At 32.7% G+C, this 57158-nt stretch overlaps 6 protein-coding genes across 11 annotated transcripts; 4 read left to right on the top strand and 2 right to left on the bottom strand.

The window, feature by feature from the left end:
- Window positions 1–3382: 3382 nt before the first annotated feature.
- LOC118050895 (large ribosomal subunit protein uL15x) lies at window positions 3383–4051 on the bottom strand. Its single transcript, XM_035061366.2, has one exon. The coding sequence runs from the start codon at window positions 3969–3971 to the stop codon at window positions 3531–3533; it is 441 nt and encodes a 146-aa protein (XP_034917257.1). The 5' UTR covers window positions 3972–4051; the 3' UTR covers window positions 3383–3530.
- A 2715-nt stretch (window positions 4052–6766) lies between these two features.
- Window positions 6767–14170, bottom strand: LOC118050905 (DExH-box ATP-dependent RNA helicase DExH1). 2 transcript variants are annotated; one of them, XM_073405354.1, is made up of 16 exons: window positions 13807–14170; window positions 13483–13628; window positions 12714–12813; window positions 12424–12639; window positions 12177–12272; window positions 11281–11556; window positions 10966–11169; window positions 10695–10851; window positions 9653–9741; window positions 9161–9375; window positions 8828–8987; window positions 8419–8692; window positions 8140–8332; window positions 7845–8031; window positions 7285–7653; window positions 6767–7194 (listed from the first exon to the last, which is right to left on the bottom strand). In XM_073405354.1, the coding sequence occupies exons 1-16, from the start codon at window positions 14083–14085 to the stop codon at window positions 7063–7065; spliced, it is 3093 nt and encodes a 1030-aa protein (XP_073261455.1). In that variant the 5' UTR covers window positions 14086–14170; the 3' UTR covers window positions 6767–7062. The 2 variants fall into 2 exon arrangements, with proteins under 2 accessions (XP_073261455.1, XP_073261456.1); XM_073405355.1 differs by lacking the exon at window positions 13807–14170 and having other exon boundaries at window positions 12714–12817; window positions 13483–13620.
- Window positions 14171–28520: 14350 nt separating this feature from the next.
- On the top strand, window positions 28521–40250 carry LOC118050917 (uncharacterized). 4 transcript variants are annotated; one of them, XM_073405292.1, is made up of 28 exons: window positions 28522–28817; window positions 28917–29008; window positions 29139–29238; window positions 29511–29615; window positions 29806–29968; window positions 30369–30489; window positions 30630–30692; window positions 30819–30899; window positions 31063–31157; window positions 31257–31407; window positions 31902–31988; window positions 32320–32439; window positions 32515–32643; window positions 32728–32825; window positions 32920–33043; window positions 33154–33261; window positions 33991–34129; window positions 34747–34857; window positions 34951–35032; window positions 35163–35238; window positions 36441–36626; window positions 36725–36835; window positions 37451–37606; window positions 37705–37863; window positions 38203–38436; window positions 38745–38918; window positions 39265–39377; window positions 39477–40250. In XM_073405292.1, the coding sequence occupies exons 1-28, from the start codon at window positions 28658–28660 to the stop codon at window positions 40006–40008; spliced, it is 3870 nt and encodes a 1289-aa protein (XP_073261393.1). In that variant the 5' UTR covers window positions 28522–28657; the 3' UTR covers window positions 40009–40250. The 4 variants fall into 4 exon arrangements, with proteins under 4 accessions (XP_073261394.1, XP_073261393.1, XP_034917277.1 ...); XM_035061386.2 differs by having other exon boundaries at window positions 28917–29011; window positions 34978–35032; XM_073405291.1 differs by having other exon boundaries at window positions 28917–29011.
- A 6383-nt stretch (window positions 40251–46633) lies between these two features.
- On the top strand, window positions 46634–49333 carry LOC118050935 (cell division cycle 20.1, cofactor of APC complex-like). The gene is made up of 5 exons (XM_073405245.1): window positions 46634–46992; window positions 47334–47594; window positions 47779–48048; window positions 48146–48727; window positions 48851–49333. Exons 1-4 carry the CDS (start codon window positions 46900–46902, stop codon window positions 48158–48160), a joined length of 639 nt encoding a protein of 212 aa, XP_073261346.1. The 5' UTR covers window positions 46634–46899; the 3' UTR covers window positions 48161–48727; window positions 48851–49333.
- LOC140954734 (cell division cycle 20.2, cofactor of APC complex-like) lies at window positions 48386–48991 on the top strand. The gene is made up of 2 exons (XM_073405415.1): window positions 48386–48727; window positions 48851–48991. The coding sequence occupies exons 1-2, from the start codon at window positions 48386–48388 to the stop codon at window positions 48989–48991; spliced, it is 483 nt and encodes a 160-aa protein (XP_073261516.1).
- Window positions 49334–53419: 4086 nt separating the features above from the next.
- On the top strand, window positions 53420–55592 carry LOC118050945 (syntaxin-121). 2 transcript variants are annotated; one of them, XM_073405188.1, is made up of 3 exons: window positions 53420–54373; window positions 54878–55235; window positions 55361–55592. In XM_073405188.1, exons 1-2 carry the CDS (start codon window positions 53821–53823, stop codon window positions 55231–55233), a joined length of 909 nt encoding a protein of 302 aa, XP_073261289.1. In that variant the 5' UTR covers window positions 53420–53820; the 3' UTR covers window positions 55234–55235; window positions 55361–55592. The 2 variants fall into 2 exon arrangements, with proteins under 2 accessions (XP_073261289.1, XP_034917311.1); XM_035061420.2 differs by having other exon boundaries at window positions 53422–54373; window positions 54878–55592.
- Window positions 55593–57158: the final 1566 nt, after the last annotated feature.

The raw sequence follows: 57158 nt of genomic DNA, 5'->3' as shown, positions 1-57158 counted from the left end.
ATAGTGCAAATATGAAAGTTTATGATGTAATCATTGATAGTAATACTTGCATCAATATTATATCTACTGATATAGGGAACATATACCACCCCAACTCTAAAAAATATACTATTTAAATCTAATTTGGAATAACATAATGAGACAATAGTCTATACATTCCATAATAAGTTAGGAAGTAGTAAAGTAAGTTCTATAGAAATTTCAGCAAAATTTCCCTTAAAATAGAATGTCCCAAGTTATATACTAAATCTAAATCATAATCACAATCATCAATCATAACCTATATATAACCAGTATATACATCTCTTTGAGTCACTGTCTGAATTCACTACCATATCCAATGCATACTCATCCATACACTTCACCACGATTTAATAAGAATTACATAGATTAAGGAGTTTAAGTTTAATAACTTAATATACCTAAGAAAAGTGATCGAATAAAGTAAAGCATGTAATTTACATTAAACTCCAAAGATCAGTATAGGTCTGGTATAGATTTAGTCTCGTGTATCATTGATTATGCAAAATTCTTGTATAATTACTTTGTCAGTGGCAATTCCTCGGATAACTAGGTAAATCTGATTGATAAAATTGCATTATTGCGAGAGTAAATAGCTTCTTTCAAAGACATATTAGTTATAGGTGATAAAAAAAAACTTATTTTATGGCTTGAAATGCATTACAATTAGATAAACCAAAACAACTAAGAAATGTTCAGACTCAAGTTTTGCTAGGACGTTTCTCTACCATTAAAGCCCTCTAATACACCTTTGACATTGTCCACAAAGACTGAAGACATATTTCATCCTAAATTAACTATCGCAGGCCACTAAGGTATCGCGCCACCAACTGCTCCTCTGTTTCTGCCTAATCATTCCTTGAAACCAATTGGTAAAACTCATCAATGCAGTCATTGACAAATTTACCTCCTTGTTTCAGCATGTGGAACCTTTGATATAAAGTCTATGTGTAGCCAAAAAAAAGAAAGTGTCCTCTCATCTTTTCTTCATCTTGTTTCAATCATTGATTATAGCTTTCCCTTATCTCTCTTTTGTCTTCTTCAACTGCTCTCACCAAGAAGATGTCGTACTCTTTAATCTGATCACAACAAACTTCACTCGTGTATGTTAAGGCATATCTATGTATTCAAAACTCCGTTCAATCTCATTCAACCAATCAATAAATTCTTCTAGTAGAAAAGTCCTTAAAAACTCGGAATTTTGATACGAAATTTGAAATCCCCACTTATGTTCTCTTTTCACTCAAAGGGTGGTCTCCTTTGAATTCGTCTTAGATTTTTAATACCGGCAAAGAACCCATGATCACTATCTCTTGGTCATGGTCATATTGTCCTTGATCTTGCAAATCCCTCTCCTCCAACCTACGGTTTAATTTTGTGATTTGCCTTTGCATGTCTTTAATGACAAGCTCCTAGACATTTGTCTCTTGTAAAGAGGCTTCTCATCTCTTTTTAGGTCACCCCTTGCTCCACGACCTCTTTCCACCATGGTTTGTTAGCGTACATAGTAGCAAACAAATTCTCTTCCACGGGATTAGAGCACACACCTTGCAATAAACCTGGGATGTTGTGCTCTGATACCAACTAATGCAGGCGAAAGCTAAAGATAGCAACAAAGAAAGAAATAACACATAAACTTTAATATGTTAAAGGAGTTACAGATAAGTCATATCTCGTGATCCAAGTTATAGGGTTAACAAGTTAACATGAAGTTGACTTGAGTTATTTTTTTTATTTATTTTTAAATTATTTTTTTATTATCTTTCAACATTATTTGGTTAAAAATTAAATTTTATATTTTTTTTATATGAAGTTTTCCTATCATTTTCAAGCCCTTTTGTTTTCAAGGTTTTAAAAGAGTTTGAAAAAATTTAAGATTTTTTTTTAATTTTTTTAAAATATTTTCAGATTATTTGTTTTGCTGTATCATATAAAAACTAAATTTATAATAATAATAAAAAATATTATTTTGATATATTTATATAAAAAAAATTAAAAATAAACACTAAACCCATTCTTTATTTCTACTTTTTTAAGGCATGTCCGTGCTTTCAACATCCTTTTCTGTTCATTTTTATGGAGTTCTACCATTTAGACGTATTCGAAAGGAAATATCCCTGAATTAGCCTTATCAAAGCTGGTCCTGGATGAGGGTTCTGAACCCTCTAGCCTTGTTATCAGTTTCGTAAACATCAAACTCTCTCAAGAGAAGGAATTAAATCAAGATCGTTGTCATCAACTGGATAGCGGGAGTTACTGATAAGTGAAAGTTACCTTCCCGGGTGGATTCACTGGTAAAAATGGATCACAACAGTGACACAATTCTAAGGGGCGACGTTTAAATCAGTAACGTGGCTGACACCATCTCTGCAGTGGCAACTTGCAACAGATGCTTAACTTGGATGTAACAGGATTAGAAATAAGGTACAAAGATGAAACACACGGCCTGCTAGGTGCAAGTCATGAAACAGCACTTTCAGGCACATGAAATAGACATGCCAAGGGTGGAATATTGATTTGCAAATGAGTTTGTTGAACTCTTTTGCCTAGGGCGGAGGATCGATAAGTGATGTGTAGATTCCTAAGAAAAACATCCACACACACCAAGGAAATGCCTGATCATTGGAGCGCTGCAATTGACCGAGCCAGCATGATAATTTTTCACATTGCCTCAGTCTAGCTCTTCAATATTTTATGTATAATGGCTATAGTAAAATTTTCTACTTCAACCACTCATTCCCACCAGCTATGAGCAAAAACCTTTGATAAACCTAACAAACCCAATACTAAAAGCTTTGCAACTTTTACTCCTCAGACTTGAGATTTCAACTTCAAAAACTCATTCCCACCAAAAATGGACAATTTTTACAGAACAATAAAACTAATGCTATAAAAATTGCAACTTCCACTCGACTTCCACCCCTCAATCTCCATTTATCGAATGCAAAGAGTAAGACACGGGTCCATGAAAAATGCAAAATAAAAATGTAAGAATTAACAACTATTAACATTAAACTTGCAAGATAGCAAGCTATTATGAAACAAATGTTCTAGGTATACTGGTGCAAGGACAAAAAGGCCGAATTACAGAAGTTTGTTTAGCTACATGTAAGCACGGAATAAGGAAATCGATACCACTTGACTGTCCCAGTGATGAAAGCACCATGAGGAATTCAGTGACTAATCAACTCCAGGACTATGATTTGTACACCTAACCTTTGGTCATCAAGTGACCAAAAAGCACCCATAACCATGTTTATTATCTCTAAAACAAGCATCGTCAAGCATTTTCAAGCAGCACAGCATAATAAGCATCATCAAACCATCAACCCAAGCAATTAAACATATGAAAGGATCAAAAAGAGCAAAAGGACAAAGCCATGTGATAAGCAAAATCCCAATTACCAACAGAAAAAACAAAAACAACATAAAAATTATAAAAGGATCCAAAAGTATCACTAAACACGTTTAATTTAAGGAGAAGTCAAAATCTTGGAAAGGAACATAACCTAGGCTGTAAGAACAACAGCTCCACCAGCCTCCTTAATCTTCTTCTCAGCAATCTTTGACACAAGCTTGGCCTTGACAACAATGGGTTGCTTCTCAGGCAAAACCCCCTTACCAAGAACCTTGAAGTAACCAAACTGAGTGACATCAATCATGGGCACAGTATCCTTGGTTGCCTTGTCTTTGACATCTTGTGGGACCATAGACCAGAGCTTGTCGATGTTGACAATGGGACAATGGAACTTGTTGCGGAGCTTGTGGAAGTAGCGCATACCGACCTTACCGAAGTAACCAGGATGGTATTTGTCGAAGAGGATCCTGTGGTGGTGCATGCCTCCTGCATTTCCGCGACCTCCAGGGTGCTTCCTGTGCTTTCCGATACGACCATGACCAGCGCTCACGTGACCTCTCTTCTTCCGGTTCTTCTTGAAGCGGGTTGTCATTTTTGGTTTAGGAAGAGTGGGATCGCTTCCTTAGGGTTATGAACGGCTGCAATGGGTGAGTAACCACAGGGTCATTTAGGGTTTGGGATGGCTCTATATATTGGTGATTGGATTTTGTGGTTGACGGTTTTGTCCTCTAGGTTATCGGGGTAGTTCTTTGTTCAATGGGCTTTGAGATACTGGACCTGATTAAAGAGAAATTATATGCTCAAAAATATTATTGAGAGAAATTGAAGCTGCTTCTTCTTCTTCTTTTTCTTTTTTTTTTTTAGAACTAGATATTTATATTTCTGCCTGAGATTTTTCATGAAATTATTTTGTTATCCAATCTATATATTTTCATTCTCATTATAAAATATTTAAAATAAATAAATAAACATTTACTTAAGAAAAAAAAATACAACAATGTATTTTTTTAATGATTTTTCATGGTGTCAAATCCAAATCAAAATCATTAACAAATAAACTAAGCACTGGATCTGCACTTGATTTTCTTTCTTGGTCCCTTAAGTTTTTTTTATCTTCAAAATGTAGATTCTTTCAATTTAGTCCTTAAAAGTTCTTTTGTTTTGTGTATTAGTTTTTTTTTTTTCCCTCTTTGGCTTTCGTTTTTTAGCATGCTCGGGTGTCAAAAATTGTTTCAAGATTTAATTACATTATTATTTTAAATAATATTTAATTATAATAATTATAATAACATCCCGAGCAACCTCTAGATATTTCTTTAAAAAAAAATGTATAATTATTAAAAAAAAAACTTACGAGAGAGGATATTTTTTTATCTATAAGGTTACCAAAGTAATTGTATTATTTTGAATAAAATAAAAGTATTAAAATACCCATAAGAAAAAAACATGTGTATTTTTTATTCCAAGGTTAGGGTTGTAATTTTATTGTGTCAAAAACATTGACATGATAAATCTAACTCCGCACAATATATTATATTAAAGATAGTATTTTTAATACGAGGTAAAAAAATTTTAAAAAAAAGATTAAATTTGATATTGCCAAGAATTGCTAGCCTTTTTCTCATGTTTATTGTTCAAAAAACCTTTGAAATTTGAATGGTTAGGGGACTCCCACGTACTAACGCATGCAACATGACAGCAAGGTAATTTAAAATAATATTTAATATATGATAATTAGAATAACATTTCTAAGCAACTGCGAAATGTTTTTTTTTTTTTTTAAAAAAAAGCAAAACAAAACAATGTATGATGATAAAAATAAAAATAAAAAAATAAAAAACCTTTCGAGGGAGTAATATTTTTTGTCTACAAGATTACCGAAGTAATTGCATTGTTTCCAATAAAATAAAAGTACTAAGATACCCATAAGAAAAAAGCATATGTATTTTTTATTCCAAGTAATTTTATTGTGTAAAAAACATTGAAATGATAAATCTAATCCCACATACTATAGTATGTTAAAGATGATATTTTTTCAATGTGAAAAAAATAATCTTTTAAAATAAGATTTTAAATTTAATTATTTATATTATATATAGCATATATTTACATGAATTGTTTTTTAATTTTTTTATATAAAATATTAAAACATCAAATATTTTTTAAAAAGTTTTCCGGGTAACCTAAGACCTTGACTGAGCTTGTTTCATTTAAATTATAGCCCTGTAATTGGCCTAGAATAAACCAGTCAGCTTGCTAGGTCAACCCTAAACTCGAGTGACGCAGCAAAAACCCAGTAGAGACCTTTTTTTTTTTCAAATGTATTTTTTCTTCTTCCTAGAGACTTTATATATATATATATATATATATATATATATATATATATATATATATATATATTCCAATTAGTTACAAGAATGTGTTTATTTTTTTAATATAAAATTATAAACCCTTTAATATATCTATTCTATGCTCACAAAAAAAAAAATTATATTTTTTCAATGTAATATAATAAACTTTTTTTATTTAAATACATTAACTTAGAAGAATAAGATAATATCTTTTTAATATATGATAAAAAAACTTTTTTGAAAACATCTTTTAAACTTAATTATTTACAATATATATAGTTATTGAGTCTAGTTCACAGCTAGACCTCAGGTTTTTGGGTCCAATTTTCAGTCACATGAACATGTTTAATTTTATTTTTTTGTCTTAAATTTTTTTTTTCTCATAATATAATTTTTTTATATATAGTACAAGAAAAATAAATTGATGAGCCCTACCTAGCAAGACCCAATAGAGCTGGGTTACCGCCAAACCAGGATAGTTAATATTTTTTCTATACTCTTCGGATATTTTTTAAAACCAATATGCTAGTATGATTTTCAAACTTAGAGAAAATTTGAAAAAATCAAAAACCTTTATGGATCAAGAAATATTACATTTAAACATAGGACTTTAATTTTTTTACTCCAATTTCATATAATATATAAAAAAAAAAGTAATATTCTATTTATGAACGATACCCAAATATTTCATATATCATTATCCTTTTTATCAATGCAACCAAGCCTTGGTCTCCACCAAAGATCTAATGCGATTTATTCCTTAACCAATGAAAAGAAAAAAAAAAAAAAAACTAGTATAAAATGACTATTCACTTCCCTTGGTTTCAAGCTAAACATAAAAATTTGAGAGTTCATAGTAATAGAAAACTAAAATTTTGAATTCTTCCTGAATAAAATGGATTACTTAAGCCGGGGCTTGAATCCATATTATATATGCTGTGACGAGGAAAATTCGAAGCAATAAGCAAATGGGGAGATAAAAGCAGCAGTAGAGGTTGCAAAAGTTTTCCTTTCCTAAAATAAAACAATCTACAAATAGGATTAAAATAAATCAGTTTATTGCGTGGCCATAGTTTTAACAACTGCAAAGCACATCATCAGTTCTACTTCTACCAAGCAAACAAGCAGGATTATCAGTGTCGAGTACGGTTGTGCAATGGTGGTGACCCAAGGTTACATTAAAGCTAAATTGCAAACTGAAACGGGCACTTAAGAAGATCTTGTTTGATTTCGCCAAGAAAAAAATGTATATCAATTATTATCACCAAAAATATTACATGCAAATGGCAGGATCCTATGAAAAAGGTCGAAAGTCCTCAGTTGAAAGGTAATTTAGTACCTTACATTGTAACTGTGCAATAACTCAACCACCGCAGATACAACTCCCTTTCCCTCCACGTTAATGTCCAGGCATGGGTCCTCAATTTTCTTACTCAGAAGCTTGTCAAGTTCTCCCCTCAGTTTCTGCAGACAGACCAAACAATATTGTGTTTACCTAATATAAATTATAAATAGGAAACATAATCTCAAGGGAAACCTATTGCTAAACGCTACCTGTATCAGATCCAATACACTCTTCGATGCAGAGAAATGGAGGTAACCTCTTAGCATCTCAATACCCTCTCCACTTTTGCTGGCAACGAGATTACCACCAAAAAGAAGCAAAGCATAATCTGAAATGTTTGTTGAGTCTCGGACATAAATGCTAGTTGTTTTCACCCTTTCACTATAAACCATGTAAGGCAGAGGGAAGAGATGGATCCCAGCATTTACAGATGCAGGATGGATGTCAACTTTCCCAACTTCCTTGGTGAAGAATGCTGTTCGCTTTCCTCTTCTTTTACATTGCACAACATTTGGGTAAAGACCAGCACAAAGGATTGCTGATACCATCTCCATGTCTTGACTATATTGATTATAAGCCTGCAAAAATCATACACACGCATTTGACTTTACAAACCTGCTGGTCTCTTGACATTGGATTGCGTAGCAAAAGAAAGAAGTGGAAAGTGGGGATTATGCACAAATGACAGAATAAATCAATGGTCACATCATGTGCTCAGAAATGGAAATCTTTGTCTGGAACATGAATAATTGAAAATATAGTAGCTTACAATAGCACCCCTGGATTTGTCTACGAAGCCAATGTCTGATAGCAAGTTCAGAAACTGGTCTCTCATATCCTCCATCATTCGCAAAGTAACAGGGGACAAGAAATACTCCCAACAAAATGCTCTTTCATTTCGGTTGCGTTTTGCTTCCTTGTATCCTTCAAAAGCTTTAACAAGTGCTATGTGGTCGCTGCATTAAAGACATTGTCACTTTCTTTTTAACAGCATAAACATAGCCCATCATATCACAAAACATAAAATGCTATCAGAAAGAAGTATGATGGCTATGTTTAATAACCTGCAAGAGTCACCAGCAAAGGATCTTTTTGCAGCATCAGCTTCCCTTTTCCTGTCTATTGGCAGCACAAATGGGTCACGATGTGCAAGAGCAGCTGCAATTGTTAAAGCAGGGCTGAGGCATTGAAAGACACACCCCATCAAAAGCAACTTCCCAATATTTGGGTCCACAGGGAGAGTACAAAGATGACGACCTGTCAGGCATGATAAATTAGACTTGGCAGATATCCCAAAGGCATGCATATAAGATATCAACACAAAATAGTCAAATTGCACATACCGAGTGGAGTAAGCTCCTCCTTATCATCTAAAGCCCCAATGGTTTTAAGTAGTTCAATTGCATTTTCCACAGCAAGAGGATCAGGTGGCTGTAGAGCCTTTGACAAAAACGATCCAACAGCTCCAAGCTGCAAACTTTTTATATGCAGACACAGTTCTTGCAAAGGTGTTCTCAGTATTTCTGGTAATTGATATTGAAGCATTGAATCATGTATGATTTTTGGATACAGTCTATAACAAACTCCTGGTTGTAATCGGCCAGCACGCCCCCGTCTCTAAAATTGTTTCAGAACACCAAGAAAACAGGAATGATTTTAATTTGTCATGGTGTGACAGAGGAGTTTAGTTTTATGTTTAAAAAGGAGAGAATATGAATCATACACCACTCTTTCAAGATTCCAAGTGAATACCTGGTGTGCTGAAGCCTTTGAAACCCACGATGGTAACAAACAAGCCAGCTTGTTCAGTGCATCATAACTGGTTTCCTTTGCCTTTCCACAGTCTACAACATACACCACATCATCTATGGTAATACTGCTCTCTGCAATATTTGTTGCCAGAACAATTTTTCTGCAAAAGGTAGAAGGGAAGGTTCAGAATTCAGGGGAGGAAAGATCATTTAAAATTAAAAAATGCTTGCAAGTAATTACAAACAGTTCAGCTAATGCTCTCTAATGACATGGACCAGGCAAACAAACAGATATTCTAAAGATTAGTGCAACCATTAACATAAAGATTAGTACCGCTTGTTAGGGGGAGGACGGTCAAAAATTTCACGTTGATTTATGGTTGGCATTGAACCATGTAGGGGAAGGACTAGAAACTTGCTTTGATCTCCTAGAAGTTTGTTTCCTTTAATCTGCTCAAGTAGCTTGGAGATCTCATCCCAGCCCGTGAGAAAAACAAGAACAGCTCCCTCACGTTCATGACGACAAATATATTCAATTGTTGCCTCCACCTAGAATATAAGTTACAAACATGATTATAATGCTATGAAAAACAAATAAAAGTCTATTTACAATTACCCAAGCTATAAATTGATTTATATGACCAGCAAAAAATATATAGCATTAACAAATGATATAGCAAAATAAGAACCAGTTCTGGTGTAAGTACAGCATGTAATATCTTCCGATATTAACAATAACCAAATGTGCACAGATATCCGAGAAAAAAGCTTCCAGTTTGAAATAAATTTTGCATTAATATAGCAGTAAAGTTCTCAAAATACAAACCAGACCCAAGTCAAGCTGTGAACCCGACCAAGCTTCCAGAGAAAGTCTTGTTGATGCACTGTAATTTTTATATTGAGAACCAATATCAACTTCCTACAAAGGCAAAGCAATATCTCAGACGGAAATAACAAAGCCACAGAAAGGAATTCTTAAGCTGAACTAATTCCTCAACTATGAACACTTAAAATAACCAAGATGGTGTAGGAATACCCTCCCTAGCACAAACCAGAAATAATAACAACAATAACTTACAAATGGTCACAAAAGCAATGGCTGCAATTGGAGAATCATATCAAATACAAGTGTTGTAATCATTTCAATGCATGTATACACGGCCACACCTAATACATAGAGAAAATATCAAATATTGACTCTCATTACACCAATCTGCCTTCCACAACAAGCATGCTTAGCAGAAAATTACTTAAAATCAGGATCTCCAGAACACAACCTTTTGTTTTTCGTTGTGTTTTTTTTTTTTTTTTTGCTAAAAATTTTAATTTTTTTTTATGTTTTAGATCGTTTTGAAATGCTAATCTCAAAAATAATTTTTAAAAAATAAAAAAAATTATTTTAATGCATTTCGAAATGAAAAGCAACCGCAACCACACTCCCAAACAGGCCAAGATTTGAAATTGATTCTAGTTGATGCCAATCTATGGGAAAACTATGTAGTTGTTGTCCTAGAAGACCTAATGATCAACTGTCCGCATTTGACAATTTGTTTCCAATTGCAGTTTAAGGGATCCACCAACAAAAAATGAGGATGCATCTAGGATGTGGATAGTAATCAGAATCACCATGAATACAAAGCTAGAAACAGTGATATCACTTAAGCAACCATTTTGGGACAAGATGAACCACATGACTTGAAATCAAACTAATTAAATCCCTCTTTTTTATAAGAATTTTTTTTATAAATAAAAACTGACAAAATGAACCTTCCTTTACAGAACTGCTATACTGACAGTATATTTACCACAGAGAGAGAGAGAGAGCGAGAGGAACAAATAAAAAAATATATAGTTTAGTGATTTTAAACATGCCTCGAATAATTCAGTTATAGGATCTTTCTTTGAATATTGCTCTCTTCTTCTTTGTCTTGAATTCCCCTGAAAGCTGTCCAACTCTTGAATTTCATAGCGAGTTTTCTCCAACACATCTTCTAGATAGAACTCTGATACAGGGAAAGTTAATCCCTGCCAATATATCACGATAACTGAATGAATAATAGGAACATTCAAACATGATTGAACACCCTCAAAGAAAAGTGTTCCACTGCTATAGAGTGAAGATTACAATCAAAAAAATACCGGGATATGAATAGTTGGGGCATTTCTGAAGTATTTAGAGAACAAGTCAGCATTAATGGTAGCACTCATTAGAATAAGACGCATATCTGGACGCCGAGGAAGAAGGTCGTGCAAAATAATCAACAGGAAGTCCTCATTCATTCCTCTTTCATGAATTTCATCCACTAACAAATGGCTCACACCAGTTAAATCCGGATCCTGAACCTGTAGTTAGTGGATAAGTATAGATATGGAAGCTGAAGAATAAAATTCCTATTAACAAGTTTATTCAAGCTTGGCCATAACAAATGGGAAATGCACAGTATCATCAATTACCAGCTGCCGGAGTAACACACCAGTGGTGCAAAAAAGGAGCCGGGTTTGAGCAGACCGTAATGCTTCCAGACGAATTTGATAACCAATAGTTTCACCAAGGTTCTCTCCCCTTTCAGATGCTATTCGTGCAGCAACAGAAATGGCAGATATACGGCGGGGTTGTGTGCATACTATGTTGTAATGAGCACCACGTAGAGATGATATTCCCTCCTCCAATATATACTGAGGAAGCTGTGTTGTTTTACCACAACCTGTTTCCCCTGAAATTACCAATACCTGCCAATGCCAAACATAAACAATGAAAATTAGATAAGAATTTAGCACTAAAAGCAGCAAAGAATTTAGTCAAAAATAAGATATAATGATAATTATTTGACACATTAATCAGGTCAAACTTTTCCTAAAATGGTTCTTCAAAAAGTTGAAAGGAGGGGGCAGAGGAATAAAAACTTGAGAGAGAAAGCAGATGAACCACAAAACACTACACCATTCTGTTAGCTTCCATTAAGAGCAAAGCTTTTTTTAATCATAATTAAATATTATATTAAGCCCACAGGTGTAATAACCATATGCCAAACTTCAGGCACGACCAGCAGGTGTGCGAAAGGCACATCCCTTTGCCACAATCAATTAGGAATATTAACTTTCAACACAACAGCATATCATGCCGAAGCATGGCCCTACATCATCATTGCGTTCTGATATAGGCTGAAGGCTGAACTCAGAGCATATGGTGGCTATAATCAAGTTGCTTTTGATTACTCCACCAGATAATGGCCTTAGTTAAATTGAAAATAAATGAATGTTCTGAGACTCCTGAGGAAAACACATTGTTTTCCACATACATGTGATGCATCAGAGAAAGATTGCCAAAAAGAAGTAAAAAAAAAATGCACCTGATTTTCTGCAACTGTTTTCAGAAATTCAGTTCTCATTTTGAATGCAGGAAGCTTTTCTCTGAAAGACTGCATTTCCTTCACGCTGCTACTAGCCTAAAGGTGTGAAACCAATAACATAAAAAACCTTTACATCTCAACATAGCCACTTGTAAACAACTTTGAATAATCAAGTGCATAATGCCTTTGGTTAGTTAAGTATATGATAAGTTAAAACATCCTCACACAAAAAGCCTAATGCGTTCACCTTTAATTTATCCTGCTTCTGCTTTAGTTCAATACTCTGTTTCTCCTTAGCAGCATCTGTTTCCAACATGGAGGCAGGTTTCACTATTTTACCAACTAGAGATGCATGTTTGCCTCCCTGAGAAGAAGTTGCATTGGACTCATTTCCAGCCGCTGCTTTTTGTGAGCTATTCAAAAGATTTCCAACTCTCCTCTCGATTTCTGTAGGCATTTGGATCTGCAGAAAGATTAAAAAATGAGAACTTATTACCTGAAAAGACATTTGAGTTTTATAAACTTCAATGCTTTTACCTCTTTCTGTGTGGATCCATGTTGCTCATCGAGATCAGCTCGATAATCTGGTAGTGGAACTTTGCTAATGACAAGTGTTTTGCCTTTATTGTATGCATGGCTTCCTTTCCACAAGTACAAAATGAAGATATTGTAAGTTCAGACACATGATAAAAAGCCAAGAATCTTTTTCGTCTGAGAAGATTTTTCAAGAACACAGAAACATGTAGGACATTCAACTATTTTTCCAATTTTCCAGAAAATTAAAAGTATCCTTTTGTAGTCTTACTGATCTCCAAATTTTCTTTTTTGACTTCAGAAAAAGCAGTATCTCATCTTCTCCACTTACCAGCTACCATATTATAATAAAAAATATACTTAGCAAACATGGTCTCCGATATTTTTTTCAAACTCAGAAAAAACTTTTCTAGTTTTAAATACTGACCATGTTTTCATGAAGAAATGAACTACAAAATGGAGATACAAAATGTTGAAAAAAAAAAAAAAAGCTCTTTTCCAGACATAAACACCCATGCACCTACAAACAAAAAGATATTCAACCAACAGTCGAATCCTAATAGTCCTCTAAAACTTCGTGTGAATACAAATAACCAAATTTGAATATCTGACAATATTCCTTACCCAGTGTAATTATCCAACCATTTCTTAAGCATTTCTATATTAAATTCCTAACACATCACTACCAAATCAAGCTATTTACTTTATATAGTTCACTTCTTGTAAATATATATCGATACAGTATAAAAATTAGGAAGTTAAGCATACTTACAAGTGAAGCCCCAATTCGAAAGCCATATCATACAGCTTTTCCTGATCATCGCGGCTGAAACTACGCTTCATTATTATTTCTTGCTCCCCTCTAAGCTTCATTTGCTCCATTTTACTCCACCATTCATCTTCATCAAGAACCTCCATCTTCACCACCACAGTGAAAAAGAATGCATTTAAAAAAATATAAATATAACTAGCAGAAAAAATCTAGTTCGAGAAAATTGAATCTTTAATGAGTCTAGAGCCCAAAAAACCCTAAAACCAACTAGATAGTTATTAACAGTTAATGAATACAAATTGAATTTAATTTAGAAAACAATACCTCACTCTGTTTTTGTCTCAATCGTTCCGCTCTCCAAACAGGATCCCACCACCGCTGCTCACCACGTCCTCCTACACGTCCTCCTCGTCCCCGTCCTCTATCACCACCACGACCGGGAACACCTCCGCCTCCGCGACGGCCGCCTTGGAAATTAGGACGGCGTGACATGGCGTGAGTTGAGATGTCTCGATGAATGTACGAGAGAGTTGTTGAAGAAAACGCAGGCGCGGCTAGTAAGAGATGTTTGGGAGCACCAAGTGAGCGACGAGCTAGAAACATTAATTAAATTATTTATTTATAATGGGAGGAACACATTGGATTATTGGAAAGCTGTTGCTCTGCAACCCACCGGGGAAGTGAAACTGTGGGGCTTTGTTTTGACTTTCGCAGTTAGCGCGTGCGAGAGACATTCTTCTTTTCCTTTCGTTTTTTTTTTTTTTTCCACTTACTACGTTGTTAAATTTTTTAAAATATTTTTATTATATATATCATAACAATATTTTATTATTTTTTAAAAATATATATATTTTTAATATCAATTCATCAAAATAATATATAAATATTAATATCAAAATTAATTTAAAATTAAAAAATAAAATTTTCAAAATATAAATCCAAACAAGCTCTAATAAAGCTTTTAAAATAGTACTATGTTCTATTATAATTTTTATATTTAAAATAAAATATTAAATTATATAATTTAATTTTATAATACTTATAATATTAATTAAAATTATAAATTAGTTTTTTGCAATTAATATTTTTCATTACAAGTTTATATTTCCATTGAGAGGTAGGTCTTTAGTTAGGATTTGCTATCAATTATTGAAATAAATATTCGCTAATAATGGGGGAAGTCTCCACTAAGGAAAATAAAAAGTACTTGAGGTCGTGGTCTAGTAGGGGAAGGGATTTGTTCCCTTCCTTTACATTCGGGTTCAATCCTTTATGTGCATGCATGTCATCTTGTGATGCCTTACTTGTCCACTAAGCTTGTAGGGTGTTTAGTGAACCAAGGATTAGTCGTTGTGAGCGTAAGCTGACTCAAACACCCCCGGTTATATAAAAAAAAAAAAAAAAAGGCAAACAAAGAAAGTTTCATGCACACAATAAATATGAAATTAAAGATTGCATTATAAAAAAGGAGCAATGGTAGATTAATTGTACAGATATTCCTTTAGAAAAGGGCTATACAATAAATACTTGTTATACTAGTATTGGGCATAGTGATTCTGGAATTGATGTTTCAGTAAAATCAGAATTGGAAGGAGGTGCCAAAATGTTGCATCTTTTGCCCCTTCCATGACTAGAACATATCCCTAATAGATTGGACCATGTAGAAACAATAGGGGATATAGCCATTGTTTTCGTGTCCAGAACCTTTTTATTAATGAAGAAGAGACAAAAACATAGTGGGGCAACAAGAAGATGTAAGTTAAGGTTTTTATAATGAAAAAAAGAAGGGTATTTTTGAAAAATAATTTTCAATGTCTATTAAAATCAAATTCCTTGACACAACCAGAAAATTAATTTTCATTTATGAAATATTTCATTGGCAATTAAGTTGTATTCTCATTGATATATAAATTATCAATGAAAATTTGTTGAGGACGAGTTTCTCATCAGGAATTTCAAGTCTATTAATAATTCAATCGATAAAGTTACTTACAAACGGAGTGGTTAACATAATGTTCTCATTACGGATTTCATGATTGGATTGCCGACATAAATTTTATCGGTGAATCTGTTAGCTAATATTAAAATAGTTCACAACTCTTTAAAATTCTCCAAGGAAAATGAGACTATATTACCAGCAAATTTTTTGTGTTCATCAATGATTCCATCAGTATTTTAATAATTTATTTTAAAAAAAAATAAAACATGTTTGTTTGGATAAATATAATTTGACATTAAACAATATTAAACAACTAAATTAAATTAAAGAACATATTTTATATTATTAATTTAACTATAAAATCAATTACATATCTTAATACACTGGAAAGAAGTTAAAGGTGGAGGTATGGGGAGGAGGGGAGGAAAATCTCCTAGAGATCCATGAGTGATAGGATAATAAATTGATGTGTATGTCATTATCTGCTCCTATTGATTCCAACTTCGTTCTTCATTCTCTATCTTCAATTTGACACTCAAATCAACCTTCACAACATCAATTTGTTCTTTAACCAACTCTTGAATGGCTAGTGATGGCTATCCCAGGTTGGATTATAGAGTGCCTATGGTTAAGACACTACAACTTACTATTATATGTTGTGTTGTAGTGATAAAGATATTGCAAACCTCATTTATATCGGATCCACTGGTTGCTCCAACCTCTATCCATAACTTTAAATCATATTTTGAATGAGTTGAAGGTTTCTCTTCATGTTTAAAACTCAATCACAAGTATTATTAATGATGATCTCTAAGCTAACTTCATTGAAACAAAGGCATTTCCATCGACGCTTTAATCATTGATGTTATCATGTGAGCAACTTCTATATTTGTGAACTTGAAAATCAATTAATTAAGAAAAAACTATATAAACAATTAATAAATTAGTTAATGTTATCCTTAAGGAAAAAAAAAACATGTAATTCAGCTTGCATTTTGTATAAGCTTGCTAGAAAAAGATTCCCTGATATATAGGACGCTAGATCCGTGACTCGTATCAAACAAGCCTATATTGGTAACAGGTGCAACAAGTGCCTTTTATGATTGGCACCTAAATAAATTGTAGGCTTAACAACAATACTACTTGCAAAAGCATAAACGATTCTTCTTAGCATTAAACTTTTTTCTTGACAACTAAACAATATAGCTAAAATATAATAATAAAAAAAATAGTGATGCATATTCAATTTAATTCTCAATTTATGATATATGGGTTTTTGTATTAGTGTATCTATCCATTTTTAACAAAATTTCAGCAACACCTCCTTTATATGGGATCAAACCTAAAAAAATTTAGAAATTCTAAAATTGACATTATCAAACCAAACCATCGCCCATAAACTTAAGTTTCACTATTTATATAAAACCAATTTCAAATTTCAAAAATAAAACAATACAAATAAACATAATGACAAAATAATAATTGATCATTCATGATTTAAATCCCATTGTTGGCCTTGAAAAGGCCATTAATCCAATAAAGGAAAAGCAATGTATAACTCATAAATGGAGAAGGATATAACTGTAATATACATATTTAATTGTTTTACACACATATGTAAGTGTATGTCAATAAATTATCAAAATCAACACAATTTAGAATAATAATAAAAAAAAAAATTAGCCTGAAAAAGCCCAAACATCCCATAAATTTCATTTTATTCTAATTTCAAATATTGAACTACAAGGTGTTTTGATTGAGCTTTCATTTGTTTTAGATATTGTATATCTCATCCGAATAAGATTTTCTCATAAAAAAATTATAAAAAGTCATAAATAAAAATTCATGGTGTGATTTCTTAGTAATATTATTGTGAATATTTTTAACTATTATAATCAACTCTTCACAATTTGATTATATGCATACCACATAAGAAAAAAACCGTCAAGATCAAATCTTAAATGGTGGAGAGAGAGAGCATAACCACCAATTCTAGAGAGAACATCGATAGTTGGTACTTATAATATAAAGAGAAAGAGAGAGGAAATGTTGAGATTTATAGGAGAATATGGATAGTTAGGGATTCCCAACACATCAGGTTTTAATTCACCATTTAAATTTTTTGTCAAAAAAATCATTAGTGATTAAACATGTCATCAAATTAATGATGGACTTATCAACATAAATTTTTAAATTCATTGGTGAATTTATCGATAATTTCAAGATTTTTTTTAATACCCACCAAATTCACTAATGATTTTTCATCAATTAGTGATTATATCAGTTAGTCCTATTTTTTTGAATTTCTTCCAAAATTCTTTGTAAATCTTCGACAATTGTAACATCAATCGGTGAGGAAGTAATTCACCAATGAATTTTCATGCACTGGTTATTCCATTTGTCAAATCTAATTTGATGAATTTCTCCCCAACTCTTTGTAGTTCTTTAACTATTTTAATGTTTGTTGGTGAGTTCATCATGATTTACAATTATAGTAATCATCAATAGAATTAATGATAATTATTTTATAATTTTTAATTATTTTAAAATATTGTTAGTGATTCCATAAAAAAAAATTAAAAATATTTATTATAATGCCTTGTCCATCCTAATTATACAACAATAGCAACAACATCAACAATTATATTCAAATCAAAACTCATTAAAACCATAACTACAATAATAAACGCTTGTTGAATGTAAAAAATAGAATGTAATATAAAGCAATAACAAATATTTTAATTACATAATGATGTTTTCCATTAAAAATCAATTCAAATAGTTTTCAATCTAAATTTTCCTCATCTTTATTTTTATCATCTTCATGTCTATCACCATTTTCTTCTTCGTTGAATTAAAGGTTGTTGATCTCTTCGGCTTCATAAACTTTTATATGTCAATTAGTATTTAATATATCATTTAACTTGTCAATATCAACATAAATACAAGCATTCTTAGCAACATAAAAATTTGTATTTTCTTCTAACTCTGTAGATAAAGCAATTCAATATAAATCAATAAACTCATACAATTAAAATATATCTTATCCCTCCATTACTTCATTGTTACCATCTTTAACAACTTGGACACAACTCTTAGATTTGTTTTTCATAACGGATAATCAATCAACTCTATTACAATCTTCTCTAAAAAAAAAGAGTGTATGCGTAATACATTTGCTAGCATTATTTAGCAAATACAAAAAAATCATTGATGTTAACAAGTATACTTATTTTATTCATTTTGATCAAACCATGGTCAAGATCTATTATAATTCCTTTATCGGTATCATGTCAATAGTATTTAAATAAAAAGATTGCATTTTATACTATGTGATACTTCAACTCAATCACCTCTTCTATCTTGTCATAAATAATCAACTTCAAACTCGTTGAATGTTGATCACTTAACACAAAACCTATTATTATATGTATTTATACCCATTAAAGAAACACCAGTTATAACATTAAATCTTTCTTTCAGGACTAGAGATAGTAATTTCAAACTATCAACATTACATCTCATGTTATACACTTTGTTAAAGATAATTGATGGTCAACGAAAAAAGCCAAGTAAATGTATTCTTGTTAGAGTTAAAAATTATTACATACTTACCTGTGTTTTAAACCATATGACAAATTGTTCATATTATAATTAGAAAATTTAGGCTTCAATAAAATATAAATTTTAGGATAACGAAAATTAATGATGTTGTTTATAAAAAAGTTATTAAGAATTTAGTCTATATGAGAATTGTTGTTACCCATTTTTGGGTTCCCACAAAACAAAAAAAATAAAAATGAGAAAATACAAAAAATATATATTAAAAAATATTCAAAAAAATTCAAAAATAATAGAAGCGAGAAAAGGATGTTGGAACGCTCATAAAATGGTTAGAAATTAGTTGAGGAGGTTCAGAAATACAAGAATTGAATTAGAAAACGATGTTGTTGATCACCTTCTTCATCCGCAATGGTTTCGACAGTGAATGAGCGCTATCAATGGAGCCATTTCAGCAACAAAAACAGCATATTGCTTCAGTTATGGGGAATGTTTCATAGCTACTATTCCTCTACATGTCGTTACCAAGTTGGGTTGCAATGCAGACCATTCTTTGGCTTATAAAAGCCAGAGAAAGACGATGAAAAGAGGGGGGGGAAGAGAAAAAAAGGTGGCATAAACATTGAGGGGAGAGAGTGAAGAGAGGAAAGAAAACTGAGAGAGTGAGACGAATGAAATACAGAAAAAAAAAAAGGCAGAAAGAAAAAGAAAAGAGCAGAACAGGAGAGAGGGCATGATAGGGAGGAGAGAACAAAGAAGACGACATAGAGAGAAAAAAAAAAGAGAAATAAAGGAGACATGAAAAGAGTTTGATCGAAGGGAGATGGAAAGGAATATAAAAACAAGAACATAGAGGAGAAGGGAATAACAGTAACCTCAATCTCTTCGGTCTCTCTCTCTCTCTCTCTCTTTGCCATTTGGAGTAGCGCCACAGTTAGCCTCTCATCATCTTCCTTCCCCTGTTGCAGCACATGTGAAGAAGAAGAAGAAGTCTGCACCTCTGCACAAACGAGAAGAACAACAGCAAACACTGCTCGCCACCATAGAGAAGAGTCACCGTCTACAACCACCAGTGCCACCTTAAGCCACCATCAACAACGACATCACCACCATTAGAAAGCAGAAGAAGAAAAAGAGAAACAAGAGACATAAGTGGGGACAAGAAGGAACATAGAAAAAACGAACAGAGAAGGAACAGAACCACCGCCTAACAACATATAACCGGGAGCTCCAGCTCTAGCAAGAACGGACGACCGCTAGGTAAGCCCTCATTTCTCTTCTTCTTCTTCTTCTTCCTGGCCCGGGCTGCTCCACTATTTATGTTGCAATGAACATTGGAGTTCTCCATTTTTTGTTTTTGTTTACTAGGTTGCGCAGTGCTGGCCCAGCCCAAAAAAAAAAAGAAATTTTCTTCAAAAATTATTTCAAAAAAATCTATGATTTTCCGCAAATATTTTACTTCAATATTTTACAGTATTTTTATACTGTAAAGATCCAAATCCGGTATAAAATATTTGGTTTTTTTTCCAAAAAAAAGTTTTGTTTTCATGCATATGGCCAAGTCTCTCAATATATATATATATATATATATAGCAAAGCAAATTTTCAAAAATATGTATCAACATGCATTATGGCTTTAATAATTAGTTTATTAAAGTCACAAAAACTGGCCAATATTTCAAAAATTTCAAAAAAAATATATTTTATTTTCTTTTAATATCTGGGATCACGACCTTATACGTAAAATATATCTTTTGTAAACGGTAAGATAAAGATCTCTTTACCGAAGAGAACTTTTCTTAAACCATAGACGGACCAACAACTAGAAAACACAACAAGACTTTAAGTTTTTTTATCAGACAATAAAACAATGCAGCTTACCTTAGGTAGGGCGCATTTAGGGTGTTAATACCTTCTTTTTATGCAATCAGTCCCCGTACCCGATCTCTTAAACTAGTTAGGGTTCCTAGTGACCAAAATACTAGGTGGCGAATCTCATTCTATTTTTCCACTAATAAAAGACAAGAATTCCTTGTCTCCCCACATTTGCCACATTAGATAAAATTTTAAGGATGGATATTTTCGCCGCGACGCCACACACGTGCGACAAGAATACAAGAGAAAATGATTAAGACTATTGTTATCACTTATTGTTGATCCCCTATTTTCAAAAACAAAATAAAAAAAATACCAAAATCTTAAAAAACAAATACTAATTTGTGGTCATTTCATAACTTTCAACCATTTCACTTATTGTTTTTGTATTTACAAATTTTTTGAAAAAAAAAGAGAGAGAAGAGAGGGAACACCATCTTAAAAAACTGAATTTTTAGAAAATATTGGAAGCTAGAATAAAAATGTAAAAGTTTGTGAAGAATTTAGGAAAATAGTACATTGGTATGGAAGAATTTAGAGATTAGGTGTGAAAAAAATTATTCTTGATAGTATAAATAGGTGGTTAGACATACAAATAGAAAGGACAATGGGACAACACACAAATAAAGCCTCAGATAATTAGTTTTGACTTTACCAAACACTCTTTAAAAAATCACCAAAACCAAGAAAAAGAGCCAAAAAAGGCATTATACTCTGTACACTATCCAGCACCCACTCACATTTAACAAAAAGAAAGATAAAAATATGGACTCTCTCTCCCCCTAAAAAATTAAAAATCACCCATCTCTATTTTTAGAACAAAAAAAGAACCCAAATATGAACTATATCACCTTCAAAATAAAGAAGAAAAACATTATCTATAACAACTCATTTTCTTAAAAGAGGAAACAAAACCTATGACCATTATTTATTCTATCTTTGATCATCTTTAAAAATCAACCCTCACCAATAACCATTCATGCCACTGTTGAATTGAAAACACCATTGTCACTGATAACAACAACTTTCTTTTGTCATAGCAACACAATAGGCCACCTCTTTCTCCCCTTTTCATTCTAGCCAGGAGTCTTTCTCTAGCTATATCCACAAGATAGCCCAACCTTCATAAATCACATTTCTCTGAAAAAACCCGATAGCTACTTTACATCAACATAATCATCATCTTCTTTTCATCATAGTGTTAATCCAATTCAATTTCATCAAATTATAAACAAATTCAAATTTTTTTAAATCCTAAAACAAACCCTAACATACAAATTATATTTTAATACAATAAAAATTCTTCATAAAAAGGCAGTAAAAATTCTATATGAAAGGCTATAAAACACTTCAATATACAAGCAAACTATAAATACTACATAAAATATTAATAAATGAACCTAAAAGATAAATGAGCAAGTTTGCTTACATGGTTTAAGGAATATTAAAAAAAAAAGATTGAACTAAAACATTACTGAGTGTTGGGGTAGCTGAATTTGTGAGAATAAAGCCTAGATTTATGGCAAAATAGGGGGAATGGGCTACTATTTTTTTGCAGGGAAAGGAAAAAGAAGAAGAAGAAAAAAAGGGATGAGGGCTGCTATTGGTTATAACACTTTTAAATTTGTCGATGAAATTCTTGACGTAAATTGGTGATGGAATATTTCCCCAAGTAATTTTGTTAGCAAATAATGATGTTTTATTTTACAAACAGAATCACTAACATAATATTTATTGATTTTTTAATTATTTTAATTATGTTAGCAATTTCATTAGTTATTAACGACATAATATATTTTGTCCCTAATGGTGTTGGTAATGTTTGATAAAATTTTTTTGTCAATATTGAAAATTATCGATGAAAAATATTTCATCAGTAATTCTAATGCTATTTGACAGTTTTCCGGTAATGTGAGCAAATTAGAGGGGAGACCATCTTATTTGTATTTTTAGTCATTTTTATGAATTGAATTCTATTTGGAATTCAAATCAATACCTTCAAAAGAATTTCAAACACCTAAATTGATTTAATTTGTGAATTGAATTTTAAAGGTTCTGAATAGCCTGTTAGATAAATGCATAAAAATACAAACATTTTTTTAATTTAGATCGACATCAAATGTTAAAACTTAAAATATCCTGATAAAGAATTTGGGTTAAATTGTGAACTTTAATTAAAATTTGAGAAGACATGCTGGATTATATGGATGTGTTTTAGATTAATCGTGGTACATTATAACCATTAAATGGCTAATAACCTTATTTTAATATAAAGTTGAATTATTTGTGATTGTAGTTTCAATTACAATAGGTAGATCCATGGACAACGTGTGTTTCAAATTTATAAATGGATGTTTTCCATCTATAACATTCTTTCTCCTTGGATGACTTTTTATTTTAGCTTTATCAATGATGCTTGCTATATAAAGTGAGAACAATAACACTCTTCAAATGGTCTTGGTGAGGAGGTAATGGTAGGTTGAAAAGAAAATGTAGAGGGTTGATCAAAATTGCAATTAAACTATTGTTGTGGTGGTTCTATGACCTAGATGTGTTACTGTGAAGTTAGGAAAGATTAAAACAAAAAGGAGTTAAAACAAGAACAATTATAACAAAAAGAAAAAGCTCTTGGAATGTCATGAAAAGGATTTTCTTGTATCTTTGTCTCTAGAGGCTAAACATGAACATAAGCAATTAAAAGAAAGAAATACATGGATTCAAAATCCAAAACCCAATTTTCCAAACTCAAAAAACCTTTAATAAACAACCCAGCCCATTTTTCGAGCGTGTTTGGGAGTGTGGTTGTGGTTGCTTTTCAAAGTGCTTTCATTCAGAAAAGTATACCAATAATGTTATTTTATTTTTTAAAAATCATTTTTGAGATCAGCACATCAAAATGATTTGAAAACATCAAAAACATATTAATTCCGAGCAAAAAAAAAAATTCAAATTTTGTGAAAAGCACTTTTCAAACGCAATCCCAAACGGGTCCTTCACACTACATTTCTCTCCCTATGATTTTGGTTTTGTTACAAAAAAGAAATTAAAAGAAAAATGACAGTTTCAATGATTAAATTCTCATAATTTTAATGCTTTTCATCAATTTTACTTTCAAACTTTATAAATTTCTCAATCAATATCTTCCATCTATTTTTAATGCTTTTCATCTATATTTTTATCTTAATTGTTGATCTTCTAAATGATATCATTTTATAGAAAGATTATTGGTTTTTAATAAGTGATTACAATATAGGTTCTTATTAAGAAATCAAAATAATTCAAGAGTAAGATTGATTTTTAAAAAATAAGTTAGGCATAAAGTTCAGACTATTATAATAATTTGGCAAATTAGATACGTGGCCTATGCTACACAGCTGGCAAAGTTAAATTTTTTCAAATGTAAAAAGAAAAATCAAGGCGACACTATTGTTTTTAAATAAGTAAGGAAAATATAAGATTTGGATTTTTTACTCGACCAAGTTCTATAAGCCTGTTAGTTTAATTATATGATTTTAAAAAAAAAATCGTAAATAACTATAAAAAGACAATAATTAACCATAAAAAATAATTTTATAGTATTATATTTGGAATAAAAAGAAAGAAAAGTTTGTTGGAGACCTCCAGTCGCTCTGCCATAGACACAGCTCAACAACTAGAAAGAGCTTGTCGAGATGTTTGAAATGCTATTGCAAAAGGCTTTATGAAAATATCAAAAGAGGTCGTACATGTCGTTAGTGCAACAACCTATACAGCAACTAAACAAAATATCATGGGATGAACATCTTATGCTTATATCAAATCAACTAATTTAATTTAATTGAAAAAAATCTATAAAAAAGCTAAATCTAACGGATAATGAAAAATAAAAAGACTCAAGATAACCTGAATACTTACCAAAATTAGTGAAAAATCCTATAAAAAAAATAAAAAAAAAATAACTAGAGTCGAAATCTCCTTGAGAGATGGAACCAGGAAAAAAAAAACATCAGCTTAAAATAATAATGATCAAATTCGTAGTAAAAAAACTTAAGGATGATGAAATCATAAAAAAATAAACTTTTAAAAATCATCTCAAATAAAACAAATATCAATTAAAAAAAAATGGGATTGGATTTGAAAGATAAAAAATTAAAGAGAGATAAAATTGAAAAAAAAAATCAAATTTCTTATATCATTTTTTAAAAAAATTATAATCAAAATAAAAGGGACTAAATGTGAAGGGATAAATAATTGAAGAACTAATTTTAAATTTGCAAGGTCAACATACAAATTAAGGATGAAAGACGAAAAAAAATGCCGCATGCACCAAACTAGAGGTCAGTTCGGAACACACGCATCAAACCAGAGGTCAATTTAGAACACACGTCCTCATAAAACAACAAAAAAAAAATTAATAATGATGAACCAAAAAAATAAACGTTTGCTAGTACCACAAAAAGATATCCTCCACATATTCTTAAAATATCTTCATAATCTTATTTCATAATAAAGCAAAAATTAAATGAGGTTGGAAAAACTCTATAGGATTCAAAATAAAAAAATAATAATTTAAAACCATTTTAAAATAAGTCAAATGTTTCAGGATAAAAATAAAGAAATTTTAAAATGGTAAGAAAATGATATGAGCCTATTTAGGTTAGTATGTCAAATTCATGACTTGGTTGTGATATCTGGGTAACTTCATTGAAAGCAAATTAAATAAAATTATGAAGCTCAATCATCAAACAATCTAAGTTGAAGGGTAAAATTAAAAAAAAAATGACCCGGGATAACCCACATCCTATGTTCAGGATGACCCTATAAAAAGACAAGTGAAAAAGCTATACTAAGACCAATTCCCAACCAATGAAATTCTGAATGATAAAAAAAAAAAAAAAACACAATTAATTTTAAAAAAGAACCTAAAAAACCACGATCAGCTTGCAATATTCTGCAAAATCAATGACCTTAGTCATAAGCTTAGGAGTAACCTTATAGAAGGAAAGCCCTAAAAAATCACAAAGGAAAATTCCCAATTAATCAAATGCTAATGAATGCAATTAAAAAAAAATCAATAAAAAAGGATAAAAAAAATACCAATAAAAAAAATAAAAACCATAATTGATATAAAATAAACTTAAATCAAATGTTGAGTGATAAAATTAAAAAAAAATCAATGAAGAAAAAGATAAAAAAAACAACAATCGAAAGAATTGAGATTAAATTTGATTTAAAAACTAATTAAAACCAACTAATGAGGGACGAAATTGAAGGGAAAAAATCAATACTAAAAAGGATATTAAAAAAAATAAATAGCAATAAAAAAATGAGTAATAAATTTGATATAAAAAACAAATGATAAGACACCTTTAATTTTTTTACAAAGCAACGAAAACCTAATGAGAAGAGAGAGAGAAAAAAAAAGAAGGAAAGAAAAAGTTCATAAGAACCCAACTGTCATGATTTTGTGTACACATGTGTGACTAACAGGAAGATCACGTCGAGACACTTTGAATGTCGCCATGAAAGGAGGTGTTAGGATGTCGTTTAAAGTCTCACACGCCATTGAAAGATAACAAAGCCTTCCCACAAGCTAGCACGTGCGTTGCACCTAATAGCCTCTTTGTGAAACTTATTTATAAAGTCTTTATATTTGTTTTAGTTTCAATTTTGGTCCCCTGACACTTAGTTGTTTTAAATTAGCTAAATTTTATTTTATTTTGTAAAATGGAGCACTAATTTTTTCCCTTGATAATACAAAATCCCTGTATCAAGGTAAATAAGATAAACTATTGAGTCAATTCCCAAACAAATTCAATTTGAGAGGATTTAATTAAAAAAAAAGTTGAGGATCAGAAAAAAAAACTTACCTTGATCGTACAAATCAGCCCCTAGTGTTAGTAAACAAAAAGGACTCAATATTTGTTCAAGCTTTAAATTCGGTCCTCAAAGCTCTAATTCTTATAATTCAATAAAAATGAATCTTGATTTGCTAAATCTAGCAACAAAATATTCCCATTAACAATGCAAAGCCCTTGTACGCAAACATAAAAAAAGATCACCATAACCAATCCCATAGAAAAGCAACGATAAATGAAAAAAATAAAAGAAAAACAAATTGAGGCATTAAAGTGGAAAAAAATTTGAAACAAAAGAATAGAGAAAAATGTGTGAATCTACATTGTTCTCTCTCATATAGCACACTGAAACATTGATACAATTTAGTCTGTTTTTTCAATTTCAATTAATTTTTTTTTCATTTTTAGCATTCAATATTTTAGTTTATTTTCAAATTGGTTTTCTAAGTCTCGCATAAATTTTTTTATCATTTTGTTGGTGTTTGATTTTGAAAACATTTATTTTTATTGCTTTTCATTTAATCATTCATATTGTCTTTGGACTAACCAAGTTGAGCAGGTCATAGCAGGTCAATTCCCATGCTATTTAAATTTTTCCCCTACTAGAGAATATATTAGCAGTGTTTGGCTTTGTTTTTTTTTTTTTGGCTAAAAAAACCTAATATGATCCGCAACATAGCACATGCTAACAATCTCATGTAATTCTAAAAATAATTATCATGATCGAGAAAATAATGAAATTACTATAATATTTGATTAAAAATATTTGTAATTTTCAATGAAAATATTTAATGTATTGCTCTGTCTTGCAATAGTTGACAATTGTTTTTAATAATTATAGCATCTTACAATTTATAAAAATAATTAAATAAAATTATAATGCAACAAGTACAAATATTTGATAGTTCTTAATTTTATTTTCTGGACAAGTAGGTAATATGATAAAAAAAAATAAAAATTAAAGGATGAAATTAAGCTAATAATAATAAAAAAAACAAAGTATTTAGAAAAAAATTCTAGACGTGCAGGCTTGGGTGATCCAGTGCACCTCAATCTTAATAAGAATAGCCAAGGTGCACGTGTCTGTCAGCCTAGGTCCACGCGCTTGAGCTTTGATAATATTTTTTATAAGAGAAAGACAACAAGTTGCCTGTCCCATTTTTTCTTTAAATAAATCATGTGACACGTCACTTGTTTTGCCTTAATTTCGGAGATTAAGGGTTATTGGAAAATCGATTTATGGGTGTTTCATACTTAAAAATTCATTTTAAACTAATTTTGACAAAAATACACCTAAAATACACACTCTAGATCTAAATAAACCTCCTTTTACCTTCAAAACCCAAAAAAATGATTAAAAAATAAAGAATCAATTCAAAATCTAAAAACGTTTTGAGATAAGATCTACTATCCCATGCAATTTCAAGGTGAAATAACAACCCAATAGAACTAAATTCATTAAATGAAACCTATTTACACTAAGATTGATTATGTTGGTGGTCACAATTGGTGTTAAATAATATATTTTTTTTTATCATTAGAATTTGATGACTTTCTTTCTCAAATCTAAAAAAAATTGAAAAATAAAAAAAATAAAGTTTTGGACCCAAAAAAGAATTTATTTAGTTTTTTTTTTTTGTAATTGTAATGTAATTTGTAATTTGTAATTTTAATTGTAATATAATGTAATTTGTATTTGTAATTCTAATACGTTTTATTTACTAAAAAGAGAGTGAAAATACCATGGCACCCTGAAAGAGAGTGAAACGGGGATCCAAATAAGTCCATGGATCATCAAGCCGAAAGTCCAGTCCATTAATAAACAAAACGGGCCACCGTCATTCTCTTTACGCTAGCCAGCTCCCTCCTCCATAAGCACCAGACGCAGAGAAGAATTAAGAGATCTGATCGAAACCAAATCCGAGTCAACTCAGCGAGGGAGCCACCCGGTAATTTTGACGGCATGGATCCGGCGAAGACTTCACTTGGTAAAATGCTGTTGGAGGAGATCACTCCGGTGGTCATGGTCCTCCGTACACCCCTGGTAGAAGAATCTTGCCTCAAAAACAGCCTCTCCTTCATCGAAATGCTTAGTCCCTTTTGCGACTTCAATAACATCGACGGTTAGCTCTCGCTCTCTTCACTAGCTATTTCATGCTACAATCTTTGAAGCTAATTGAGAGTAAAAGTTGAGATTGTTCCTTTGGTTTTGTTAAATGCAGTGCCTGTACGGACTTCGAGTGATCAGCCATACAGGCTACAGAAGTTCAAATTGAGATTATTTTATGAGTCTGATATTAAGCAACCGGATATCGTGGTAGTCGTTTTGTTTGGTAGTTTAAAAAAATTAAATTTTGGATTTACAATTTAGATTAGGTCAAATTTTATTCTCGATGAAACCGAACTGCAATTTTGGCATTTTGATTATGTTCTTGTTGAATTAGGTAGCGAAGGAGCGATTAAAGCAGGTTATTACTGAGGCAGGAGAGAAGGATAGATCGGATTTGTCCACTGATCCTCTAGATATTAGCAATATACTTGCAAGTAAGTTCACTGTATGAGAATGTAAATTTGTCAACACGTAGCTATTTTATCAATTGTGTACGATTTCATTTAACTTTTTTTTTTCTAATTCATTTGAATTATTTCTGCAGAGGTGAATGTTTTTATCGACTTTGATGCTAATTTATATTCTATTTTTCTGCTCCTTTGCATCTGCTAATTTTTTTTAGTTTAGATGCTTTTAACTAATGAAATTTATTTAAGATTTTAACTTATCGAATCATTTTGGTGCATTTGAATTGTGATTTGTGCAGGCTCCAAATCTGAAATTTCACCATCTTGGTTTGAGATTTTCAATAAAGAGCTTGTACGTACTGTCTCCTTTTCCGAGCATGAGGCTTTTGACCACCCTGTGGCATGTAAGCTTTGAAAATTGATAGGAATTGGGGTTGTTGTTTATTTCCCCCTTTTTCTTTGGGCTACACATGCACACGCATGATACATGGGCTATTTGGCTAATGGGATGATAGTTCTTCAAGGTTTTGGTTACTGTAATCATAAAACCATTTTGGGTTTCATTCCTGAATTTATTTCTAATTTGATATGTAGGTGTTTCAGTTGTTTCTTCAAAGGATGAACAGCCTATCAACAAATTTGTGGACCTTTTTAACACTAACAAGTTGCCTTCCCTTCTCAATGACGGTGCAATGGACCCAAAGATTTTGAAACATTATGTATTGGTGCATGATAATAAAGATGGTCCCTCAGAGAAGTATGGTTTTCTTTCCTTTCTTTTTATGTTAGAAGGTATTATCTAAGTATACGATACAAGAACAATAGATAGGGGCAAGTGTTTGGTTGTATAATTAAATCTTTGCGGTTATTATTCTGAGTCAATGCCTCGTCCTGTTTTTGACTCAGTGCATTTAACAGAATCTTCCATTTCAATCCATTTTCTGCTAAAAAGCGTATCTCTAGGGGCCAAACTTTATATTTGTTACTTGTAATATCAATTTGTTAATTTGGTATTGTATCCTGCATTTTGTTCCTTTAAATAACATTTTAACTACAGTTCACACTGCTAAGATTTTTTTCTTCTCTCTTTTAGGCAAGTCTTTACAACTCTTAATGTTTTTTTGATGGGTTTTAAAATTTTATTTGTTTGATTTCAGGGCAACTAAAATACTAACAGAGATGAAAAATACGTTTGGCTTTAATGGCTGTCATTTACTTTGCATTAATTCTTCTCAAGATGAGCAGATAGAACATCAAGATAATCCTTGGGCTCCTTATGTAAGCTACTTTCTTGTATCATATATTCTTTTCATGCTTTGAAAATATTTTACCACGTGATTCGTTTCTCTGTCTTGAGTTATTGGACACAATGAGCAAGATTAAGATGGTGGCCTTATCTACTTTTGTGACATTGGCAGAAATTTGATTCTTCACCTAGTCAGGATCTTGGTCGTTATCTTAACATTGATGATTTTAATGAGGTAAATTGCTTTTATCACTGTTAGCATATGGTGTAAACTATATATTTTCTTTTGTTTCCTTCTCTTTTATTTTGGGGTGAGTTATTGTAGAGCTTTTAACAAATATACCCTACAAATTGGCAACAGATAAAGGATTTAATACAAGAATTATCGTCTAAACATATCATTCCTTACATGGAGCAGAGAGTTCGTGTGCTCAATCAGCAGGTAGGGAATCTCCAGCATTCCTTTGTACTTTGAATCTTCTCACTAGGGGGCTTGCTTACTTTCACTTGCACTACTCTGAAATCTTAGCTATTAATACTATTTTTTTTATTGTCTCTATGATTCCTTTTTTTTTCTTTCTCAAATCATAATTTATCATGGCTAGGTTTCTGCTACAAGGAAAGGCTTTAGAAACCAAATTAAAAACTTATGGTGGAGAAAAGGGAAAGAAGACACACCAGATTCCTCCAATGGACCCATGTATGTTTAAAAAATACCTTCTTTTTTTTTCATGCCAAAGCTTGCTCCATATTTTATGCAAATTTTCCCTAATATAGGTTTCTACGTTCACTGTTGAAGGTATACCTATAGCTCCGTCGAGTCTCAGATCAGAGTTTTGGGTGACTATGCATTCATGTTAGGAGATTATGAACTGGCATTATCAAACTATCGCCTTATTTCCACAGATTATAAGATTGATAAAGCTTGGAAGCGCTATGCTGGTGTGCAGGTATCTTCAAATTTTGTTTCTATAATTATTTTCTGTTTGCTACTCTTGATGACTATTTTCTAGGCTGTAAAAATACCATGTGATTTCATATGGTGGATCTGGGATGGTAGTGTGATTATTGTTGGAAAAACACGGAGTGGTTTATTTATATTTATGCCTTTTTGTTCCTTACTCTAGCCTTTTGTTGTTTTGGGGTCTTACTCTGTGTGATAATTGGTGATTGTACTAAACAAACTTTTCTTTACCAGAATGTTTGAGTGCAAAACCATGTTTTTGAAGCATCTTCAGCTCTTGTAACTTTTATATGCCATGTGTATCATATATGTTTTGGGAAATGCTTGGTTAGTCTGTCATTGCCTGGAAAATTCTGTGTTTTGCCTGCCTACCAGAAGTTCCTTTATTTTCTTCTTGATATTTCTTCAAACTATATTATCTCAACATGTGAATCATCTCCTCTAGCGACATTCTTCATTTGTTTCATTGGTTCCATGCAGGAAATGATGGGGCTTACGTACTTTATGTTGGATCAATCAAGAAAAGAAGCAGATAATTGCATGGAAAATGCTTTTAACACTTATTTAGTATGTGTGTTTTTTCTTGCTTCATCCTTGATCTTGCGATATAAGGAAGAAAGCTATTTCATCATTGTGGATAAATCCTCTTGGTTGCATTTTGCTCTATTTAAAATGACACACAGGCAACTCGTTTATAGGCCTTGTAACTTAGCAGAGAAAGGGTGGTTAGTTTACTTAGCTTTATATGACCACTGGGCTAACACAATGGAGCTGGTATTTACACATGATGCTATTAATCTGGCAACTTATTCCGGCCAAGTGAATCAAACAACAAATGCCACCTAGTTATGTACTCTTTCAACTTTTGTCTAAGTATATCGAATTTGGTTTACTACAGAAACTTGGGTCTTCTGGTCGACAATATGCTACACGCTGTGGTCTTTGGTGGATAGAAATGTTGAAGATGAAAGATCAATTTAAAGAGGCTGCCACTGTTTACTTCCGCATTTGCAGTGAGGTACTGCCCACTGTTTATAAAATAAAAAATGAATGAGGGTGGATTTATTTTTTACCGAGAATTATCTTTTTGCAGGAACTGTTACATTCAGCTGTCATGCTTGAGCAAGCATCTTATTGCTACTTGTTGTCCCAACCACCTATGTTGCACAAGTATGGGTTTCATCTTGTTCTTTCTGGTGATCGGTATAAAAAATGTGACCAGGTACTTATTTTATTTATGCACAAATCTGATTATAGCAAATTGCATGATGCGGCTTCTTAAGATATTTGCTGCTTCCTCTTGTAGATTAAACATGCAATTCGTACATATAGAAACGCTGTCTCAGTATATAAAGGAACCCCATGGAGCTACATCAAAGATCATGTTCATTTCCATATTGGCCAGTAAGTTATTTCAAATTGATCCAAATGAAGTTTAACATGCCGGGCCTGCAGAATTTGCAAAGCACAATTTTTTAACAGGGCTTATTTAACATAGGTGTTATGGTTTTCTTGGGATGTATGATGTTGCTTTCACACATATGTTGGAAGTCCTGGCCTGTAGCCATCAGTCCAAGGCAACACAGGAGTTATTCCTCAGAGAATTTCTTCAAATTGTTCAGGTGACTGCTATTTCTAAATGGTAGACTCTAACCCTAATTTGATATAGGTGGTATTTATTTTTCCGATTTCCCATTTCCCTGAGTTTGACAATTCATCTTGGATGATGTAGAAAGCAGGGAAAACATTTGAGGTATTAACACTTCAGTTGCCTGTCATCAACACCTCATCGCTTAAGGTTGATTTTGAAGACCATCGAACCTATGCATTGCCTGGATCAGTATGTTGTTCTACTACTCTGTAATCTATAAATGTCAACCTTTCCCTAATATCTTTTTAAGATGCCTCTCCTGCTCTCCCCTTTGTTTTATTGATATCATTAAATTTGTTTGGTTGCATACATGCATCAGCCCTAGCATTTGCTATATTTATACACCGAACACAGATCCCTCTCTCTCTCTGTCTCTCTGACTCTTTGGAAGACATCGAAAAATGATGCTATTTATCAGGAGGGGATTCCATGAATCTTTGATTCTGTGCATTATGTATCTTAAGCCTGATGTGCACATGAGCCTGATGTGCACATGACCTCAGGGTTTTATCACTAAACCTTTTGGATTTATGAAGTTGGTTAAGAAATAACTTGAAGTCAAGTTTGTTGGTGCTGTAAGCATGGCCACAAGTACTAATTAAAATTTCACTGGAATGTGCAAAGCATCTTTTAACATATCAAATATCATGTGTTGTTATTATCTATACTTTTTAGGTTTTCCTAACCTAAATCAAGTGTGTTGGTGGTGTAAACAGCACCAAATATCCTAATGAACACTGCTCATATAAAGTATCTCGCGAAGATATCAAAATCTTGTATTGCTGCTATCAATATATTTATGATTATGATTATCATAGTTGTAGTTTTATTGTCTCTTCAATTGGAAGACTCTGAATTCTGAAAGTGGTTTAGATGATCAACTATAGCTGATGCTACCTTTCCTTTTTAACATACCAGACCAGTGTTAAAGAAAGTGTCTGGCGTTCATTGGAGGAAGACATGATCCCGTCATTGCCTACTGCCAGGACTAATTGGCTGGAACTACAATCAAAGCTTTTACCGAAACATAAAGAATCAAACATCTGTGTGGCTGGAGGTATGAAGGTGATATTGTTCAATGGAAAATTGTGTAAATCTTCTTTTATAAATACATTATTCTATATGTTAGGAATGAAAAAATTTGATTTTGCTTATTTTTTGCCTATGTTCAACTCAGGGTTGCATAGCAGCAAAACTGAATGTTTCTTAGTTTCTGTGCATAATATTATTTGGAGGTTTTCTTTTAATACGGGTCATTAAGAGCACACAGCTTGTGAAATTCTGTCACTGACACTTCATGTGGTGTTTGGATTTGAATTTTGTTATTGAGAGTTTTGTTTTGTCGGGAATAATACTTGCAGTGCATGAAGAATATTTTGAGACTGCATGTTAGTTTTGGACTTGAATTTTGATGAAGACTCAGATTCATAATGCATACAAGTTATTTAAGAGTGTTGTTCTGTCAGCAATACATGAAAAATATTTTGAGAGTCCATGTCTAGTTTTGTTTGTTACCGAGAACAGGAAATATTGGAAAAAAAGGGTTTTGATTGCTTATTTATTATGTAAGATTGTTAATCAGTACCAGGTGCAAAAAAAAAAGAAGGGACTAAGGGGCCTCATTCTGTTGTATTGCCTTTAGTGGCATAACATTCATTTATTTTGTGACTGCAGAAGCAATAAAGATCGCTATTGAATTTAAGAACCCCCTGGAAATCCCTATTTCAATCTCTAGTGTTTCTTTGATATGTGAGCTTTCCGCAACATCAGATGAAACGAATTCTGGTGAGTTACAAGCAGTTATCTCTAAATTTTCTTTCCTTCTTTCTTCTTTTGTCAATTTGGATGAGGGGTAAATTCATAGGAAAACGAAAACAGGTGATCACAATTTTAATGTTGACGCAGATGCAAGTTGCTCAACTGCTGGAATCTGGAATAATGAAGAACATGAAAACTTGAGGTATTTGTGCGAACCTTTTCACAATCTTTTCCTACATTTTGTTTGCTTTCAAACCAGTTTCCTCCTATGGTGTTCCTTGATTCAGTGTCATTGTTACAACTGCTAACTTAATTTTGCTCGCTAACTGCAGAGAGATAATATCAGACACTTCCTCATTTTCCTTGTCTGAGGTCAACATCTCACTGGGAGGGGGTGAAGCCAATTTGGTGAGTGCTTTCTTTGAACTGTTGAATGAATTTGCAGTGACTTAACACATTTGAAATTTTCTGAACATTTTAGAGTCAGGGTGTGTTATCCCTGTTTTCTGGTGCATGTGAAAGAGAGAATTAAGTGCATCACTATTTGTATGATACCTTTGTGCGATATTTCACTGCATAGATTTTGTAAGTGGTATTGTTGCCAGTTAATCAAATATTAGCGTGTGCTGCTCACTTTAAAAATTCGTGAAGAAACCAGGTTAACAAATGTGTCGTAATGATGATTTCCAAATAATAATTTTGTTTTGGAAAATATATTTGACAAAAATGACCATGTTTAAGAAGGTATAAGAACTAGTAATGACGTTGAGGCATGCAAGAACTAGTCACTACTTTCAGTTTTCTTATAGATTCATATCTTTTCTTCAAATACTTATGACACATCTATATAGTTTTAAAATGAATTCAAATTAAATATTCTCACTTCTATTCGATGCTATTGTTGATTTTTTCTTTTTTGCAATTATTTCCCTAATAGAAATATAATAATGTTGCAATTCTTATTTCTTTCCTTTTATTGATTTTTTCAAGAATGAATGATTTTGCAATTCTAATTATAATATATTGTAATGAATTTCAATTTTGGATGGAGCTAGTCCTCTTTCTTGGGTTTAATTTCTTTGAATGACAAATTGGATATGATATGGTCCAAAGTTAGATTATAATATTTTTATGCATTTCTATGTTCTATTAATGTACAAATCAATGAAAATTTTATGTAAGCACAAGTACATAATTATGGCACCCACACCCCAAAATTTATTTCAGGTTCTGCCATTGGAGGAAGGCCCTTTGAATTTGTTTCTTTGTCCACCCACATTTTCTGTAGTTTGATAAACCAAAACTTTAATAGCGCAAACCAAAATGGATTATTTGTCATAGGCAGTCCATATGGAAAATACTTCAAACCAGAATATAGCACTGAAGATAGTGTAAACCAAAACTTACTATACTGACATTTCTCAATGTGGATGTTTTCCTATCTCTTTAAGAGTCCAGTTGGTTTCTCTATCTCAATAGTCATAGTTACTGTCCTCTTGTCGATGATCATAGATACTTCTCTTTGATACGAAGCTCTCCTAAGATATTTTGCTCAATAGTCACTGTCATTTTTGGAAGTCATGTTTTGACAATCCTATTTTTCCTTTCAGGTGCAACTAACAGTTACTCCCAAAGTAGAAGGCATTCTAAAAATTGTTGGTGTCAGATGGAAATTGTCAGGTTCTGTGGTTGGTTTTTACAGTTTTGGGTCTAATTATGTGAAAAAGAAAATTGCAAAGGGAAGAAGGAAAGCTAAGCAATCACCCAGCAATTACTTGGAGTTTATAGTGATCCAGGTACCAACATCGCCCCCCCCCCACACTGCGCCTTTCGATTTTTTTTTATTTAGATTAAGTTGGAATATCAATTTTTTAAAATATTCGTTCTTGTCTAGAGTCTACCCAAGCTTGAGGGCTTCATTCATGCTCTACCTGAGAAGGCATATGCAGGACATTTACAGCATCTTGTTTTAGAGTTGAGGAACCGATCAGAAGTTTCTGTAAAGGTATGCTTTTTTCCCATCATTCAAGTGTCCTAATGAATAATGTACTTTGTGTGCTATTGGGAAGCATGCTTCTTGTATTTGTGACCCCAATGGCTATTGTATTGCAACCTTGTGATTTGGAAAATTGAATCATGTTGACCTTTTAAAGATTGCTTTGATGATTTCAGTGTCTTAATATTATACTTGGTAAATGTTTTGGATCTACAGCTGTAGAGGCACAAATTTGATTCTTATGAGTACCCACTTCATCCAAAAATGTTGAAGGTTAGGATGGTTTCCAAATTTTCCATTCCAAGACCTCAGTTGATGGTGCCCGAATTGGATAATGGCTCTTTTTTTTTTTAAAAGAATATTTATGTTTGAAAGTTTCTTAATCTGCTAGACTGCTACAATTTATTATTATTATTTTTTAAAAGTTTCTTAATCTCTTAGACTGCCACAAATTACCATGGTAACTTTGAGTGAAAGGAAGAACCCAACTTGCCTATATGTCAGGCTTTGTTAATTTCTCCTGAAAATGCTAGCATAAATACTGTCTATTAGTAAGATGCATTAATGAACGGGTGCTTCTAGTGTCTTTTCTGTTTTAACTTTGTTTATAATCTTTCTTGGCAGAATTTGAAAATGAAGACCAGCCATCCTAGATTCCTAAATATTGGGAAACAAGAAGATTTGGATTTAGAATTTCCTGCATGCTTAGAGAAGAAAACAAATGTTAGCCCACCTGCTAATCCAAAAATAGCATCTCATGGTGTTTTTCTATTTCCAGAGGTCAGACTTTCACCTTATGCATTGGTTTGTGGCATTTAACATTAAATTGTTATCTTGCCATTTTTAGTTATATACTTGCGGTTGCCTTTGTATTCCAGGATCTCTCAGTGCAAGGGGAAAATCCACTATTGTGGCCTCTTTGGTTTCGGGCTGCTGTTCCTGGAAACATCTCCTTGCAAGTAGTAATATACTATGAGATGGGAGATCTATCAAGTGCCATGAGATACCGAATTCTACGCATGCATTATAATTTGCAGGTATGTGCTTGAATATGATGGGGATTTGTTGTCTTTTCTTCATGCTTCATACTATTTATAATCCCAATAATAGCTCGAGCTCATACCAAGCTTCTAGAGCTATCAATGCGAAATATTGAATGGCTTTTCTTTCTGATATCAAGATAAATATTGTCATGGATGAATTCAGAATAATTTATACTTGTGCTATATAGATATTATAATACTGATACCGCTCTTGTTCGTCTTTCAGTTGTTAAGAACCAACTATCATTAAGTTGGTGATGCATGTGATTTCTCTTTGTTGATCAAACACTTTCTACTTATCTAATGTGATTAATTAAAAATCTTTTCCAATAGGTACTACCATCATTGGATGTGTCATTTAAAATCAGTCCCTATCCGTCAAGATTGCAAGAGTTCCTTGTGCACATGGATGTTGTCAACAAAACTAACTCAGAGAGCATCCAAGTTAATCAGCTATCAACCATTGGAAGCCACTGGGAAATTTCTCTGCTTCAACCCATCGATACAATCTTCCCTTCACAATCTCTAATTGCTGGCCAAGCATTTTCATGTTTCTTTGTGCTCAAGGTTGGTACAAGAATCTGCATTTTCAGGTTAAGCATTTTTGAAATTGCCCTTCCCTTGCCCTTTGACCTTTGACCTTTGACCTCTTCCTTTCTCAAAGATTAAACGTTTCTTTCTCTCCTATCTTCTTCTACTTCCTTGTTCTGTTGTTTAGTGCGAAACTTGATGTGCTTACTGCTAACTTGTACATGGATAGTATTTCCTATTGTGTTTTGCCATAGCCCTGTAAATTCATTTTCATGGCCCTTTAAATTTCACCTAATTATGTTCCGCATTTTAAGCTGATAAATTAAATTATTCTTCATCTTCAGAATTGTAGGAAATCATTAAGTACTGAAGAAAGTACCTCATCTCTTTTCCCTCACATTGGAAGCAATGTAAGTTTGGTTCCTGATGGTAGCAAAGGAGCTCCCTTTGATACATCCAAATCACCTTTGGCTGGTTTCCACGATTATGAAAGGTTGCAGCATGGAATTTCTAATCAGGTTGGTAAAATCCGAATGACAATCAAATGCGGTGGCTATTTTTGGTAGTGTCAGCATTTTCATCACTATCACCACCTAGACCACCAACACAGCTGCACAGCCACCTTGTTTTTTTTTGGTCAAAATTCTGAGTGACAATTTTGGACATCCTTTACAAGCTGTAGTAAGTGTCAAGCCTAGGATTTTTTTATTTTGTTTTGGGTGCTCTGTTTAATCAAAATTGCAGGTAAGCAACAATAATGGCGGTTAATATTTTATGTTTGGTTGTGATCACTCATCTCATTTCCTTGCACTGCCTTTGTTTCTTTATTGGTCATTTTGAGCCTTCTGTTTTTGCATGTATCAGGAAGCTGAAAATGCAGTGGACTTTATTTTGATCTCTCGGCCACTAAAAAGCAATGCCCAGCCTGGAGTTGCAGACGCACATCATGTCTTTTCTCATCATGCATGCCATTGCAGGCAAGAATATACAAAAGCGCTTCTGGTTTGCAGTGGCTGTTCTGTTTTTTCTGTACGTTCTTCAATCATCTAGTTGTTAATTATTATTTCCATTTACAGCACTGCGAGCACGAGTCCAATAACATGGGTAGTTGATGGGCCTCGAACCAGACATCACAACTTTTCTTCCTCATTTTGCGAAATAAATTTTAGGATGACTATCTACAACTCATCGAATGCTCTTGCATCTATAGTCTTAAAGACCCTTGATTCCACCAGCATTAGTGATCAGCTGAGTGATGAAGCTTCTGGAAACCAAGTTGGGTGGCATGATGTGTCACTAGCGAAGGACAGTAAAATTGAATCTGAAGCACTCAGAAACCATGTTAGAAAGTCACTATTACCAGAAAGTGTCTCTCCATTCATCTGGTCCGGGTCAAGCTCAACCGGAGTCCAAATCAAGCCGCTATCCACAACTGAAATTCCTCTTCAAATATGCGTGTTCTCCCCTGGTACATATGATTTGTCAAACTATGTTTTGAATTGGAATCTTCAACCAGTTAAAGATCATGAAAATGTCGGAGAGAGAACACAGTCTTCAGGGACAAGCCTGGGATATCCCTACTACCTTACTGTTCTCCCATCAGATTGATTCTGGTTTGTGTGCCTAGCTTTGTTGTTTTTAGGTGTTACAGAGGGTGGTCCCCCTTGTAGTTATTTTTGCAAGTTCGGCATGTATATTATTCCATCAATGTATTTGTTATTATTATTTTTTCACAAAATAGAAATAGAAAAAAAAAGAATTAGTCATGTACTCAACAGGCGACATTCTTTTGACCATTGAAAATAACAGAGGGAATGGAAATGAGAATCGATTGGACTGTTGACTTTTCATATTTTTGTATTTTATGAATTTATTTTGCTAAAAAATAGAAAAATTAAATGTAAAAAATATAACGGATGTGCCCACTGATTGAGTTGGTAAGCTGCTGGTTCAGCTAACTAGTGTTGTACCATTAAACAGCCTTCACCGGTTCAGTCTTTGGATGATGATTAGATCATTGTGCCATTAACAACCATTACTAGTCTGCAGCAAGAAAGTTCAATGTTTGACATACGAACTTTTGAATCTAGTTGGAATTATTACCTCAACAATTGCTTTGATTTGAACTATGTGCTTTTTTTAGGTTTTATGGCAAGAGATTTTGTTTTTGTAAAATGATTTGGCAAAATAGCATGTAGTGTGAGTTACATGCGCGTGGCATGTAGTGTGACCTTCATGTCTATTCTAATTACAAAAAAAAAAAACCATTTCTTCCTTCCTTCTCTTTATTTCTCTTGGCCTCCTCTTCCATGCGTTGCCCTCACCTTTCCTCTCGATTTCTCTTCACTGTGACAGAACACCTCTCTTCCCATTGCATCCCTTCCCCCTCTTCCTTTACTCCTGACAACAAGTACCACTGCCACCACCACTACTCACATCTCTTTGTTTCAATAATTTCAGGTATAATCCACCTTCCTCCTTTATTAATTTAAATTTTTTGTGCTAATTTGTGATTGTGTTAGGGGTTAGGTTAGAGTTTTATTGTGTTAGTTTAGGGTTTTGTTGGTTTTAATTAAATTTACTAAAAATTATGTTAATTAATTTTAAAATACATCAATTGATTGATAAATTACATTATTTAGGGAGAAATTGATGAGTTAGGTTTTTGTTGATTATGTTATGGTTGTGGTGTTTTTTGTTAGTTTAGGAATTTGATGGTTTTAGTTAAATTAACTATAAATTATTTTAATTAGCTTAAAATTATTCCAATTGAGTTGATAAATGTGTTACTTAGGAATAAATTTTTATGAATTATGATCTTGTTGATTATGTTAGGGTTTGGAAATTATTATGTTATTATGGTGGTACCAATGTCAATATTTCTATTAGTATCACTTATAATGAACTAAAAAAGTTAATATAAGGAGGCTTTGAGTGAGATTTGTTTTGAAATTGAAGTAGACATTACTTCGAGGATGCAATATGTGGTGCGTCTAAATCATTATGTTGGTATGCCCAGTTTTAATGATGAAAGTTTGAATTCAATGGTTGAGTTCGCCATAGAAAATGAGTTGCAAATTTTAGAGCTCTACTTAAATAATATATAACAAGAAAACCCCTCTACTATGGAGTTCAATTTGAAACCAAGTTACACTTAAAGGGCTATAAGCATCACATGCTGCTAGTTTGTCTAGGATCGGTGGTGATACAATGAATCTAACATTGATATAAAAAATTATAGATATGAAAGCTCGGTTGGATATAACAATTGTTTTATATTTGTTATGATGACTCTGAACTAAATGATGATGAAAATGATCATAATGTGACGACATAGTCGGGGGTGATGAGTTAGTTGGGCTAATAATCCAATTCATAAGACTTCCCATTGTTGAATTTGAAGATTCTAGTGGGTTTGCTCAAACGACATGTAATGATTAGGCTTTAAGTTGTATGAATTCGAGATAATTAATGAGTTGGAGGTTGGACAAACTTTTTGAACCAAGTATGAATTAATTACTATAGTTAGGCGGTGACATATAAAGAATTCATTACAATATAAAATGCAACGTTCAACAATAACTTGTATGAAATTACGAGATATATATATATATATATGAACCAACATGCCAATTGTATTTACACGGGAGCATCACAACAATTTTGATTCATTTAAGATCTTAAATTGAAAGAACCTTGTACATATATCAACGCGAGGTCATCATCAAATTGACTAAGACTTATCATTAATGTGATGATGACCACTGTCTAAGATGAAATAAGTATTAACATCTTTACCATTCAAGTTGCCATATATAAGGATTTTTTTGTGTGATGTCTTATATCATAAAGCATGAACAACTAAACAAAAAGTATTAAAATAATTATTTGGTTCATATAATGAGTCCTTTCAAATGTTGTTTAGAGTTATATTAGCTATTATAGAATCAAATTCAAGTATAGTTGTTAAATGGGATCATAAAATGATTGATGATAATACAACATTATTTAGAAGAGTATTTTAGGCATTTGAAGTTGCAATTAAGGGGTTTAAATATTATTGTCCATTAATAAGTATTGACGACACTCATTTTTATAAAAAGTACAAAACAAAATTATTAATTGAAGTTGCTTATAACAAGAATAATAGTTTTTTTTTTTTTTTTTATAAAATGTTATGCTTTGGTCGAACAAGAGAAAAACATTAACTAAACTTGACTTTTAGATTTACTTCCCCAATATGTAGGTGGACGTATCGAATTATGTATAATATCAAATAAATATGTAACAATTAAAAATTTCATGGCACAAACATGGCTTGAGCTGATTGGGTATCATCATTATTGTTCGTGATACTTTTTCAGTAACTTCAATAAAAGGTTCAAAGATGTGGCGTTGAAGAAAATATTAGAGAAGATATATCAAGGACCTACAAGAAAATTTGAAATATTTTATATTGGTATGATTTAGAGGGATATACATATAAAAGAATGGCTAGAATTTAAACCTAAAGAAATATAAACACTCTTATATGATGGTGATTGTCATTGTGATAATATAATGAATAATTTATCAAAGGTTCTTAATAATGTCTTAAAATATTTTTGTGGTTTGCCCCTAATGACTATATAGTTAATGATCTTTTATAAGTTATTGTGGTGTGCACGATGTCAAATGATGAATCTGCCTCCTAGATTAATGGAATTTTAAATGTGTTAAGATTAATCATAAAATTTTAACGGTATTTTTCTATTTTGTATCTTTAATGCCCGATGATATACTTTACATTGTAATTTTATATCTCCAAATATTAAAGTTTATAATTATTTCCTTACATTTTATTTTTTTCAATTTATTTAATTAAATATCGAGTTGGAGGAGCCTATTTTTTTTTTTTATTTATTTCAAGAAGGTTACATGTAATTGTTAAAAAGTTCACATAAATTTACACGAACAAAGTGAGAGTGTTATTTTTTTGGATGACTAAGTGTAAGGAAAGAAAGAATTCCTGAAATTTGTGTTTAGCTAGGAGTATAAACCAGAAAAAAAAGGATAAATGTCAGTTTTGTCATTTCAATAAATTTAAAGGGTATTATGTCATTACTCGGTTAATGCCCCACGCTACGTTGCAAGTCAAACTATTTTCTTAACATAAAAAAACCTAGATAATAATAATAAAAAATAATCCAAGAATGTGGATTACAAACTCCCTTTTTTTGTTGATATAATAACATATTGAATCAATCCAGCTCAATCATAATTAACTTGTTAAACTTATGACTTAGATCTGGAGACCGTAATAACCCTTTAAAAAGCAAATCAAAACCAACACAAAACATGTAATAAAGACTAATTCAAAATAGCTTTTAAAAAAATATTAAGATAATAATATATTTGATCGAACTTTATTTTGTGGCATAACCCACTAAAATTGTGACATAAGTCATAAACTCCATTAAGTTAAATAATTTTATTTTTTAAAAAATTTTATTTATTTTACTTAAATATATGATAAAAAAAATAGAGATTAAAAAAAATAAAAAGAAAATATTGAAATAAAAAAAATGATAAAAAGAGAAATGACAACATATTAGATTGATTCCATTTTAATGGTTTAATTTTTAAAACCTGCGACCTAGGTTATGAAATAATTTTATTTTTTAGCTAAATATATATGATAACAACAATAGAGAAATTTTTTCTTAAAAATAATTAAAAGATGTAATTGACAGGAAAAATAATTGAAGGATAAAAAAAAAACAAATGACACGTTGTCTACTCTCATTCAGATTTTGGCCACCAATGGTAGTTTAAAAGGTATGGGTTGGTTTTTGGGTCAAAACCCTATTTTCAAAAATTATTTTTGCCAATAAACCCCTAAATAACACCCTTATAACATTAAAAAACTAAATTATCAAGCTAAAAATTGAGAAAATAACCTAAGAACGCAAAATCAAACCCAATAAAAATTTTCTTTCTTGGCTTCAATCTATTCTTCAAGCAATATTAAGGTTCAAAACAACCACAATCAAACTTCTCTTGTAGAATGAAACCTTTTGATATTAAAGTTGATATTTTTAGGGCTTGGAATCAATGAAAATTGACAAATTTCTCTCTCATCTTTCAAATTCAGGGATAGAAAAATATGAAAAATGGATCTTTGCATCAAAATTAGATTTTTAAAAATTATAAGGAATGTGAAGCTTTTGAATGAGGAAGTAGGAGGATAAAAATAATTTTTTGAATAAAAAATTAGATTCATAATGAAATTTTAGCGTGTTTTACAGTTTGGTTCCTTATATTTTAATTTGCCTGAAACTTAATAAATTTTAACAAATTTTAACCCAATTTAGGCATAGAAAGACACTAAAAAAAAAAAGAGAACAAAAAGAAATTGCTACAATAAATGTCCTAGATGTTTTAGTATAAGTTACTAATTCATTAGTCCATTCTGTGAAGCAGATCAAAGCCATATAAAAAAAAAAGTGTAAAAAATAATATCCAGTGATGTGTCTTCTAAAAATGAAAATTTATTTCAATCATGAATTGAATAACATATTTATCTAATATTGAGATAGAAAAAAATTTGATCTACCTCTATTAACATGAGTTAACTTGCAAAATTCACAAAGATAATCTTGAAAAAAATAATCAGAAAGCTTAATCCTAAATTAACTCAATATTGAAATACAAAATCAATAAAAAATAGAATTTAATGAAAAAGATCCTAATTGAACTTAATTAAAACAAGTAAACTCGCAATGCAAGTCATGCACATCTTTGGATTCAATAAAATTCTTATTACAAAGATTATTTTTCATTTGTTTATATGATAATAAAATGCATGCTAATTTTTTTTTTATATGAAACAACTTTTTTAGAAGTAAAAAAAAAAAACCATGATAAGCATGTGATGTCGAGATAGTAAAAGTACATAATTGATAACAAATGGTGATATTGCATTTTTTTTTTAGGTTTGAGCTAAATAAAAAATAAATCATCGATAACAAATAATGAAATTATATATATATATATATATATATATATATTTAATTGAGGGGAAGAAAAGGCATTAAACAAAAAAAAAAAAACCTAGATGTTGTTGATTAATTCATTAATCCCATGACTCGGTTTATAGACTCAATTGAGTTTAATAATTTCTTTTTTATCAATTTTTTAAACTCAAATATAAAATAATAATAATAAAAAAAACTAAAAGGAGCCAAGTGTGTGGCCCTGGTGGCCCAACGTGCCTGAGACTTAAGAAATAGCCTAGGCATGCTAGGACATGTTTTTATTTTTTCTTTTAATTTCTCAAAAGGGTGGATGATTGGCCGCCCTATTTGTTTTTTTTTAAAAAAAAAAGACAATAAACAAACGTATCGTTTACATTTTGAAGAATCCAGTAACTAGAGATTACTAAAAAAACAAGGCTTTGATTTGTTTTGGCTTTAAAACCCATTTTTCAACCAAAACACCTTGATAAATCTATTTATGGCCCCCAAAAAACCTAAAACGCAGCTTAAAAAATAAAAATCAACTCAAACTCAAAAACATTTATGCAGTAAGATTTGTCTTCTTGGGCAAGGAGAAGGAAAAAAACACTTAGGTGAAACTATTCTTATGAAATAAAACCCATTGACATCAATTGTAACTTTCTGGGTGGTCAAAATTATCGTCAACAATCATTTTTCTCTCTATAATGGAATCTGGATCCTCTCTCTACTCTCAAAAAAAAGATTGAGAAATAAGGGAAATGAATTTTGATACAAATATTAAATTTTTAACAGCTAAAAAAATCGATAACCTATAAACTAAAAAAAACAGGGGTTCAAAATAAAGTTTTTATATGAATTTTGGAATCACCATCTATTGTACCCATCATTTTTACTTTATTTGTGTAACTTTCAATCAAACTTTTTTTTTTTCAAAAAAATAAATATGTAATTGAGTTTTTAATTTTGGTTTAAAAGGTTCAATTATGAAAAAAAAAAAAAGGTTCAGAACTAAAATGAAATTTCAAAAAAATACTGTTCTAATTTATGATGATTTGTAAAAGGATAAATAAGAAAAAAATACTACAATAATTTTTACACACAATTTAGTTTCTGTTAGTAATAGTACTAGAGTACTAATAATAATAATAATAATAAGCGAGAAGACCATGAAGAAAGCAAAGGATAGAGGACAGTTTTGTCATTTTAATCGATAAAACAGAATAAGCATTCAAAATTTTAGTGACCGTTTAGCGCCACCGGCATACCAGAAATAGATATTTACGCGCTATGAGTTGCTTGTCCTCCATCCTCCCCTCATTCTAATTTCTCCTTTGCTACAATTAGATTTAATTGCTCTTGTTTTTTGTTTCTCTCACTGCTAATTCCCTCTTTCTTTCTTTCTTTTCGTTACCATCATCGTCATCTCTTAATCTGCTCTCTCTCTCACTCCGTTTGTTTTACTCTTTCGCTCTGTTTGTGTTTCTTGTTCTCTCTGTGAACCATGGATTCTTCTTCGTCTTCGACCACTACTAGAATGTTTCTTCCTCGAAGCGCACTTCTAGAAAACCCTCAACGGAAAAAATCGTATGAAAATGTGAGTCTACAAAAATATATATTAAGAATTTAATTACGCGGTTCCTTTTCTTTTGCTTAATTTCACTGATTATTGCAGTTGTGTTGTTTTGTGTTTCTCAATTAATTGTTTAGGTGATTTGAGAATTAGGGTTAGGGTTTTCTTTTTCTTTTTTGTGTGCGATTCTGTATGTGGGTTTCTTTGTGCCTATCTGTTTGATGAATTGTTTCTGAGAAAGAAGGGATTCTGGGTTTAATTGATTTATTTTGTTATTCTTATTAAGTTGAAGATTACTAAATTTTATAGTTGCAAATGATTATATTCTTTTTGGGTTCTAATTCAAATTTTCTTGTTCTGGACAGTTGGATCGATTTATACCAAATAGGTCAGCTATGGACATGGATTTTGCGCATTACATGCTCACTGAAGGGAGGAAAGCCAAGGAGAACCCACCTTCACAATCGCTATACCAGAAGCTTTTGGCAGAGGCATTCAATATGAACGGAAGACGAATTTTAGCCTTCAAGAACAAACCACCCACCCTGGTGGACCCTATCCCGTTGTTTTCATCATCATCTGTTCATTCTTCTAAACCTGTCAAGCCTCAGCGGCACATTCCTCAGGTTCATGCATGTTCTCATCTTTTTTATGATTTAGAATCACGGGCTTGGTTTTCAATAGCATAAGTTGATAGGGATTTTTTATAGTTTACAGATGTAGTTTCTGATTGTTTCTGTTATTTGTGATATCCTGTCTTTGACTAATTTTGTGTCTAAATTGATTGAATGTTTGGAATTGATTTTGCAGAGACCAGAAATGACATTGGATGCCCCTGACATAATGGATGATTTCTACTTGAATTTGCTAGATTGGGGCAACAATAATGTGCTTGCAATAGCTCTTGGGACAACCGTGTATCTTTGGAACGCTTCAAATAGTTCTATCTCAGAAGTAGTCACTGTTGACGAGGAAGATGGTCCTGTAACTAGCATTAACTGGGCACCCGATGGACGTCACCTTGCTGTAGGCTTGGACAATTCTAATGTCCAGCTATGGGACTCTACAACTAATCAAATGGTTTGTACTCTACCATTTATTTTGGAAGTCATTTATTTCTTTTTTAGTTGTGATATAATCTGACTGATGATTTCTTATTAACGTGTCATTGGTGCAGCTAAGAACACTCTGAGGAGGTCATCGATTGCGAGTAACATCACTGGCCTGGAATCGTCACTTACTTACAACTGGAGGAAGGGATGCTAAAGTCATCAATAATGATGTGAGAATAAGAGAACACGTTGTTGAATCATATGAGGGACACCGACAGGAAGTTTGTGGATTGAAATGGTCAGCTTCAGGCCAGCAATTAGCTAGTGGAGGGAATGATAACCTTCTTTTCATATGGGATAGATTTATGGCCTCTTCAAATTCACCAAGGCATTGGCTTCACAAGCTTGAGGACCACACAGCAGCTGTGAAAGCCCTTTCTTGGTGTCCCTTTCAAAGCAATCTGCTAGCCTCGGGTGGAGGTGGGAATGATAGGCACATTAAATTTTGGAACACCCAGACTGGCACATGCTTGAACTCAGTGGACACCGGCTCACAGGTTAGCGCTCTTCAGTGGAACAAGCATGAGCGGGAATTGCTTAGCTCTCATGGATTTACAGAGAACCAACTCATTCTATGGAAATATCCATCCATGGTAAAGACGGCAGAGCTCAGTGGTCACACTTCTCCAGTCCTCTTTATGACTCAGGTATTGATAATGAACTGATTTTAAACCATAGATTTCTATAAAAATTTATGTTGCCTGTTAGAGTATGAAACTATGATCATATTAATTTATAACCTTCTTCATTGCTGTTATTTTTTTTTTCAGAGCCCAGATGGATACACAGTGGCATCTGCAGCAGGTGATGAAACATTGAGATTTTGGAATGTGTTTGGGAATCCAAAAGCGGCTAAACCTGCACCGAAGGCAAATGCTGAACCATTTGCTAATGTATCCCACTTCCGCTAACATCTTGCAAAAGCAGCAATGATTCATTGTGAGTTGTAGCTGGCAGACAAAATTTCTTATTGGGTTGAGGATGGTTAACTGCAATATCTTGTAGACGTACTTTTCTTTTTGGCACTAATCATAAGAGAGAAGTCTAACTAACAGTACATCAAAGACAGAGCAAAATTTGAGTTACAGAGCGAGTTGGCCGCCCTTGTAAGTAGTAAAGGCAGCGATTTGTCATAATGGGGCATGTACAGCCATGGTGGCAATTACATGATAGGGCACATAGATTTAATGTCATAATACATAATGTATATTCTTTTTAGAGTAATAAAACAAAATTACGAGATGCTTTTCTTACGTGCAGGACACGTGTCGCCAGTGTGATAATGTATTTTCCCTTTTTAATTTTATATTTGCTGCGGAACTTGTGGTTTGCCAAATGGGTTGTGTTTTAGATTTGTCAATATTGGTTTTTTTTTTTTTTTTTTTTTTCCTTCCTGTGTAGTTTTTGTTTTTTAAAATATTTTTTAAAAATTTAAATATTTTTTTTTTTTTACTTTAAATTAATATTTTTTTAGATAATTTTAATATGTTAATGTAAAAAATAATTTATAAAAAATAAAAAATATTATTTTAATATATTTTTTAAAAAAATATTTTAAAAAACAGCTATTATTAAATTTTTAAACACCCTCTTAATACTGTACAGGTACTCCTATATTCTCTGTTTTAGATGCATTTGGATTCCACTACAATGACCTACTATTATGAGCATACTATCAGTGTAATAATTATTTTTTAAAATATTTTTTATTTAAAAATATATTAAAATAATATTTATTTTAAATTTATTTTTAACATTAATATATTAATACAATTAAAAACACATGATGTAATCAACCAACAATATAATATATTTTTTAAAATTTTTTATAACGTATGGAAAGTAAGTTTTACCCAAAATAAAAAGGAAATAATTCCTAGGAAACCACTATGCGGCCTTAAATCTCAAGTTTCTTAATATTTTCAAGACTTGTTTTGCAGCTACGAAGGTATCACTCTCCATGGTTGTAATGATCTAAATTCTGCGAAATTATCTTCAGATGATGCAATCTCTTCTAAGGCCATCTTCCAAAGATGAGGTCAATATATAACGCTCTAAAAGCTACGAATTCTTATAAGAGTGCAGGTACGATTGGGCTGTAAACAATTTTTTATAAGACCTTTTGGGATGTGGTGGGGGACTCTGTAAATTCTAGGGTTCAACATATGCCTTCACAACAGGCCATTTCCTGTAAACTTTAGCTGAGGTCTCTCATTTGTTGATTCCTATGAAATAGAATCTGGTCTCTATGACTCACTTTAGCCCTATGAGACTCTGCTATGTGGTTCTTAAAATTCTAACGATGGTCTTGTCAGCCCTGTCTCGGGATTTAATTTCTCCAACTCTAACAAGCTTCTTCCCTGACAGGCTTGCTTCCGATAACATTTTTGTGGTATGAGTTCCCTTAACACTATTCCGGAGAGTAGAAAACGTCAGAAAGGAAGGGTTCTGAAGATTGATTTAGCTAAAGCCTACGACCGAGTTGATTAGAGATTTCTTCAACAAATTCTTATGGACTTTGGCTTTCCTGATCTTTAAGGTTTCTCTGATTATGAAGCGCGTTACTAGTTCATATTTGTCAATTATCTGGAATGGTCAGAAGCTCGAACCTTTTTAACCGAAGAGGGTTCTTCGTCAGGGAGACTCTTGTGTCCATATATCTTGTGTTTTATGCATGGAGAAGAGACTGTGTCTTCTTCTGTTAGTTGTCTTCGTTAGAAGAGGTTCGGAAGGGGTGAGCGGCGTCCGATATTCTCTCTGGGTAGAAATGGGCCTTCAATTTCTTATTTATTATTCGCAGATGATGTGACGTTCTTTAGGAACGCAACTATTGATCAGGCTCGTGCCATGGTTTTAAGCCTCGGGCTGCTACATTATTTTCTGGGTACAAATCCTATGTATTCCATGTAGACTACATGGTTACCTAGGGTGGCTTGTGATGAAATAGCTTAATGTGCTCACCAATTTCTTGGGCTCATAAAGATGGAAAGCAAGGGGTTCATTTGATCGATCCTGCAGGTCACTTTGTCGAAATCCAGTGTTGACTTGGGTATCATACAAGCTCGTGAGTGTAATACTGCCATGGAGTTACATTGAGGTTAAGGTTTTGCATGCAAAGTATCTGCATGCCACTGATATTTGTTTTTCTCAAAGTGCTCCTTGTGGTGCTTCTAATTCTACATGGAAAGGCATTATTAAAGGTCTTGACATGCTTAAGGAGGGTTATTGCTGGCGAGATAGGGGATTAGGAGAATGTGGTCTTCATCTTCGGATGTTTCTTATACAGTCCGATCTGGTTCTTATACAGTCGTAAATTTGGCAGCATATTTAGAGAATGCCTATTGCTCAGAGACATAATTAAATTGTTTATGTTGCCAGCAACATGGAATAGATTATTGACAAATGAAGCTCAATTTAGCGTAACTTGGCTCCCTCTTCCATATGTTCTAGGTGCCATCAATCTACAGAAACTGTTCCCATTGAAGATTCTGCATCATGAGGTGATTTGTTAGGCTTCAAGAAGTTTGAAGAGTTTGGCGTGAAACAACTAGATTGATAACTGAGGATCATCCCGTTGTAGTAGGGGGAAGATGTTTGAAGCACTGACTATATGCACGAGTATCGCAATTGTGCGAGTGACCCCTAGAGAGACCTGTCGAGTATGGAGGCAAAATACTCCCTTGAAGATCATTTTGCCCAAGCTTTTCTGGGTAATGTAACAGGCTACTAGCATTAGGAGTGGTTGGCGATGATGGTGATGGTGATAAGGTCAAGTGTGTAATCACTATGATGATGATGAGATCGAGTGTCTTACCACAATTGCCAAGATTTTCTAGGATGACAAGGTTTGATTTTGACCTTGGGTTGACAACGCGGTTTGAGTGAGGAGATGTATCTAACAAATGAGTTGTTGAAGGTTTTGCTGGGTAGAAGTTTTCATGGTAATATGTAGATTTGTCTTGCTTCTTAACCCATGTGTGTCTTGGTTGTATATCGTGGAATGACTTGGAAATGCCAAAAATAAATTTTAAAAATTGAAGGCTTTTCGATCAATTTTCCATAGACGACATCAGCTGATAGTCCTACAATTCAAGATGCTTATGAATAAAGTTGATATGTTGAATAATTGATTGATCTTTTAGTTCAAGCAATTTGATTCATTCTCCATAGTTAATGTATATAGTGACTTGATATGGAAAGCCACATGGTTGGTAATTGGTAGCAGATGATGCTTGGTAAGCCAGGTGATTGATAGCTTTGGTAGTAGTAGATGGTGCTTGATAAGTCATGTGATCGATAGTTGTAGTAGTAACAGATGATGCCTGATAAGCCAGGTGGTTGTTAATTGGTATCTGCAAAAGGTTTTTATTTATGGACGTGGGGACTATTTAATAGTAAAGTCAGTAACTTTATAGAAAAAGAAAATACAATGATATTTTAGAGATAGACTTTGAAAATATATATGCTGAAAATATTAAGAATGAAGAGATTGTGAACCCTTGACTTGAAGGATTTATGATGTATTTATAACCTATAAATCTTGTCTTTTATGGAGAAGAGGGGCTAAAATATAATTTCACCCTTGTAATATTTTGAATTGTATTCTACTCAAGATAATTTATATTTGATCAGTACAAAATACTGAGAGATATGAGTGGGGTCTCGGAAAAATCCCTAGCGAATGTTGGTGTTGAGCACATTAGAGGTGTGAGATGAGTCTAGACGCCTTACCTGAACCCATGCGTGTTGGACTCGGGGTGTTGGCCATACTGGGTGTGCACCCATTTTAGGTGAATGTCCTACATGGCTCAGGCGTGGTCTCTTTGGGCCCCTGTTGTACATTAGGCCAAGGTTACCAAGCTTAAGCTTAAGAAAGTTTTTTTTTTTTTTTTGGAAGGGTATTTTTGGTCTATTTTGAGAGGTTTTTTTAAGTTTATTTTATTTGGATTCATCACAAACAAAATATATATTTAAAAAATAATCGATACTATAATCTCACATACTACAGTATTATTATAAAAATAAAGGAACACTTTATAATCATTGTCATGTCCCAAAAAAAATTAGAGGGAATTCAAACAACTCATCCAGGTTTTACCATTCAAGCTATAAAAAACAAGTTCATCTTCCGTTAATTTTCCACACCTAAAAGAAAATCTAGAAAACATCTCTATCTAACTATTTGATCCAATTCCCCGTCACTGAGATGAATCCAAAAGGAACGGCCATATAAAAAGATAGAGATACATAAATCAACGCGACCAAGTCTCCTCTTTACTTAAAAAAAACCCTCCCTCGTTTAAACACTCCAAAAAATAATCCAAGAACGAAAACTCCACACGTTTTGCACCTATCGATCTTTAAATCCTTTACTCCGTTAGACCCATTCTCTGTGTCTCTCTCTGTTTTTTCTTTCCTATATCACTTTCCAGGAAAGCTACCAACAAAGAAAATTCCTATAGGGATGATAACGCTTCCCTTACTCCATTTCTATATCACTAATAAATTAAATTGTACATTTGTCAGCTTCTTCTCCACCTTAAAAGAGTGAAAGTCGTTGTTTGACTTGAACTAGCCAGCTTTTGACCAGTCCCGCGCGCCTTCCCCAGCCAGCCAGCCTACAATTTATGCATACCCCGTAAAAACCTTGTGCAAAGCCATTCTTTCTATAAAAATTCTCTCTTTTCTCTCATCTTGATATCTTGAATTCATAATAATCTTGAAATCCTCTCTGTAAAACATGAATGATCTCTTCTCCAGCTCCTTCTCTCGCTTTAGCACCGAAGAAGCCCCCCCAGCTGACCATGTAATTCAGATGTCTGAAGCGCCATCCACTGGAGGGGTTAACCTTGACAAGTTCTTTGAAGATGTAGAGTCCATTAAAGATGAGCTGAAAGAGCTAGAGAAGCTTAATGGGAATCTTCAGTCTGCACATGAGCAAAGTAAGACTCTGCATAACTCTAGGGCTGTCAAGGACTTGAGGTCCAAGATGGATGCCGATGTTGCTCTAGCATTAAAGAAAGCAAAGCTGATCAAGGTCCGGTTAGAGGCCTTGGACCGGTCCAACGCAGCGAACCGGAATCTTCCTGGGTGTGGAGCGGGGTCTTCTTCGGATAGGACTAGGACTTCGGTGGTGAATGGGTTGAGGAAGAAGTTGAAGGATTTGATGGATGGTTTTAATGGGTTGAGGCAGAATATATCGACTGAGTATAGAGAGACTGTGCAGAGGAGGTATTTTACAGTGACTGGGGAAAATCCTGATGAAAAGACTATTGATCTCTTGATCTCTACAGGTTAGTTGTTAATTCTTGTACCGATTTTGGTATTCGATAAAAGAACCTAAAAGCGTTGACTTTAGATATACGGCTAAAGAGACGAAATTTATTTGCATGGTAAAATTGATTTCAACTTTTTTTCTTCTTCTTGGTATAAAAATGATTTGCGATAACTGAAACGAGGGAGAATTTAGACAAGTGTTCACGCATGTGCGAGGGGATGATGTTTGTTCATCTCATATAGTGGTTGGGGACTGGTTGGTGATCGTTGACAGCCTTTCCCATTTGTATATACAAACTCAATCTGCAAATCTTTTCATTTAGTTTTGTCTATATATATTGGTGTTCGTGGGATTAGATTCTATCTAGTCATCACTTGGGTCGACACTAAATTACTTTACCAGCTAATGAATGGAGTCCATCCAAATAAATTTACAGTGGTTTCTGGGAGTTTGAATTCGAGACCTTCAAGATTGGGATAGATTTGTTGCGATGGTCTAATGATTTTTTGTCACTGTACAGGTGAGAGCGAGACATTTCTCCAGAAAGCAATTCAACAACAAGGGAGAGGCAGGATTTTGGACACTATTAATGAAATTCAGGAAAGGCATGATGCTGTGAAAGATTTGGAAAATAATCTAAAGGAGCTTCACCAGGTGTTCTTGGACATGGCAGTGTTGGTTGAACATCAAGGTGAACAATTGGATGACATTGAGAGCAACATGCAAAGAGCTAATTCTTTCGTGCGAGGCGGCACCCAGCAGCTACAGACTGCCAGGAAACTACAGAAAAATACAAGGAAATGGACTTGTTATGCCATTATTATATTGCTGATCATCATACTTGTTGTGCTGCTCATTTTGCGGCCATGGAAGTAGAGGTGATGTTGTCTAGAGATCGATATGTCTATACCTATCAGCTGTCCTTCGTTCCAGCTTTGTTACGATGAGCATTTTATTTTATTTTTTGGCGTGTGGTTTATTTATTACTCTCTGCTTTTAGCAGATTATTAGAGGCAGAGAGATGGGGAATCATAGGATATCGAGTGTAATTTATGCGTGTGCGTGCATCCAGATTGGGAAAGCCATGGATTCCCTTTTGGGTCTAAGCAGGCATTGCCGTATTGGAGACAAGCAACCCCTTTTCGTATTTAGATTCTTTTCTGTAACTAATATTTTGGATTTAGCTTATGAATCTTCTGTTCTTCCTGGCTTGTTTATACGCGTTTTGTTGATCATGGGCCATGGCTCTACATCATATATATATATATATATATATATGCTTGCAACTAGTCATAGAAAAATGCTCCCTTTCCATTTATTCTATGTTGCTGGCAACTTCTTATCAAATATTTGGTGTGTTGGACTTGTAATCTTCTGCTTCAACAAAGGTGGCTTCGGATTTTCAACTTCCACTTGGCAATAGAAATGGAAGGATATAAAATCATGCGAGAAGACAAGTGTCCGAAATGCAAGGGAGACTTTGATTTTTCATTCTTCTGGAAATAAGGCACTCGAAACTACAGTAAATAACGGTGGAAATCTCACCTGAAAGTTTCCTAATAAACTTAGCTACGTCAGCTTATAAAATGAGGCCTCCTCCCTTGAAGTTGTTTATCAAACTACAGTCGAAATCCATGTACTAGCTAAAACATGCAATACTGAGAACTATACTCAGATAGCCTTTCCAATCCAGGGTCCTTCAACGGACCTATTAATTTCATGGCTCCATATGAACTGGGTTCATGCAATTGTACTCTAGACTTGCCGGTTCATTTGATAGAAAATCCAACACAGACATAGAGAAAGATCCCTTCTAATGGCTGAGCTGTGAGTCTGGGTCATTCTAAGCTGCAAAAGTATTAAAATACTGTACCCCTGCTCTGTTAACAGGTTATGCACGGTCGAGCTGCTGGAGGGAGAAGAAGAAGAAGAACAGGCAATTAACTTGCGTTGTTATCTTGATCCAACGATGTGTGTTTAGAGACCCAAATCTAACGGATGTTATTTGATTCCTTACCGGCACCGAGCTTGTGCAGTTGTGTGCAACAGTGAAAGCCGGTGAATTTCTCCTGGGATTCCGACGGTTTGGCATCAGCCCTTGCTAATAATAATGTCTTAGGTATTATCTCCGGGAAACTGCCAGGTAGAAAGATATGAGGAGTGGCAGCACGCAACAAGCTTGCCTCCTACAAACTATCCAGTTTGATGCCTATAGAACTGGCTTTTAGAGATTATTTATTACCAGCTTTCCCCGACAGAGAAACGTGTTTACGACAAACTTCTTAGGTAATGGGAACCAATTACGAATTTAATTGCATATTGAACATGAACAAGCCAGTTTTAAGTTAAGTAAAACATCCTGACTAGATTGGAGTTTTCTTGGGTTATTATCCTTCTCAGCCTTTATAGCTTTTTTCCACGCAAAGTGGAAGAAATAGAGTATAGCCTGCCTGGATTTCCAACCTAACCAATATATATATATATAAAGTGGAGGTTGTTGAAGGGATTGTGTATTGATCTGTTCTGGGTTAGTTATCTGCATTTTTTTTAAGCAGTGTTTTTCCGGCAATTATCTATGGCGCTGCTGAGAGGTTCAAATAGTGTTTTATTAAAATTTAAATTTTTTTTATTTTAAAAAATAATTTTTTTTTATTTTTTTAAATTATTTTAATGATTTGACATAAAAAATAATTCCAATTATAAAATAAAAAAACTTCATGACATTCATGAGATTATAAATTAATTTGTCTTTATGTTTATGAAATGTTTTTTTTTTTTAAGAAAAAAGAAATAATCTGCAC

This window comes from Populus alba, chromosome 16, assembly GCF_005239225.2.
Source record: "Populus alba chromosome 16, ASM523922v2, whole genome shotgun sequence".
NCBI classification, from domain to species: domain Eukaryota; kingdom Viridiplantae; phylum Streptophyta; class Magnoliopsida; order Malpighiales; family Salicaceae; genus Populus; species Populus alba.
The sequence above is the reverse complement of the archived record's forward strand: the minus strand, read 5'-3'. Positions and strand labels throughout refer to the sequence as shown.

Bases quoted from the DNA above. Each gene is read 5' to 3' on its own strand.
- LOC118050895 (XM_035061366.2), bottom strand. From the start codon at position 3,971: ATGACAACCCGCTTCAAGAAGAACCGGAAGAAGAGAGGTCACGTGAGC.
- LOC118050905 (XM_073405354.1), bottom strand. From the start codon at position 14,085: ATGTTTCTAGCTCGTCGCTCACTTGGTGCTCCCAAACATCTCTTACTA. The intron at 12,273-12,423 runs GTGAACGCATTA...TCACACCTTTAG, and splicing joins AGAAGCAGGATAAATTAAAG to GCTAGTAGCAGCGTGAAGGA. The intron at 11,170-11,280 runs GTAATTGATGAT...CACTAACTACAG, and splicing joins GTGTGTTACTCCGGCAGCTG to GTTCAGGATCCGGATTTAAC.
- LOC118050917 (XM_073405291.1), top strand. From the start codon at position 28,658: ATGGATCCGGCGAAGACTTCACTTGGTAAAATGCTGTTGGAGGAGATC. The intron at 32,644-32,727 runs GTACTTATTTTA...TTCCTCTTGTAG, and splicing joins GGTATAAAAAATGTGACCAG to ATTAAACATGCAATTCGTAC. The intron at 34,858-34,950 runs GTGAGTTACAAG...AAACGAAAACAG, and splicing joins ATCAGATGAAACGAATTCTG to GTGATCACAATTTTAATGTT.
- LOC118050935 (XM_073405245.1), top strand. From the start codon at position 46,900: ATGGATTCTTCTTCGTCTTCGACCACTACTAGAATGTTTCTTCCTCGA. The intron at 46,993-47,333 runs GTGAGTCTACAA...TGTTCTGGACAG, and splicing joins GGAAAAAATCGTATGAAAAT to TTGGATCGATTTATACCAAA. The intron at 47,595-47,778 runs GTTCATGCATGT...TTGATTTTGCAG, and splicing joins CTCAGCGGCACATTCCTCAG to AGACCAGAAATGACATTGGA.
- LOC140954734 (XM_073405415.1), top strand. From the start codon at position 48,386: ATGGCCTCTTCAAATTCACCAAGGCATTGGCTTCACAAGCTTGAGGAC. The intron at 48,728-48,850 runs GTATTGATAATG...TTTTTTTTTCAG, and splicing joins CAGTCCTCTTTATGACTCAG to AGCCCAGATGGATACACAGT.
- LOC118050945 (XM_073405188.1), top strand. From the start codon at position 53,821: ATGAATGATCTCTTCTCCAGCTCCTTCTCTCGCTTTAGCACCGAAGAA. The intron at 54,374-54,877 runs GTTAGTTGTTAA...GTCACTGTACAG, and splicing joins TGATCTCTTGATCTCTACAG to GTGAGAGCGAGACATTTCTC.